Source organism: Aulonocara stuartgranti (genome assembly GCF_965226115.1).
Source record: "Aulonocara stuartgranti genome assembly, chromosome: 15".
In the NCBI taxonomy this organism is placed as follows: Eukaryota; Metazoa; Chordata; class Actinopteri; order Cichliformes; family Cichlidae; genus Aulonocara; species Aulonocara stuartgranti.
In genome coordinates, this window is record NC_138951.1 from 34,329,159 (window position 1) to 34,401,247 (window position 72,089).

The 72,089-nt window shown below is 41.4% G+C and overlaps 2 protein-coding genes across 8 annotated transcripts; one reads left to right on the plus strand and one right to left on the minus strand.

Moving 5' to 3' along the window:
• The first annotated feature begins 3,956 nt into the window (after positions 1–3,956).
• On the plus strand, positions 3,957–23,532 carry cep85l (centrosomal protein 85L). 5 transcript variants are annotated; one of them, XM_082504755.1, is made up of 13 exons: positions 3,959–4,538; positions 6,363–6,451; positions 6,542–7,177; positions 9,270–9,355; positions 11,338–11,455; positions 11,546–11,713; positions 11,825–11,977; positions 12,915–13,069; positions 14,404–14,521; positions 14,601–14,651; positions 15,445–15,552; positions 19,067–19,244; positions 22,225–23,532. In XM_082504755.1, the coding sequence occupies exons 1-13, from the start codon at positions 4,493–4,495 to the stop codon at positions 22,389–22,391; spliced, it is 2,073 nt and encodes a 690-aa protein (XP_082360881.1). In that variant the 5' UTR covers positions 3,959–4,492; the 3' UTR covers positions 22,392–23,532. The 5 variants fall into 5 exon arrangements, with proteins under 5 accessions (XP_082360880.1, XP_082360881.1, XP_082360882.1 ...); XM_082504756.1 differs by having other exon boundaries at positions 6,545–7,177; XM_082504754.1 differs by having other exon boundaries at positions 3,957–4,538; positions 6,363–7,177; positions 12,918–13,069.
• Positions 23,533–29,476: 5,944 nt separating this feature from the next.
• gopc (golgi-associated PDZ and coiled-coil motif containing) lies at positions 29,477–52,848 on the minus strand. 3 transcript variants are annotated; one of them, XM_082504766.1, is made up of 9 exons: positions 52,284–52,848; positions 48,837–49,001; positions 44,445–44,468; positions 36,535–36,710; positions 33,959–34,124; positions 33,781–33,876; positions 31,736–31,900; positions 31,497–31,662; positions 29,477–30,978 (listed from the first exon to the last, which is right to left on the minus strand). In XM_082504766.1, the coding sequence occupies exons 1-9, from the start codon at positions 52,542–52,544 to the stop codon at positions 30,863–30,865; spliced, it is 1,335 nt and encodes a 444-aa protein (XP_082360892.1). In that variant the 5' UTR covers positions 52,545–52,848; the 3' UTR covers positions 29,477–30,862. The 3 variants fall into 3 exon arrangements, with proteins under 3 accessions (XP_082360892.1, XP_082360894.1, XP_082360893.1); XM_082504768.1 differs by lacking the exon at positions 44,445–44,468 and having other exon boundaries at positions 36,535–36,704; XM_082504767.1 differs by lacking the exon at positions 44,445–44,468 and having other exon boundaries at positions 52,284–52,846.
• Positions 52,849–72,089: the final 19,241 nt, after the last annotated feature.

The following is a 72,089-nucleotide window of genomic DNA, read 5'->3' on the forward strand; positions in this document are numbered from 1 at the left end:
AAGCACATCTTTTCATATGCCGAGAAACTTCTTTTCTGGATATCATACCCTTACAGTATAAGCAGTACTCGTATGTCTCAGCGCTGCTGCTGCTCTTTTTTGAGATCCTTTTCACTTTAAGACAACCTGATCCTGTGGTTTTAACAGCAGAGTTGTGCTTGAAGTTACCAAGGTTTCGTAACCTTTCAAGATGAACTTTTCTGTCCTTTGATGATTTGGGTAACTGAAGCACCTGGGCGACTTCAGCATTTTCATTTACATGCGTCTCCAGATGACGTGCAAATTTTGTTTGAGGTTTTCCACACACAAAACAAAAATTGACTGTGCTTTTGATTAATTTTGTTGACTTGGTTGGGGATTCATTTTGGCTAATATCCACAGTACTCTTTTCGTTACATGCATCTTTTGTTTTCTGCTGGCATGACTCTGAGCTGTCTGGTTCTTGGTCGGGATGAAGATCATCAGTAGTTTCAAGATCATTCAAAATGTGCTCAAAGTTGTTCTTAACATCCATGGTCTGTTCTTTTTCAGCAAAAGTAACGCATAAATCAGGCATGCTAGCAGCATGGGAGTTTTTTGATGGTCCAGGTAACTCAATAGACAACTCTGTTCCTGAGCTTTCTGAATCTGATGCAGAATTTGGGATGTATTCTTCATCAGATGAGACATCACCCTGTTCGTAAATACAGCATAGATTAAATAACAGAAATAAACATGGGAAGGATAAATGCTAAATTGTTCACGTCACAGAGCTCGGGACGTAAACCAAAGTCTCTAGATGTCTTAAAAGTACTAAGAAATACCTCCCGATTTAAAGAAGAAAATGTGCAGCAGATATGTATTTTGTGCAAGTATTTTGATTCTGCTTGATCAATTTGCAATCTGTGATCGATTCAGTACTTTTTTGATATTTGTCCCATTTCTAATATCCAATTTATATTTTTTGAACAATGACATTAACAAAAAAAACAAACACAAAACAAAAAAACTAAGACACCAGCCCTAACCTGGTCCCAGAGCCCCTCCCACAATGACCCCCACAGATCAAAATTTGTAAAACCTTTGAGACTAGATTGTATGAAACTGTTTTGGGTTTTTTTTGTTTTGTTTTTTTACAAAGGATTATAATAAAATCTAAGTAATATTTTTACAATGTGTTTATTTATTTCTGGCCTCTCTCACATAACTTCTACACTCTATCCAGTCCAAAATCTCTCTGCTTTCAATTCTCTATCTGAGACAACACTTACAAAACTGATTATCCTTATAATTTTGTGATGAAAGAAAAAGGAAGAGCAAGCAACATGTGGCAATCTTCACGAACTGCATCTACGTCAATATTAACTATATTATAATGAAGCCTGCGTAAATTCAACCTGGGAGACACACCTGCACATCGTCTCCATCATCATCATCATCTCAACTCCCTTCAGCTGCTCACTCCGGCGCAGCCAATCCGGAGCTCCCTCGCACCTACGCCTCCATTCAGCTTCCGGGCATTTAAGCTCTTTCACCCATAGCTCGGCCTCTCAGCGTTTTCGCATCCCTCCACCACCCCTGCACCCCCATGCTTGCCCCCTGCCTCCATACCACCACAAGTGTCCAGACCCCGGGGGAAGACCTCCTACTTCAATCAGCAATGCTTTTATCAACAGTTTTCCCGCCGGGGTCTGACCGCCAAATATTTAATGTTCAATAAAGCATGTCTAATTCTTTCTCCATATCTGAGTCTTTCCAGGTTGAATTTCACTGTACACTTACGTCGGACATATCCCAGTCTTCTGAAGATGTCTGGAGGCAGATCTTATGCCACACACAACGGCATTCTACAAATACAAAGAAACCACAGCATTAGACAACAACCGATGATTCATTAAGTTATAATTTAAAAAGTAGCGATCCCACACATCACAAATTATATTCACTAAGACCACTAAATATAAACAAGCATAAAGTGAATTTAAAACCAACGCATAATTCAGAATAAAAAGCAGATTTTTTTTTAAGTTTAAGACACATTTTAAACTTATGAATATGATATACTGCATCATCCTAATAATCAATTTTTTTCATCAGATTTGAGATATAAAACATTGTTATTTTAAAAACAGACTAATTAGTAAACTATATATATATATATATATAGATATAGATAGATAGATAGATAGATAGATAGATATAAAGGATATCTTATCTTAAATTGACCTGACCAAACTACTCATTATGGGCCACATAGGCCATGTTTCAGAATGCATTCTTGGCTCAAAGACTTCTGGCAGAATGATCTAATGAGAAACAGAAAAGCTAAAATGTTTATCCTACATTAATTAATAAGGATTGAGATAAAAAGGACTTCTACTAAAAAGTCATTGAAAATGTGTAGAGACACCATCAAGCATTTGTATTGCAAATTGCCTGATTGATCTATTGGAATAGGTCTGGATTAATCAGACCCAGTACCTTATTGGGCTTCCTATATTGACATTGTAAGAAGTTTGCAAGTTTGATGCAATGTTTACTCAAAGGGTTTATTATCATCAAACATCATCTTCCAAGTTTGTGTGTATATGTGTAATTACAGAATGACAAACAGACTTGAGGGCAGTTTACTTCATACATGTTGATACTCTCTTAAATATAATTAAACATTTGTGCATTTTGCTTTATCTTTATATAACAGATCCACCTTTTTCCGCCAGGGCCATTCTTTCCCACCATAGTCATAAGTAATTTCACTTTCCTTCAGTGCAAAAAGGCAGAGATGTGGCTTCCCTTCTGCTTCAATCAACTTCATTCTGCAATTTGGTGTCCTGTGTTCATCGTTTACTAGTCACCCAAATGACCCATCTTCAAGTGCTCCATCAATACTGCAAATTTGGAAACATACATTAAACAAACATTTATAGTGACACGCCTATGAACTATACTATAATTTTTAAGCACCAACACAAACACAACATCCAATACAAGTTTAGTTGTTAAATGCATAATTGATAAGTTAAAGAGGGTCCATCAGTCAAGGACGCGTTGCTTTCTGACTGAGATAAGTATTTGCGCTTCTGTTAGGTTTTGTATTGTTGATTGTCATTTATGCTTAGAAATATTTAACCATATATGCTTAGAGGTGTATAATCAATTGTGTAGTGATAGGACTGTGATCTTTAGCAGGCTGCAAAGGCTTGGTGTGTATTCCACACTGGAATGCACACCTACATCCTAGGAGCATGGAGAGGTCGTACCTTGTTTTATTGTTTTATGGTAGGATTAACGTAGCTACGTCTGTTCTAGTCTAAGTGCTTTTTGTTTAGATGAACTGTTGGATTTTCCAGACCAGCAGGTTAAGGAAGTCGTTTATGGGGTCACACTTTGACCCCACACACACACACACACACACACACACACACACACACACACACACACACACACACACACACAGTATTCTTTGTTTACATGTATACCTATGTGAGATGTTATATGTTAATGACCCTATGCATATTCATTTAACCTCAATAAAAGAGCAGTGTTACGGGAGAACGGAGAGAGCAACTGGGGTCAAGCGAAGGAACGGCGTCTGTCCGGTCTCTCCCGTGCACGAGAAACATGAAGAATTTTGCCTACCCGTGTCTTGCTTTGCTGTGCAATTATATTGTCCTCAACGTTCCAGCGAATAGGTTCAAGCTACAAGCAAAGAGCTTGAAGCAGAGGAAGAGAGTTGTCTTTGTAGAATGTGTGCCAGGTCTATTGAGTTAAGGAAAAAAAGCCAGATCAAAATATGTTCACAATTGTCTACTGACAGTGAAGATGTAAAATGACATAAGGGAATGCAACATATTTCTCTTCTTGTGGTTTCCAAAAAACAATTTTTAAAGAGGCTTTAAACATGACATTTTTCTACTTAATTTACTCGTGTGTGCCATCCAGTCCAGAGGGAAATACCTCATAATCAGAATCGTGTTTATTGGCCACTCGGATGGTGCGTTCAAGGCGCCATCCGGGTGGCAGAAAACCACGGGTTAGAAAAGGGGCGATATTTGGCACTAATGGCTTGTCATACATGCGATCGGGAATTAAAGAGAACAGGCGCTGCCGTAAAGGTGACTGTAGAAGCGCAAGAAATTTGACCGCGGTTTGTCACCCTAGCAATTTGTAGGCTGACTGAAAGCACGAGACTTCTCACGTTATTTGCACATTTTTGTTGAATAATTTCGTTACTGTGCCAGGAACGGTTTCAGCCCAGCCGAAGAATTACTATGATGCGCATGCGGGTGTCGGAGGAAGAGATTACTGGGTGCACTTCCACTCATGGTTAACCCAGAACGGCCTCGTTTACTGGAAGTATGCATATATGACAGCTTTGCTGCTGGAGACTGTCGCGTCTTGAACGTCTTGCTTTTATTCTCCTTTGTCATCTTAGTGAGCTTAACGTGATTTTCCCTACTCTGATATAAAAAGACCTTTATTTAAAAAATGCGATGCAGAAGTGATTTTGAAGATGGATCCAATCATTTCTAATTTAAAGATGGAATCTAATAAAACAGGTAAGGAGCTTTGGAAATACATGATAGCCAAGTAAGGAGCTGGTTCCGTTTCATCTGCAGTGCTGTGTCCTTGTTAAATCCTTTAACATATCGAGTATACGGCACGGTTGGTTCCGTTGTTACCGAGCCAGAAGTCATCCGTGGCTTTTATTTTTTAGCACAGACATCTGATGCCACAGCATAGTCCATTTAGTAATATTCTTCAAATATTTGATCGTATGTTGTAAAATACATGTAAACACGCTTTATAGTTTATCGTTAAATGACCGTTATATTAAACAATTCTCATGGTAAATTTTTGAAGTAGCCTGAATAACAAGCGTTATTACTGTACATAATTTAGTCATATTGTGAAAACAAAGAGTTCTTAAGGTATCAGATAAATATAATATACATCACATCGGGGCTCTACTCTGGGCCAAGAGTCAAACTTTTAGAAGTTGTGAAAGAAAATTAAGATTACCCACAAACTGAATATGGACAGGATTTACTACAGTAGCTGAAGAATCCACTGGAAAAGGCACAAATGAGACTATTTCGCCTCTGGTTCGCTCTGTTTGTGCCCACGCTCACGCAGCACTCGGCAGAGATCCCGCCCCCCAGCTAAACACCCGATCAATGTTAGTATGAAAATAAGCCGGAGTCGGGTTACTCAGTAGGCAGGGCAGAGCAAACTGAAGCAGCATATCTCTGTCGTCCAAATCACAGCGACTCGTGAGATAAATAACAAGTAAAAATATATCTATATTTGTACAATCAGTGGGAGACACTTCCACTGCTGTTCTTACAGATTTAGTCTGGTAGAGAAGTGTTTCTCTCTGTCAGCCTGTCTGCTGCACAGAGCCTACTGGAGGACCCCGACACAAAGCCCCGCCGAGCTTTCAACTGTGCACTCAACAGATTCATATTCTGATGTAATCACAGCGATTTTAGTAAAGCTTATTCTCTTTCCACCCCAGCTTCCAGCAGCTCACAAAGGGAAAGTTAATGCTGTGTGATAGGTCCTGTCATCTCACCATGTTACAAAAAAGAAAGAGGAATTTGGTGGTCTTGGCCCATGACAAGTTCATAGCAAATATCTTGATTATGGATGAATCTGAGAAAGGACAGTGGAGCTGTGCTGTGCTCTGTGCACAGCTGTGGTGTGTTTGGATATTTTTGGACATCTCAGCACTGAAGTTTCCAGGTCAGCTCTGAGTTCAGTCTTCATTTGGCATCTCAAAGAAGTTGACAAAGGTGGAAAATGTCTTACTCTTTTAGCACACGCGCTTAAGTCTCTGAAAACCCTGGAAGATTATGGCGTAGGGTTAAAAGGAGTTTTGGGTTGCGTCGTAAGTTACAAGATAGATTTCCCAATGAGCATATATGGTAAATGGTAATGATTCTTATATAGCTACTACTCTCCCCGGAGCACTCAAAGCGCTCTATACAACATACCACATTCACTGTCTTCAGTGCTTTTCAGTGCTTCCTAACTAACATTCACACACATTTATACTCCGATGGATGCAATGGAGAGCAACTTGGGGTTAGTATCTTGCCCAAGTGGCGTGCAGACTGGGGGAGCCATAGATTGAATCACTAGCCTTCTGATCAGTAGATGATCTGTTCTACCTCCTGAGCTACAGCCATCCATGCATTATACACAATCTTGTCACTGCGGTCTTTATGTAAATGGATACAGTACCTTTTTTCTTTTTCTTTTTTATGCTAAAACCCTTTCTTGAAGGGATTTTTTTTTTTACAGTTCTCAATAAATATAGGTTGGTGTTGTTATTTGATCCTTCCCATATTTTTTCTTTAACCTTTTATATCTTTCCCTAGATGACTCCAGTTCCAGTACCACCCATCTGTATTCCCAGCCACTCTTGCAGCAGCACTTGGGCCAGGATAATGGCATTCCTACTGTCCATGTAAGGCCATTTGTTTCATCCTCACATAAAACCACTTTTAAAATGCCAGCTTCAAGCCACAGCACAAATTACTCGTACTGGTCTTCTCAGCAGCATGTGCCAGCCACATCTCATCTGGACCCACAAAGTTGTCTAGACACAAAGGACCATCAGTCTATCCGGAGGTGCTCCTCGCTTTCCAACTTATCATTAGGAACTGATACGTGCAATACTAGCACAGCAGGATATCGGTACAACCCAAATGCACAAGGATCCCTAGATAGAGTTCTACAGCATAGGCATAGAAGGGTACCTCAAGTTTCCGATGTCGACTTATATTTACCGCTACTTTCTCCCACAGCCTGCAGTAGCTTACTCCAGCACTCGCCAGGTGCCAGCACAGGTTACCAGTACAACAATTGCAGGCTATCCACTGGTTTGGAGGCAGATATGTCCCTTTTCTCACCTCTGTCTTCACCAGTGAAACAATACATGGACTACAGTATTTATCAACCCATCTCATACAACCAAATGGACTCTCCACTGGGTCATCAGACTAATAGAACGTCCCCAGTTCAACTTGAAGCACGCACCCAGATGTGGCTGACTGAGCACATGGAGCACAGGCTCAAAGGAAAGTGTGGAGGTGAACTTGGTCATAACAGTGATACTGGAACAGAGGGCTGCGGTGGAGATGAGCAGTCACTATGGCAACAGCGACATCAATGTGATCCAGGGCTTAAACAGGTGAGTGGGGTTTTACAGCTATCATATAAAAGTGAAAATAAACATAGAAACGAGGAAAGTGAAAAAGTATGGAAATAAAAAGACCACGACTTGATCCTGTGTAGGTAAATATGCTCATAGATTGAGAAAGGATGATTTAGGACACAGCAACCCTATTATTCAGAGAGGTAGTTACTTGTGGTTTGATCACTGTCTTTCTATGGCTTTCAAATATGTCTTGTCTTTAATCTCACCAAGCAGCTGCTGTTGGCTACCCCTCCCTGAGTCTGGTTTTGACAGAGGTCTTAGGTTGGGGGCAATGAACTTCTCCCTGTTAACATCATAACATGTAGCTCTCTATTTAGAGATAAGGTTGGGTGTTGTTTTAGATGCAATTAGCAATAGTTCACAAATTACAATGTGTTACATTTCAGATGAATCTCATACATTTTGTTATTAGGTTTTTGGCTATATGAAAACGGTTTGCTTGTTAAGTCAACCCAAACCCTGCTGCTAACCTAAAACCTAGATTGGTCACCAATGACCCAATAGATATTTGTCCTCCCTGTAACTCCCTGTAACTGTAACCTTGGTAACACATTGTGAGACTGCTGGGGCAATCACACAGTCTCCAGTGTTTTAAAGTTTTTGTTTTACCGTACAGTACAACAAGCTGTTTTGAAATGACTGTTATGAACTGGCATAAAATAATACCAAATTAAATTCAGATGATTGGATATAAAATTCACCATGTTTGACAAAAACCAAACTCAAAAACCACAGTCAGCACAAACACCTCATACCAGTAATTATTTTTGCAGGCACTGGACATCTTGCAATCATTGTATTATAGTATTCTAGAGTTACAGTGGTGTGAAAAAGTGTTTGTCCCCTTTCTGATTGTCTATTTTTTTGGAAGGTTTGTGTCCCATTACATCGGGCGTAAAAGTAACATAGTATTTCAGAAAAGTAACATCATACCAACAGTATCAATCAATCATTCAATTTATTTATAAGCACTTTTAAAAACAACAGAGGTTGACCAAAGTGCTTTACATAGCAAAAGGGTAAAAACTAGAACAAACACACACAGAACAAACTGGAGCAAAGTTAACATTATCAATAAGACGAAAAACAGAACAGGTAAGACAGGTAGATGGCGAGCCACAAACATCGGCGCTATCTTGGATCTAACAGTGAAATATGGCGGTGGTAGTGTGATGGTGGGGTTGTTTTGGACAATATGGACTGCCAAAACATCCCGAAGCAGAATGTCCGGCCATCTGTTTGTGACCTCAGGCGTATTTGGGTATTTGGGTTCTGTAGCAGGACAATGATAGAAAACACATCAGCAAGCCCACTTCTGAATGGCTTAAAAACCCCCAAAATGAAGTCAAAGTCTGACTGAGATGCTGTGGCATGAGCTTAAATAGGCGATTCATGTTCAATAACCCTTCATTGTGAATGAATTCCTGCAAAGATGAGTGGGCAAAAATTCCTCCACAGCGCTGTAAAAGACTCATTGCCAGTTATCGAAAAAGGCTTGATTGCAGTTGTTGCTGCTAATAGTGGCCCAACAAGTTAGGGTTAGTTTAGGGGTGGTGTCACTCTTTCACACAGGGCCATGTAGGTTTAGATTTTTTCCCCCATTAATAATAAACTTCTTCATTTAGAAACTGCATTTTGTGCTTATTTGTTTTGTCTTTGTCTAATATTTAAATTTGTTTGATGATCTGAAACATTTAAGTGTGACAAACATACAGAAGTTAGGAAATCAGGAAAAGTGTATTTTTTTCACATCACTGTAAATATAACGCCATCTGTCCAACAGGGAAAAGCAAATCTACACAAGAATGCACAAAAAATAATAAAGATGTTGCAATGACCCAGTTCAAGTCTGGACCTTAACGCAACTGAAATGCTCTGTCAGGACCCTAAGAGAACTACATGCTGCTGAATCATGAGGTGTACTTAGTTTTTCACTGGGCAGTCCTGTGAAAACTTTCTCTACTACATGATTATAACTGACTTCAACTAAGGCTTTTACATTATGTCATGATTTCGCTGTGTGCATAAATTAGATTTTGTCTTCTCTATATTTGTGTGTTACCAGATGCTGAGAGGGACCTCCCTGCCTGTCAACAATCTGGTTAAGGTAAAAGAGGATCTACTGAGACAAAGAGAGCAACAGATAAATAGGTACTGAAAGCCAAACAGACAGATATTTTAGTTGCCCTATATGGGTGTGTGTGTGTGTGTTTGCATGCAGATGCATGCATATATACATTTAGAGTAGGGGTAACACTACCCACTTTCAGGTTGGGGGTCTGACTCCCAACCAGAGCGTCTGTCTCCAGTAAGGATCCCCAGACCAGATCCCCTCATGCCTACCTTGGATAGGGATATGAGCAAGAAAGAGATAATTGAAGCCATACCAGCTCGAACGTTGTCTAGATAACCAAGGTTGGCATGAGGTGTTGAGGAACCAGGACACACTGATGAGAAGTGGGCTACTAGAACAAGAAGGCATAAATTGTAAATGGCCTATATTTATATAGCGCTTTACTAGTCCCTAAGGACCCCAAAACGCTTCACACATCCAGTCATCCACCCATTCACACACACATTCACACACTGGTGATGGCAAGCTACATTGTAGCCACAGCCACCCTGTGGCGCACTGACAGAGGCATAAGTCAACAAGGGATGAAAACAGGGAGCTGTTGGAATTATACTATGCAAATAACCCCGGCGGAGGAGGTTACATGAAGAGGATGTGGAATCTATGGGATCGTTGATACCCAACATCCAGACTGACAACGAAACAACTCAGTGTTTCGTTGTCAGTTTCGTCATTTCGCTCAGTGTTCCAACATTCGGAAGAAGCGATTGTACCCTCTGAAGGTGTACTCAAAGATGTGAATGCAGCATTACTGATAATCCCTAGTGCAACCATCACTGAATCTAATCATCTGATCTACACGACGGCAGCAGTGATGCTTGGCTGTAAGGTGAACAGCCTCAAGGAGCACTAGCCTCCATGTAGAAGGACACTAGAGGCCAAACTCAAGGCACTGAAAAGGGAAGTTAGCCAAAAATCAGAGTTGCAGCTAGGTTAAGTGCAGCAAGCTGTCCATACCTGAGCCCTTAAAGCTGCCAAGAAAAGACCCACAGCCTGTACTCAGTGTACTCTTTGAAAAATATAAGAACAGTCCACCAATACCTATACTTATCTCAAACTAAATATGTGAAAGTTATTGTGGAACAAGCTGCGATCAGTTGCAACTGTGTATATTGTTATTCACCCAGGCTTACACTTGTTGATTTGACTTGTTTTGTTTTCCTGCTTTCACTCCATTAGCATTGGAAATATAAAACTTGTGTTAGTTTACAGAGTTTTAAGTAAAAAGTGAAGATGGTGGTAGCAAATAAGGAGTTGTGTATTTGATAAGAGAAGAACAACAAATAAAAACACCAGCTACAACTACCGCTTTGTGGCAGAGAATCATGGCCTTAGATGTGGATATTGTGATTCCTGTGCCTGCTGTTTGAGATTTGACTACAAACCACACCAGTGCATCCTGAAGGTAGTCAAAGGAGCTTGCAAAGAAAAGCGTCTGGACTTCTTTAAGTTGCTTGAAGACGTTTCACCTCTCATCCGAGAAGCTTCTTCAGTTCTAAGGTCAAGGACTCCCCACCATTTGACCTTAGAACTGAAGAAGCTTCTTGGATGAGAGGTGAAACGTCTTCAAGCACCTTAAAGAAGTCCAGACGCTTTTCTTTACAAGCTCCTTTGACTACGATGACCTGGATGACTGAGAACCTTCACAGACATCCTGAAGGTTACAAAAGCAAAATTCTAACCTTTTACATGTACAACTTTGATGTTGTTTTTTATTTTTTATTGGAAAAGTCTTGTTCCTTTGAAGTATAAAAAGGCTTGCGAAAAATCCTAAAAACACACAACAATACTATGGTACACTGAAGTGTTCCAAACATTGGTGCTTCTCTTTGTCACTACTTTCACTCTTCATCTGGCATGTTTGGGTATCTTTTGCAGATCCAAATTGTTCACCCTGTCAGTTCTCGAATAAACTTTATTTTAGTCATTTATTTATTGCATATGGAAAAAACAATACAGGTGGGAATCTTTGTAAGTAGGAACGAATTCTGTCTTTCAGACAAAAGCTACAGATCTTGCTACTACATGCGCGGATCAGAGATAATGAACAGAAAATACATCAGGTCTTAAAGAGCCAGAGAAGGTTGTTTGATGACTCTCACACCCGAAACATCCAGGTAATAAATGAACATTCATATCCAAATTTAATAACCACATAAAACATTTTTATAATTAAAGTTATAGCACAAGTTCTGGTCATCTTTAAGGACTCAACAATGAGAACTTCACGCAAGCAGCCACCTGATCAGTTGTCCTGTGATGAAGAACTTGTTAAGAAATTAGCTGTGGCTGAACTTGACACAATCCATTTCAGCAAAGTCTTCAAGCAAATTACTCAGAAATATTCAGAGGATATCAGAAAACTGGAGGAAAGGGTACAGTAATAATTAATATATATAACATTTTTTACTCTTTAAAGTGTACTTTACTCTTGAAAGTATAGTAACGTAAACATATGTTTGAATATGTATTTTCTTCATCCACAGATAAAAACGAGGGATCGCTACATCTGTAGTCTAAAAAAGAAGTTTCAGCGAGAGAACAACCAAAACCAAGAAAACCAGCAACGCATAGAGACACTGGAGAAATACCTTTCTGACCTGCCAACATTAGATGAAGTACAGGTCCAGGCCAACAGGGTAAACACATATATGAGCATACATACACCCTGAGGTGAGTCAGGTTGATCAGTCAGAGACATTTTTCATCCTAGAGACTTGGAAACTCTAAGCAAGTGGCGTTTCATATGGGACAGGGACTCCTCTGTCCTCCGAGCGTAGTGCAAATGGGTTTCTGCAGGACAGTTTTACAATATAATCCCTGAGTTTGTTTTATCCTGTTTGTTTTCACCATATACTCCTCTTTTCTTCTGCTCTCGACCCCTAGACTGGGTACAGTCTAAATATGTTCCTAAAACAAGATAAAATTTGTTGAGGTAGGCTAAGCCTACATTTAAGCTCTGTTTTTATTCAACATTACCTTCTCTGGGCAGTAAACAATTAATGTGCTGCATCACTTTTAAAGGAACAAGCAATGTGTAAAATTGTGTACACATTGCTTGTGTAACCCAGACTACTCCTAAAGATGGTCCACCAGCAGTGGACCTTTTGAACACGATAACTGGAGAAAAATGTCACCTAGGATTTTCAAATTAAAACCCAGGTGTATCTACTAAAACTCTTGGATGATTTTGAATATAAGTGAAGGTCAATTACCAAAAATGTATTTTCATACAGTCTTTCCATTTCAACCTTGTTCATCAATGACTTTATTTTTTATTTGCCTGTTGATATTAGATACTTTGTTTGCTCTCATTTAAATTAAACAATTTCTTGGAATTCCAATTCCACTATATTTAGAAGCCATTCCAGACTTTTCCCAAAACAATATAAAGTGATGTCATCAAGAAATAAATTATATTTTAATAATTTAGACATTTGTATGTTATTTATATAGAGTATAAACAGATTAAGGTCCAGGATTTAAAATTGTGAGACCCCATTTAGTCAGTCAGAGAGAGGATTAGGTTTTGTTCGTACTGCTCTACTATCTCACTGTGCATATTTCTATTTTCAGCAGGAGGAGGCACAGCAGAAATGCAAGAAACTGGAGAAAATAGTGTCTCACCTAAAAAAGAGCCTAGAGGAAGGATGTACTTTGATGAAGGACAAAGACATCGAGATGAAGATGCAGGCAAAGAGAGAGAAAGAATTGATTGCATCTGTACATAGGTATATTTATGTGTATATGATACGTTTGTGTGCAAATAAGGTACGTCGTTTCTCACAGATTTGTGAGGACTGTACTAAAATCAGAAAATATACAGTGCCTGATTTAAAATAGGTTCTTCAAGGTCATTTTCTCACTGCTGATATTTTTAGACAGCTCCCTGGATGTCGTCTTATTATTAGCTGTACTTGTGAATGTCTAAAGGATGATAGATATCTCCTGATTCATCACCATAGTGCAAAAATAATTCGTCTTTAATTTAGGAAAGATTCATATCTTAGCCTAGGTCATCAACAGTTGAAATGAGTTAAACAATTATTAAATTCAATTTTCCTTGCCTCTTTAAAGCGCTTCTTCAACAGAGCAAGGCATGTCCAAAATAGCATTACTAAACGTACAAGTTTTCTTTAGAGAGCATTATTAGATCAGTTTTGATAAAATAAGACAAGGGTTTGAGCTTACACTTTGGTTTAGACTTGAAGAAAAGATTTGTTGAATTTTGGGGCATTGAAAATAAAACTTTGGATCAAAAGAAAAGAATCCAAAGTTGGATTCCCCGTTCTTTTTAATAGTTTAAAAAATATCTTTTCATGGGGGGGTTAATGGTCTGTCCTCATCTGCACTTTGACACAGAAGTTGATATTTGTTGTTTTACACTAATATTTGTAATAAGGTTGCAGCATATATCCAAGCAGTCACAGTGAATAGTCTAAGGAGCATTCTAGAAGTATGTAAGCAAGCGTGGTGCAATCAGTCTTCATTTGCTCAAAAGACAATGTTGTAGAAGACGGAGCCAAATTGAAATTGGGTACACATTTTTACCCCTTAGTCGTAAAGCGCTGTTAGTGTATCGCTGTCACCCTATCAAGGTCAGAAGTCAATCTTGGGAATGCCATATCTCAAGAAGGAACTCACATAGGAATTTCACATTCAGCCTCTAGTGATGCATCTAGTAAAAATTTCAGAAGAGTTTAAATCCCAGTGAGCTTGAACTGAAAGTAAAGGTCAGATGGCAAATTTTCAGAAAACTGCCTGGGGCTTTCACATTTATACCATAGGTGAATCTGCTAGAAGGTCAGGGCGGTACCACTTGGAGCCACCTGTATTTGTAATTTTTATGGGTACAGTTCCAGAAGATTATGATCACATATGGTACATGCGCACTGGCAGATCTGAAGTATTTCCTGTCGTTAACTACACAGTTCACGTGCATTAACTGTAAACACACATCTTCATTTACTGTAAAGATGACACAAGTGATACTAAATGATCTATTTATGATATTCTTTTCATTTCATTCATGTCTCTGTTTTGTTCATGTCTTATTCTGGTAAAGTCTACAGCAAAAGGTGCAGCAGTGTTTGGATGATGGAGTGAGGCTACCTATGCAAGACTTGAAGCGGCTTGAAGTGGAAAACCATCAGCTTATTAAGCAGCAAGATCACAGCAGCAAGGTAGCATTCTAAACACATTTATGCACATACACAAAACCCATGAAGAAGCCATTCACGTGTTGTGTCTGATCACCTCCAGCTGTTTAAGCATCAACGAGAACAGATTGAGAGACTGACCTCACAACTCATGGTAGGTTGTTATAAATCTACACCCTCACTGTACAATTATTGTATATGCTGTATTTCTTTACATCTGATAATCAGGAGGACCACAGATGATCAGCAACACATGAGAATGAATTAAAATCACTCAGCAAAAGAGCTACTTTGTTTGAAAAATGTCACCTGAAGAAACTTGTAATGAAGACAATTTGTGTTTTTTTTTAAATCCTCAGCTGTGAAAGGCTGATGCAGTGTTGTGGTCATCCTGCAAAACAGACACTGACCTTGACCTCACCCTACCAAAGCATTATCTGCAAACTTAGAAAACTGTATTGAGAAAAAAAAATTTTTTTTCATTAAAGAAAATAATAATAATAATACCAGGCTAACTTCCTGCTGATATTATTTGAGAACAGTTCCAAGCTTCAGTATAAGTGAGATTACATAACAGAAAGTTTTCCTGCTCAGGCATCAGTCATAAAATTTGAGATCCAAGTCTTTACTTTTTGATTTATTGCCAAAATCAGCTATGGTACCTCTCAGCCTGAAATTCACTTAATAATCGAGGGATGTGATAAATGGTTAGAGGCAAAGTTGAAATCATTTGGACATGTACAGTGGATGGATAGTGGATATACTGGACAGTTGTGAATGAAGGCATCAGACAGGAGAAGACCTCATAGGCTCTTGGATCTAGTGAGATGGAGCTCCATCCACTGTGACAAAGACTAAACACATTGAAAGAAGAAGACGATCAATGACTGTATATTATTTTTCTGTAGAAAACATAAGCTTATCTGTCACATTCTTTGTTTTGCTAGTCTACCAGCACAACACTGCAGAAGAAAAGAGTTCTTTCTCGTCAGCAATATTCTTACCTTCCAGAAAAGGGAAAAAGCCTGAATACACCCAGTACAGCCTTCCTTCAGGTATCTGTGGTGGAAGTATTAGCTTAATTCTTCTGCCTGTCTAATTGATTTTTGGTTAGTCATTGATAGGTGCTGAATCTCCTCTGCCCCAAACCTTTAGCCACAACTCAGATCATCACATGAGAGGAAAATTAAGCATATCATTTACTGAAATTAGTTTAATTTTAGTCTTCAGATCATTTACTTATTAAACTTGATTCTCTACCAACAGCTTTATTTTTGAGATTAAGTTCTTTCCAACTATCAATGATATATGAACAGTGGTGGTGCTGTTACTCAAAGTAATAATCCATTATTATATATTTCTCATTACTGTTTTAAAAAGTGTGGCAGTGTGTTACTTAATTACTCCCTGTAAAAACACTATTCAATTCAATTCAATTTTATTTATATAGCGCCAAATCACAACTATGTATCTATGAAGGCGCTCAAGGCGCTTCATAGATACAGCGAAAAACCCAACAATCATATGACCCCCTATGAGCAAGCACTTTGGCGACAGTGGGAAGGAAAAACATAACTAAGGGAGGAATCAGGGTCACCTGGTCCAGCCCTAACTATATGCTTTAGTAAAAAGGAAAGTTTTAAGCCTAATCTTAAAAGTAGAGATAGTGTCTCTCTCCCGAATCCAAACTGGAAGCTGGTTCCACAGAAGAGGGGCCTGAAAACTGAAGGCTCTCCTTCCCATTCTACTTTTAAATACTGTAGGAACAACAAGTAGGCCTGCAGTGCGAGATCGAAGTGCTCTAATAGGGTGATATGGTACTACAAGGTTATTAAGATAAGATGGGGCCTGATTATTTAAAACCTTGTATGTGAGGAGCAGGATTTTGAATTGAATTGAATTTGTTTTATTACTTTTGCATTACTCCATAACATGGCCTAAAAGAGTACCTGGCTGCCTTTGAGTCCCTAGGTGGGGTGCTTGAGGGTGCTGCTCCTGGGGACTCTCTCATTACTGGGAGACTTCAACACTCATGTGGGCAGTGACAGTGAGACCTGGACGGCCGTGGCTGGAAAAAGCGGCCTGCCAGATCTGAAATCGAGCAGTGTTTTGTTATTGGACTTCTGTGCAAACCACAGTAACAAAAACCTTGTTCAAACATAAGGGTGTCCATAAGTGCTCATGGCACCAGGACACCCTAGGCCGCAGTTCATAAGATCAGTTTTGTAATTGTATCATCAGATCTGCAGAAGTATGTTCTGGACACTCGGGTGAAGCAAGGTGCTGAGCTGTCAACTGATCAACACCTTGTAGTAAGTTGTATCAGGTGGCGGGAGAGGATGTTCGACAGACCTGGGGCACCTAAATGGATATTGAGGGTAAGCTGGGAACGCCTGGCAGAGGCCCCCACCTGTGGGGTTGTCAACAGGAGACTGCGGACATTGAGTTCGAATGGACCTCATTGCTGACGCTGCTGCACTGAGCTGCGGCCGCAAGGTGGTTGGTGCCTGTCATGGTGGTAACCCCCGAACCAGATGGTGGAGACCGGAGGTGAAGGAAACCATCAGGGTGAAGAAGTCCTATTGGGCTTGGTTAGCCTGTGGGACTTCAGAGGCAGCCTATAGGTACAGACAGGTCAAGTGGAACGTGGCTCGGGCATTAATTGAAGCAAAAATTCAGTTGTGGGAGGAGTTCGGAGAGGACATGGAGGAAGACTTTCTTCTTCAAAGACCTCCTTAATCCCACTAGGACATCTTCTGTAGAGGAAGCAGAGTCTGGGGACGAGGGGGATGACTCATCCATCACTGGTGTAAGGTCACTGAAGTTAAACAACTCCTTGTTGCTGTAGCTCAGGTGGTTGAGCAGGTCACTTTCTAATCGGAAGGTTTGTAGTTAAATCCCCTTCTACTCTCATCTGCATGTCAAATATCCTTAGGCATGATACTTAACCCCAAGTTGCTCTCCAGTGCATCCATCGGAGTATGAGTACGAGTGAATGTTATATGGAAAGCTCTTGGAGCATAGAAAAAATAGCTTGTACGAATGGGTGTGAATGGGCGAATGAGGCAAGTTGTGTAAAACACTTTGAGTGCTCAGAGTAGAAAAGCGCTATATAAGAACTAGTCCATTTACCATTCCTTGGTGGCAGGGCCCCTCGGGTGTTGTAGGGCTGTCAGGGGCGGTACCTCTGGATTGGCAGACCAGCTGGTGGTTCCCATCATCATGAAGGGGGACCAGAGGGTCTGTTCCAACTATAGGGGGATCACACTCTTCAGCCTCCCCAGCAAAGTCTATGCCAGGGTGCTGAAAAAGAGAGTCTATCCGTTAGTCGAATACAGGAGGAACAATACGGTTTTCGTCCTGGTTGCAGAACACTAGACCAGTTCTTTACCCTTTCAAGAATACTTGAGGGTTAATGGGAGTTTGCCCAACCAGTCTACATGCCTTTTGTGGACTTAGAGAAGACATTCGACCATGTCCCTTGGAGTATTCTGTGGGAGGTCTTTCGGAAGTATGGGGTGTCTGGCCATTCGATCTTTATACAACTGTTGCAAGAGCAGTGGGAGTGGCCGTTATTTAATCCTCACTGGATCATTGTCTTGAATAAGTTAGTGCAACTCACCTCCAACCCTTGAGTTAATATTTCAGCTTGCCTGTGAGAGAGATGCCAGTCTGTATTTTCACTGTGCTCAGGTTTGCTTGGAGAATCCCCTATGGTGAACAGTCTTTGTGTGGGTTTGAGAGAGAGTCTGGAAACAGTTGGAAAGTGGGGAGAGCTATAGTGGAGTGAACTGTTCTGATAATCCATCATGTTGAACCAGCAGCGAGACCCTGAATTTCAATAGGTAAAAAAGGCACCGATGAGCAGTGCTGCAGGCTCCGTCTTTGTCTGTTCACATTTAAATGATGTACATCTAAGCATGAACAGACGTGTATATTCTACATGACTGTGGCTTTCACTTTGTAGTCTCTGTGTGCTGGATTTTATTTGGATTACATTTGTGCTTTTGTGTTCATACCTAAATACTGAGAGAAAAAATGTGTGTCTGCATAATATGTTTGAAATGCAAAAGTAATGTGAAGAGTAGTATAGCAAATTACATTCTTATGGGAGTAATAAAAATAATTAAGTGCAGTACTTCTTAAAAGTAATGCATGACTTCCAAGAAAAGTGTTTTGTGTAATATGTGTAACACATTACTTTTCTGAGTAATGACCAATAAACAGGGGAAATGCCTCCAACATACACAAATCTGTGATCCCACAGCATGCAGTTAGTTTGCATGAATGTAATTTCTTTGATATGCTGCTTAAAGATTGTGGTTACTTTCAAAGTGAGCCAGTGAGAACCCAATGAGAATCGCTATTGAAATCAGAATCGCTAAATTGGCATTAATTCCCATCCCTAGCTGTCAGTGCATGTTAAATAGGAAAAAAAAATAGCACTCATGCTAGATTGAAAGTTGCAGTGATCCCTGAGAGGTGGGTTTTCTGATACATGGGAACATGTTGTTCCAAGATATTTAAAAAATATTTTCTTTTTTCTTTTCTTTTTTCACTGACAAGCAGCAGGTGATGGACGAAGGGTTGCTGGTGTCTTCTTTAGCCCATGTGGAAATTCCAGAAGTGGACCAGCTGCTGAAAGAGATGTCCCTTTGTCTACTGGAGCTCCAGGGTCTCTGCAGCATCTTGGCTCAGAGAGCGCAGGGGAAAGAGCCCAACCTGTCTTTGCTTCTAGGAATGACATGTATGTAGGCATACATTTTATACTTATTTATACTTATTCTTTATGTATCACTTGTAACCTACTGTAGTTAGAGGGCGAACACAAATACAGACATTTATGATTTTTTTTGATACAAATAAGATTTGTAGCATTTGTAAAAAAATATATATATTTTTTTTTATTTTAGTCACCTAGTAATCAGTTAGCAGTTTTCTTTGTGCGCATGTAAAATTCCTGGAATAGGGCTCTCAAACTCATTTTCGGAGCTGTTGATTTAATTTTAAATCCCATTCCAAGATTTCAGTTGTCAGCTGTCTGGAGCCAACAACAACGACAATAGCTGCTGATTATAAGCTAACATTATACCCACTAATGTCCTAAAAATCACAAGAGTTTATTCAATAACTGTCAGAGTTCAATAATGTCAGCTCAAATTCAAAGAAAGCTTTGGTAATGCCGGAAAGGAAGAGCTAACAACTACAAAAACAGTGCTTAGCGATACTGAGGTGATACTGTTGGTGTCATCTGACAGAAGTGAGTTTCACTGACTCATGGATCTGAATCAGACTCAAAATTTTACAGCCTCTTCCAGAGTAAAATACATGTGGATGGTTCTTACTTAACGTATTGACAGCTGAGGTAAAGTGAGGTTGTTAAAGCGTATCACTTTAATGTTTACTAACTTAAAATAAATAAATGGTAATAAACAGCTGCAAAAACTATTTTATAATTATCTGATTAATTACACAGGTTTGTAACCAAAAATCTGCATAGGGTTTTTTGACTGTTTCTTGTAGATTTTTACTCACTGAAACCAGGAAAAATGTTTTTAAAATTCCATCACGTCAGGTTTTCTTGCAAAACTCATGTTTTTAAGTTTAATTAAGCATACAATTTCCCTTTTTAAACTGAAATCTGGTATCCTATATTTGAGTTAAAAAAAAAACATATCCACTAATGATTTCTTACATGAATTTAATATATATTCTAAGAGCGAAAGCGTGTTCAGAGAAGCATCAATGTTTTTTGCAAAACATGAGGAGATGGAGATCATTTTTTGATTCAACACCCTAAAAACATAAAATGTACCAAAAGTATCCCATGCTACGGAAGTACGGAAGAGGATTAAGAAGATAGTATGTCTTTTTTTTTTTCTTCTTTTCCAGAATTCTTTTAAAAAAGTCAGAATTCTGACTTTTTTCTCAGAATTTTTTTTTCTCATGATTCTCAGAATTCTGGAAACGAAGAAAAAAAAGTGGCCTTAATCCTCTTCCGTACTACGCAGCTCATTTTCTTTCTGTTTTTCTTTTTTCTGGAGACCTGTGTTATCAGAAACCTTTGAACTTCAACAACATATCTCAGGGCATTGAAATATCTTTTTTTTTCTATCAAACACAAAATCATTATTTATAACTTGGATGAACAAAACTAGCTGTGACCCAACTTTTTTTTTCTTAGTGTTCCCCACACACAGATTTTAAGATTTACGTATATAAACAGATGCTAGCCCCAGACTACAACATCATCCTTCTGAACTTTTTAGGTTATTTATGAAAGATTGTCTTCCTCACATCTGACCTACCCCACAAAAAGATTATAAATCTGTGGAAACCACTCAGAGCTGTGTTTGACTCATCATGAAATCAAACTTCTTCACCTTCTGTTTGCACAAGTGGTTTTCTTGCAGTAGACGTAAATCCACATATGATGTCCCTATGTTTAATATTTTGTGCCTGATTTCCAAATCCACAGATATTCCAGCTAACAAATGTATTTGTTAACATGACTAATAGGAAAGTTAGAAATGATTATGCATAAAAGTGGATAGTCATTTCTAACTTTCCTTTCCCCCGATAGAGAAGAAATGTAACAATAAACATGCTTAAAAATATAAAATAAGATAAGTTCTCACTTGCTGGACCATCAGCTGTCTGTTGAAGCCACTGGATGGGACCTCACTGTGGCAAACTTCAGAGCAATACACCAGTAAGGACCACAGGTAGATTACAGTTGAATTCATTTCAATTCAGTTTTATTTATAAAGCACCAAATCACAACAACAGTCGCCTCAAGGTGCTTTATATTGTAAGGTAGACCTTACAATAATACATACAGAGGAAAACCCAACAATGATATGATTCCTATATGTCTGCATGCAGCAGGGACCTACCAAGCACAATAACTCGCACTGGTAATATGTTAGTAGGAGTCACAGCCAACTCACATGAAGAAAGCACCAATCGTGTAACTCATGGCTCTGTGAGCAACACGCAAGGCTGTCTGCATTGGCTGGAGAGAACTCACTCGCCATCCTCTTCCATTAGGCGCCATAGGAAGGTTGCATCAAGCATGTGACCTCATGAACCGCGAGCAAGCATCACACCCAACTTACAGCTGAGTTTTCTTTTTTTGTTTTACAAAGCACTGAGTGTTTAACCCGTGACATCGTGAGCAACACATTGTTCTAAACTCACTCGCCAGGCAGCCAGTGCATCACAAATTTTGGGCCATTCACTCTAGCTAGCGGTCAGCACAGCCTGGGCGGAGTCCTATTTAAAAGGGCCTTGACACAGCAAGGTCCCACCCAGCACGTAAACCATGAGCAATACGCAGGCAAGGGGTCACAGCCAGAAAGTCAACATATGCTTCCCATTAAACAGGCAGGTGGACTAAATACTGTAAACCAACTCAGTCGTAATACTGATGCAGACTCCCAACACTCTGCACAGCTGTGGGCGTGACCAGTCAAGCATAAGTGTCTTAAAGAAGTTTCCATGTGCCCTGATGCCCTAATCATGGAGTCATACCCCGAGTGTAGCGACAGTCTCAATGCGATAGAGCACAGTTGCACTGCATGAGAGACATGTGTATGGTGCCTTCTGCCCTAATCATTTTCTTTTCAAGGCACTGCTTCACATTTCTTCATGCAGTCATAATCTGGCTCACTAAATATTGTCCTTGACTTTTTCATAACATTTTCTCCTTTGTTTTCTCTGTTCAGCGCTGACCTTTTCAGCAGAGGACAGTGACTGCAAAGTGGTGGCAGTGGAAGACAAGTTAAGGTTAAAGCTACTGGAAGTTGGCCAGCTGAGGAAAGACATCGATGCGCTGAGGAAAAGCATCTCAGACTGCTACGATCAGTTTATGGGTGACTGCATTTCTCAGTGACTTCCTTTCACATTCTGTACTTCGCAGAGAAAGAATGCAAAATGATACTTGTATGATTGCTGTGTAGTAACTGACATCTCCCTTTGGAGCTGAGTGGACAGCACGCTCACATATATATGGGACAACCCCAAACTTCCTGTCAAAAAGTATCCAGGTGGAGCATGTTAATGAACAAGGACAATGTTTGTTAATGTTTTCCTAAACTGTTTAATAAGCTTTTAAAAAATCAGTTTTGAGGATCCGCTAATTTGGAAAAACAGCTGCTTGGAAAGACACTGGGATCCCAAAGGCCCATCTGTATAGTTTCTCCAGCAGTCAGCTAATCGTGTTGCTGCTGCTGGATGCAACTTGTATTTTAATACATGGCAGGAGCTCTCTGATGTCAGGTCAATAAAGAGAGATCGTACGAAGGAACTGAATGTAATTGAGTTATTATAAACATGTGTTAAAGAGAGTATATACAAATATAAAGCAAGCTGCACACTGAGATAAAGTAAGGGGACAATATTTAAGTAAGTATATAACAGTAATTCTTGTATTGCACTTAAAGTATGAAAAGAATATTATTGTCCCCCTGAAAGCACTGAGTAGGTGATCGGTTCCATTTGTTTGTCTGTTTGTTAGCAGTCTAGCATCTGATGATAGACACCAACAGCTCGAGCTGATTGAAAGCAAGAACAAAAAGGTGACATCAAATGTCCAAATCAGTAAAACTTTATGTCACTCACAATTTTTAAAGATTGTTTTCAAACTTCACAACAACATACGAGGCCTTTGGGGACATGAGTACCTAAGCTGGCTAAGCATTTGACCTTGATCTTCATTTACGGTCAAAGTTGACCCTGAAGAAACAAATGAGACCGTATGAGCAGTATATGATATATATGAGGAGAGAACTGTACAACACACCTCCTATTTTTTTTTCAGTACAATGGCTTACAACATCACAACGATTCCATAATAGGTCTACATCATTATAATGTAATAAAAACATCATGAAACAGATTTAGTACGTGCTCTCTGAGTGATCTTGTTGAAATATATACTGCACTTGTGAATAAGGCAGATTATGGCAGGAAAGACGCAAATGTGCAAGCTTGTTGTGTGTGTATGTGTGTGATTAAACTGTCTGTTGATTGTTTCGATGTGTGGTCTTTATGAATCTCCATTTTCACAGCAGACAGTGACGCCCATGTGAGGATCTTCACTAGCACGGCCCTAGAAAATAGAAAAGTCACTTAGTGTCTCTTTGTTTGTTTTTTAATGAAAATATTAATCTATCACCATGGCTTCACAAAGAACTTACAAACGTGTTCGTTTCCTAGCATTAGCTTTCTTCTGTGTACAGGAAGCCTGTTTCACTCCTAATCTCTGATCTGTGAGTTTCACCCTGTGCCAACGGAGCCAATGCGGGTAAGTGGACTCGCCCAGACTGGCTGCTTTGGTGTTCAGGGCCTTGCCTGCCCTGATACGAAAAAACCTGAGAAGCCTTGCAGGTGAAATTGTATCAGTCACACCTGTTACACCTGCAGCACTTGTTATCTGGGATGTTTTTAGAGGCCTGGGCCCGTATCCCTAAAGATTCTGAGAATCCTCTCAGAGAGCTCCTAACTTAACCTAAAAATTCCTTGCCAGGAGTTTTAGCTTAGAAGTGATTCCAGAACATTTTCAGTGAACTCTGAGCAAGGAATGGATGGAAAATCCTATCTTAGTGAGGAGGTGTGGTTGACCCCGTTGCTAGGTATGAGTCATCATTTAAAAAGCCGTGATTGGTTGAACCTACAAGTTTGATGGAAATGAGCTTTTGGTGATAATGAGCAAAGGATGTACCCTCAAATCAATAAACATAATTATACACTCTAATCTTATGCTGACTGTAATTGTAAATAATATTTCACATTCAAGAAAATATCTGGAAAATGAATAGTAAGCTGTAGGGGTTATAGCCTAACATTAGAATCTAAAATATGTGAAAACTTAAACTCATTACACCCTGTTCAAATAATGATTCGTGTCTTATTTGCTCATATTAATATCCTAGCTGACATATTTTGTACTTTCACTCCCATATGGACCCTGTTGAAAACAAGATGGCCTATCTCAAGGGGCTGTCCTTAATGAAGTAGAAATCACAACGTTACAAGTCCAGTGTGGTCTTAACGAGGGTAACACGGCTCAGCTTTTAGCAATGTCTGTGATTGCAGACCCAAGTCATCACTGCTGCATTGTTGCATTTTCCCGGATGCCAAATACCTCAGGGTTGTGATTACTTTCGTCTCCGGTGTAATAGTGTTGTGGCGTCGAGTTGGTGAAGTAATTGCATCTCTAAGGAGATCCACCACAAACATGATTCCTGCACGATCCAATCTGTAGCATCTCAATAATTCCCTGTCATCCAGTGTTTGCAGGACATCTCTCCTGCCTCTTCTGTTGGCCATTTTGTGCAGCTGCTTAGGGGAACTCCCTTCCTTCCCTCCCCATCTCCAGCTGCCTCCCTCTTCCCGCTCCTCCACAACCACCCACACATGCAGGGCCTTGGAGTGGGGGTATGTCACCAGGGTGCAGAGGAGGCTACCCCCCCCCCCATCCCCTTCTGGCTGCCTCTGCCTCAATTTTATCCCACAACTTAGACATTCACATTATTCACACTCTCATTACACATACATATAGGATCTTGGGGGTGGGCACAATCACGGAGTCCAATTTACCATCAGGGTGTATACCTCACCCCTGACGTCGTTGCCCACCTCTCAATTTTAAATACACTTAGTCATTGAGGGCTAGCAGGAGGGACTATGCGCTTACCTGCTGCTCCATGGCAGGTAGCTCCATGCCCTCCTGGGTTTTAATTGCACCTTAGAACACATATGCATCAACACTACAATGAGCGGGTGGAGGGAGGTTTGGAGTCTTCTCCCACCCCCATTCTCTGCGGCCTGCTGGAGCGGGAGGGCTAGTAGGAGGAGTTGGCCGTCCGACTGCGGTCTGGGGTGTGGGGCCTCCCTGCTGCTGCGGAGTCGGGGTGGTCTGCCTCTCCCCACCGCAGGGAAAAGGGAGGGTAACACCACCTGGGTCTGGGTGCAATTCCCCCCTCCAGGGGCAAGGGTACCTAGACCCGGTTTGTAGAGTACGCTTGGGGAGTGTGATTGTGTGTACAGCGTCTCTCTATGTCTGTCTCCACGTTGGTTGAGTGTGGAGTGAGTGCATATGAGAGCATGAGGGTGGGAATGGATGTTTGTGTCTGTGTGTGCCTGTATGTCTGTGTCTATATGTCAGGTTGGGTATCAGACGCCACCTCTCTGGGGACACCTCAGGCCCTCCAAGGTTTGGAGGCCTATCTCCACCCACCACCACTTCCCCTGCCGGTGGCGGACTCCCTCAGGTGTTGGTGTGTTGGTGGTTCTTTGTGTCTGGGGGTGGGCGTCCGGGTACACACCGGCTCACTCCTTGGCGGCCGCTTGTCGGGGCCTGGGGCCTGGGGCTCGCTCGGGCCCCTTTGGAGGTGGGGTGCCCCCGGCCTCTCGGCCTGGGGCTCGGTCACTCAGGCGCAGCTGGGGGCCGGCGGAGCTCACGGGCGCGTCACTGCAGCTCCCCCTGACTTCTGCTCCGCGGCTGCTGGGCGAGCCCTCATCTGGGACTCTCCTCAGCTCTTACTGGAACAGTGGCGCGGCTGCCCCTCTGTTGGTCTTCCATGGTCTCTTGTGTTCTGGGGGCCTCTGGATGTCTGGAGTTTTGATCTCCTCCATACCCGCTTCACACCCTGGAGGACGGGGCTGTGGCCCCCCCACACTCCCTAGCAGATCATTACATGGAGAAACCTTTGGAATGCAAGCATGCTGATCCACACAGGTATGCACACATGGGTATTCACAGACGCGGACTAAAGCTTTCTTGGCTGCTACCTCAAAGCACACTGTGCGCTGTCTATCTTGCGTGCTGCACAATATCGTTTATTATTTAGTAAATATTGATATCTATGGCTAGCTAGTTTATTGTGATGGTGCTTTGTTTTCTCTATTATTATGTTGCTCTTTGTTGTTTGCTGTCTCCTCTGTTTGTTTTTTTTGTTTGTTTTTTTTTTTTTCTCCATACAGGTGACCCAGGAGTTCTTTTTTTTTTTTTCTCTCTCTTCCCCCCCCTTCTCACCGTCTCTTCTCCCCTTTGGTTTTCTTTCTTTCTCTCCCCCTCTTTCTCTCATTCATTCCCCCTGTCCTATTTATTTAAAAAAAAAAAAAAAAAATGACAAAGGATGAACTGAAGCTCTGCCATCACGTAATGTCGCATACTGCTGTTTCTGATGTCATTTAAAAAAAAAAAAAAAGGGGAACTCCTAAGCCACTAAAAGTCCTCTTCCCTGCTCTTAGCAGATCTCGCCTTAGGAGCCCTTTTAAGCGTTAGGAATCTTGAGGAATAGCTTTTATATTAACTGGGATTGTCATGTCACTTTTAGGGGAAATTCTAAGAAAACGTCATGACTCTGAGAATTTTCTTAGAATTTGGCCGCTAGGAGCCACTTTTTGCACAAAGATTCTTTAGGGATATGGGCCCTGGAGCCTGGGCCCCAAGGCTTACTTTAAAAGGTTAGAGTAACATGTACGAGCTGTTTGCATTAGAAAGAATAAAAAGTGAAAAGTTTATTAAGGCAATTTAGCAGGAGCAAAGAGTAATAATCCCAAACAAAGTAATCTCATCACAACTGGGTCAGAAAATGCACTTATCCCTGTGTAAAAACCAGCTGGAAGTATGATCTAAATCAATATCCTTCTGAATGAACCATCCAACACTGCAAAAAAAAGCAGATGAAAAGCCAAAAACTACAAAATCTCCACTGTATTTTCCACTGCGAACGTCTTAGCTCCTGTTGCCTGAACTGTTGATCTCACAGGGGGGTGCGTAGATATGGGGGATAGAAACAACTAGAAAAGCACAATGTATCACCACTTGCTGCACCTGTAGGAGACAAAACTGAAGACAACAGACACAGCACCCACAACACAAAACTTTATACACAAATAAGTGTGTGTGTGAGGTAGAGAGTGTGCCTGTGTCTTTGTCACAAATGTCATTGATAATGAGGGTGGGAAGCTGCAGCGACGCCCCCAGAAGCCTGAGGACACACATCCCAACAGGAAGAATACTTTCTTCTACTTCACCATTTATTTAATGCAACTTGTTTTTATTAAATCAAACGTCAGTCGGCCATTCGGAGATCAGTGACTCCAGTGTGTCACCCTCATCCTGCATATCCTGGGGCTGATATTATGATTTATTGTTATCATTGTTATTCTGTTTTCTGAATCATTATACTGGTTAAACTAAATTATTATTATTTTTTATGTATTTATATTTCACGGGTTTAACAGTCACAACACTCAAACATTAGCCGTCTGATCTTTAATCACATAAAAAGATCTCAGCTGTGATGGCGGGGTGGGCTTCACTCTCGACCTCACGTCAACTGACACAACAAAGGAGACATCCAGTTAGCCTTGGTCCAGGTGCCAGCACTTCCATCTGCCCCTGAGCGCTGGAGTGGTTAGACTGTAGGATTGCCTTAGTTAAACGTGAAGTTTGGGTTTCAAACAAGAAAAGAGAGGGGTGGAAATGAAACTTGTATAGAAGTCCACATGAAAGAAACTGTTCGACTTTCCTCCTATTAGTAGTTTCTAACAGAAAACACTTTGTCTGTGTGTTTAGCTAACCTCTGCACACAAGTATAAATCACTGTTTCCTAAATCTGCCCACCTGCCACCACATCACGCCTCCGACTCAGGCTGTCCCACTCCCTCACACCCACACTCCTGACACCGATGAGCCCCGATATCTGTAGGTGAGTTATTTTATGTCAAAAAACTGTAGCAGGCCCCTCTGGGAAATGTATTTTCATTCTACACGCTGTTTTGTATGCGGCTCAGGATGATCACGTACAGCATATTTATTGATGACTGTGTTATCCTGGATATTAACACAGTTGTGGGTGTCCAGGGAGAAATGTGAAGGGTTGAGAGAGCAGCCCTGTAGCCAGCTGGGAGTTTGGTCACATCCTCACCAACACCTTCAGTGTTTTACTCTTAAGTGGTTGTTTTCATATTGTTAGGAAGGAAGAAAGCAAGGAAGTCCAAAATACAGTTGCAGGTAGAATCAGCCAGTCAACTTTCCTAGTCTGACTGTATCAAAGGCAGAAGTGTAACCAGGAAGTGCATAGATTTCTGCTGCTGTCTAGATGTTGTATTTTGCAGTGGAGAGCTCTTGTACACGGATCCTTTGGAGCTTTAGATGAACTGTAGTGGGTTAAAAGTCTCAGGGACCACAGAGTTTATGTTTGAGAACTTCAGGGCCACCGGCTTGACGTGATTCCCAGATGATGATAAATACTTTGATGTGTGTAGGACTTCTGCATGTGTTAAAAACTGAATACTTGTCATCACATATTGCCACTACATTGTTCTGTTTGTTGACGTTTGCAGATCTTGGTTTATTTTTCGCACTTCTCCGAGCTTTGAACAGTAAATTTGACACTGAATTTGTTGAGATGTCCACTCATAGGAGGGTTGGCACGTGACTGTTTTCCACTTGTGAATATGCTTTCTCGCTGCAGAACGATGAGCTTCATATTGTTTAGAAATGGGCTTGCAACTGTAGCCAGATTAATGGGCAGTAACACTTACTTTTATTAGATTAATACTGATGTTACCCAGAGGGTAAAGCAGGTCATTACTTAATGGCAGTGGTTGGTAATTCAATCCCTGGGTGCTACATATCGTTGTTACATACTAACCCCATGCTGCTCTATGATGCATCCACTGGAGTGTAAATGTCAGATAAACTGGTTCTTGGGTGAACGAGTGAAGTATTAAAGGCTTTTCCACCATCTTTCCTCTGATTCTATTATTTACAGAATGGTTCTACTGGGGGAATGCATCCTATATATGCAAGTAGTTGAGCTGTACCTCAATAAAAACCACCGAATGAAGTGCAAACACTGCACCGCATTGTCATGGGAAGAAAATGTATAGGAGTATTTAAATAAACAATTCTTCTCTACTGCTCAGTCTGTTTTAAACAGATTCCTGGAACACAGAACACACACTGACAGCGTCCATTTAATCAAGAAAATTATGGTTTTTTGTTTTAGGTCATGGAACAGTAATATTTAATGTTTACATGATTCTGAAGTTTCAACATTTGAAGTACAGCTGCAGCAATAAAATCATTTTTATACATTTTCTGCAACATTGATCACTCATCTTATTGGCAAGTGTTGCATTTTATTACGACTCACCATCCTCCTCATTTGATAACATCTCTATAAGAACAGGGATCATTCAGTGCTTTTGATGCGAGCCTGCACTGTAGCAGAGAGCCTTACCTACAGAGCTCAGGGAGTCTGCAGCAGCAGTTTCCCCTTTATAAATACGGATAAATATACTCATTTATCTTTTACTATTTTAAGTATGAATGATCAAACATTTTTGTGATGTCTGCGGTTTTCACGTTTACAGTTGTTTGAGTCTTTACTGCTGAAGAACGCTTAATATATTATTATTTTGTGTACACTGATTGTATTTGATTTGTCTTTTGCACACGTTTTGTAAGCCTGCTAACGCGAGATGGGAAAATATGTTTTGGACTTTTTTTGAATGCTTTCAATTATGTCAAAGATAAAAACAAGACTGGAACCAAGACAATAAAAAAAAAAAAAAAAGACTGACCTGAATGCATAACATAACATTGAGAGTGTTTAGACAGTGTTGTTCATGGGGGTGGGATTAACTTACTTCTGTTTCTTTGGGCCATAATAATAATATTAACAGTAGTAAGAAATAAGAAGAATGTATTGAACTAAATATCTCTGCACAGTGGTGAGGCCTGTTGGTCAGGGGCTGAGATAAAAACAGTTTGCAAGTTTGTTGTATTTTATTACATTGTGAGGAACACCTCATAAAGTACATGTGGCACAACAGAAGCAATAATGAAATATAATGAACAGCGATAGACAAATCAACAGGGAACCCAAAGAATTGTATTCAATTACAAAGTGTTATTTTTGTAACATAGTCGTGTTAAAATATTCGGGTGGGATAATCATATATAAAATTATTCTTTAACATCTCATTTGGATGAACATGAACGGATTAGATCTGAGAAGTTTGGTAACAGATTCTTTGAGGAGTAACTATACAAAGTAAAGCAAAACAAGTGTCTCCACTAAACACCTCCACGATAACTTGGTGACATCCATCACCTGCATTATTATCCTGTATATCACCAAGTTTATCAGAGTCCAGCATCACTCCCTTCTGCACATACCTCCACTTTAAGAATATGGACTTTAAAACCCAAAAATCATTGTTGCATGACCAGAAAATTACATCACTCCAAGGAGAAAAGGGAAAACAGATGTTCCCCTTTTCACAGGATTGTCACTGAATTTCATTTCAGTTCTTTTCCTTTCCACATTCCAGCAGCTTCTAGGAAGAGCAGTCAGTTTCTGGTGGCTTTGAAGGAGTTTCCCCTGAAGGTGTCTCACTGGACATCCCAGTATCTCCAGACTCTGCTCCATTGCTCAGTGATAACTTCTCCAGTGCTAAAGGATGGACACAGAGACAATAAGCAAACTCATCCTCATCGTCAATTAAAAGCAACCTGGACAACCAGCAGCAGATCTTCTCCTGTTCTCTATCCTGTTTCCAAACCACTTCAGAAAACTCATCTCTTCACCCTGGCCTTTGACACCTTGTGAGATGTTGCTTTTTAGCTCATTCTATGTTGTTTTTTTAATATAGGGCTGTTTCAATTTGTATGTATTATGTGTAGTATGTGTTTATGTGTATTATGTGTCTGGCTCTCTGTGCAGTTACATCCCATATCGTAGCTGAAGGGGGACTACAAGTCAAGTGGAAATGTGTTATCAGAATTTTTATATATAAAACAAAAGAAACTAAAACAACAACGATGATTTTTCTGAAAAACAGAAAACCCGCAAAATCCAATTTTCCAACATGCACCCGCTTCTACAAAGGTGAAGGTATAAACAGTGCACACCTTCACATATGGACAAAGTCTGTTAAAAGCTCTTTCATTGATCTGCAGATTTCTTCGTACCTTGAAGTGATGCTGAACGGTTGCTAGGTGGTGCTGTGATGCTGTCATCCAGTTCATCTAGGTAGAGTCTGTAGCGATGGCCGCTGTCATCCTCGTACTCCACATTCTCATCATCGCTGTCCACTTCAGGAGCCACATACACGACCTCGAACTCTATCTGTCCTCGCTGACACAGACACAAAGAATTAACCACAAACAGCGATATGCAGGGAGCACGTGTATGTGCGTGCCAGTGTTACCTGCTGAGAGAGAATGGTGACAGCTTCCTTATGTTTGGCATCTCGCAAATTGATGCTGTTGACAGCAAGGATGGCATCTCCAACATGCAGCCCTCCACATCTGTCTGCGGGCTGACTGGGATGGATCTCTGAAATTAAAATGGGAACGCCGTGCTCCTTCCCACCCTGAGAAAGTGAGGCCGAAGGAATGAAATGAGTTGAAAGCAGCTTTAATGCACTATGTCATAATGACACAGATGAACAGCACTATCAGACTGTGTTCTAATGGCGCTTCCATTTCTAAAAGCGATATCACGCAATTGGCTCTTTGAACTCTGGCTGTTACACAACAACTTGTTAATGATATGACACATTGCTCACTACAAAGGTGTATTTCAATTAAATTTCATTTATTTATATACTGCCAAATCACAACAGAAATCACCTCAATGCTCTTTATATTGTAACCTTCATCCTACAATAATCAAACAACCATCTGAACAAGCACTTGGTGACAGTGGGAAGTCAAACCTCCGGAGGTGAGAGTTGAAGATCTCCCAGACCGGGGCCTACGCCGCACATTCCCAGCTCACGTTTTGGTGCGGCAGGTCTGTCCACCATCCTCCCTCTCCACCTGACCCAACTCACCACTACATGGTGATCAGCTGACAGCTCCGCCCCCTCTTTATCAGTGTCCAGAACACCCGGCAGCAGATCTGATGGTACAAAATCGATCATCGACCTAGGGTGTCCTGGTGCCACATGCACTTATCGTCTTCATTATGGACAAACAGTGATTTGCACAGAAATCCAGTAACAAAGAACTGGTCGTTTCAGATCACCCAGGCTGTTCCTCCCAAACATACCAGATCTCACTGTCATTGCCCACATGAGTGTTGAAGTCTCCCAGTAGGAAGTCACCGGATGAAGCACCCACTCAATGACACCAAGACGGCTATCATTCACTGCATAAAAGCAAATGACATTTAGGACCCGTTCCCCAACCCAAAGGCACAGTGAAGCATCCCTATTGTCCACCAGAAAAACCCCAATGTACTGGCAGCAAGCGCGTGATTACAAGAACCCACCCCTGCCTGCCGCCACCCACCAGAACCCAAGCCGTGCGTTGAGGTTAGCTTGTCTATATCTAGCTGATTTTTCTCAACCTCACACACTAGCTTAGACTCCTTCCTCACCAGAGAGGTCACATTCCATTTAAGTAGCCAGCCTTGTTAGCTGGGGATTAGACAACCACGGCCTCTGCCCCTGAGTGCTGCTCGACACACATTGCACCAAACCCCTACCGCGCTAGGTCCTATGGGCTAAGGCCTGGCTACCAGATGGTATCCCTCTCCGTGACTAGCTACAGGATGGGTCCTCGGTAGCCCTATCTCAGGGCAGGGTACACTGGTCTCTTGGTCTTCTTTTATCCATTGGGGTGGACTGAGTGGCTCGTCATCTGGCCCCAGGGCCACTTTGCACTGGACTCAATGCCTCTTTGGATGGGATCTTCCAAAGTCAAGTGTGAGTTGCTGAGAACATTTTTGGCTGAGGTCACAGACATTGTGAATAATCCACCACTGTTACCTGTGTTCAGTGAACCCACAGATACTTGCACTCTCATTGAGGCTTCATTGCTTACTCAAAAAGTAAGTAGAAAGTGGGTCCATGTCCGACTCCAGTTGGAAAGTTTGGACATACATACTTATTGAAACAGCCTTAGACAAAGTGGACATCTAACCAACTGAAGCTTAAACAAGGATGATAGTGCTTCTTAAAGACAAAGAGAATGCAAGGTGCAAGTAAATGTCACCCCCAAGAAATTGGAGGAGATGGTCCTGCTCATTACCACTGATGACCGAAATATGCTTTGACCGCATCATCTTAGTAGATGAAAACCCCCTAGCTTCAGATGGGGAGTGAACAGAGAACAGAACCTCGATACTCGATACGATAAAGCGCTATACAAATACAGGCCATTTACCATTTACCATTTTACTTAAGTAAGGTTTGATCCAAACATGGCCAGCTGCTGATTAAAAAGATAAAATACTGAGACTTCTTACTGTAATGGAAATTCCTAGACCCTCATGATCCTCTTTGACCAGCACAACCTTTCGGATAGGGCCAACTCCCTGGGTTTTCTTCAGCATGTCTGGATCCTGTAATTACACACAAAAACAACTTTTGGACGCAGAACTAAAGGTACCAACAGCTTTCACTACTTTGTAGTTTTACACTCACATGTCCCACAGGAGAGGGAAGAGGTCTCTTTGGGTCACTTCGACCTCTACATGCTCGGATCACAGTTTTATGGCGGTGAAGGTGAATTTCTGCCTCCAGTTGATTCCAGAGCTTGTCATGTGCTGGCCCTTTCATGTCACGACCCAGTAACTGTATCTGCTGCACCCTGAAAGACAAACCAAGCAAAGATCTAATTACTGTCTGTATGTGCCATTTAATATCTTACTGAAATATGTAAAACATTTGACATCTGTGACATCACTGGTCATAGGTAAGTATAATGCATGGATCACACATTTCAATTCAATATTATTTATATAGCGCCAAATTACAACAGCAGTCGCCTCAAGGCACTTTATATTGTAAGGTAAAGATCCTACAACAATACACACAGAGAAACCCCCAACAATCAAATGTTCCCCTCTGAGCAAGTGCTTGGTGAGAGTGGGAAGGAAAAACGCCCTTTGAACAGGGTGACATTTCTGGCAGAACTAGGCTCTTGCTGGGACGGGCAGCTTGCTGGTTGGGGTTGAGAGAAAGAAAACAGGACCAAATAAAATTAAAAAAACAAAACAAAACAAAAAAAACACACCGTGGAAAAGAACTAGAGATTAATATTGACAAGTGATTAAACACAGAGTGGTGAGTAAGAACAATGAGTGAGATTGGTAACTAAAGAAGAAGCACTCAGTGCACAATGGAAAGCCTCAAGCTGCCTAGACGTATTGCAGCATAACTAATGCTGGGCTTACACTGTGCGATTTTTGAGCCAATTTTGAGTCGTGCGACCGTTTTGGCGATCGGCCCGATTTTGGCCTGCATCGTGTAGTATACGTGGGGTAACGGGAAGCGATTAACTCCTCACGACCAGCTCCCGATCATCAATCGCGACCGTCGTGAGTGTGTCACTGCAGCTTCTCACACTGCGGACGCGCAAACACAAATGTCAGTGTAAAGACGGCGCATCACGGCAGTGCAGCGTGTGATCTGGACACAAGCGATGGAGGCACAACTTGTAGAACTTTGGAAAGCTCATCCGAGCCTTTTCGATGTGGCCTCACAAAATTATCACGACCACAACAACCGTGAAAATAGTCGGATCTACACTGCTGCTTAATCACAGCTGCCTGATTAATTTTTTTCATTAGCAATTTAGCAAAGTTGATGGTGGTGTGTGTGTGTGTGTGTGTGTGTGTGTGTGTGTGTGTGTGAGTGAGAGTGAAAGAAAGAGAGGGAGAGCGAGCGACAGAATTTCTGTTATAACCTTCATTTTATGGACGCACAGTGTGAGCACTCAGGTCGCATCAGAGCATCGGGCCGTATAGTGTGAGACCTGCATCGTGACCTACCAACTTCTAACCCCTGCGAGTCAATCGTGCAGTTTGAGCAGAAGCTGAATAACGCGACTGAAAAAAAAAAAATCGCACAGTGTAAGCCCAGCTTAAGGGAAGATTCAGGGTCACCTGATCCAGCCCTAACCCTAATTAGCTTTATCAACGAGGAAAGTTAGAAGCCTAATTTTAAAAGTGAAGAAGAGAGTGTCTGTGCCCCAAATCTTGGAGCTGGTTCCACAGAAGACGGGCCGGGAAACTTAAGGAGCTGCCTCTTATTATTGGTTTAGACACCATGTTTTTAAGTTTTTTTGGGGTCAAGTACAAAATCTCAGTTTTATCTGAAATTAGAAGCAGGAAATTCATTCAGGTCTTTATGTCTTTAAAAGATTCTTCCAATAAAGGCTCTGCCTTTCAACAATACTGCCTAAGGGAGGCATATCAAATGTAAACTTTATAGTTAAGCTTTCTGTCCCCATTTACACGAACAAATTGACTTAATAGAAAGATATGATTCAAACCACCGCAGCGGAGTGCCTTAATTCCTAGACTTTAAATAAACTAATCCTCTGCAGATGATTAGTTAGCTGTTTTACAATTACTCTTTAAAGGATTTTTGGTGAATGGGAGTTGAAGATTGGCTCGGCAAATGGTGTAAGTACTGCCACCTTAAAGGCCTGTCGTATGTAGCCCATTAACGGGGATAAACAGAGAGCAATACTCATCTACCCTTTGATGTTGCCTACTAATGAGAAGTGATTACTGTGCTACTGAAACAAGGTCCCCCAGAAGAGACCATTTCTCATTCAAATTTATTTTACACTAGAAACTTCACTTTGGTTTTCAGCAACATAGGTACAAAGACTGATAGACATACGTATAATAATTTCTTGTATTTGTTTATTATACTTGTGTATACATGTTATAGTGTGTGCTTTCCTCTTGCACAGGTCCAAACTGATATTTTAATCTCAACAAAACTGTCACCATTATCATGTTCTCAACATGATTACAGACTACACTAAACCCCATCATTTCACTCTTCTCACATTAGTCGTCACTTCCACTGCATGTAGTCTGTGCCACGTGCCTTCATGTGCATGACTTCCTAATTATTATACTAATTGCTTATTAGAATCATCATCATCATCATCATCATCATTATTATCATTATTAGAAGTTACCATAATAGTCTTAGCAAACCTAAACTTTGCACTAAAAATAGTTTGAACTTTAACGTCTTACCTGCCAGCCAGTTCCTTGTCCAAGTATTTAGCAGCCAGTCTGGCGCCGTAGACTTCGGCCTGCAGTACTGCCATGTGCCTGCGAAGGGCCTCGTTTTCTTTCTTATATAGTCTGGTTTCTGCCTCCATTTTTGCCTCTGCTAATTTCTCCTTCTTACTGGCCTCGAGCTCCTGTTCCTAGAACAAACACATACATTGTAAGTACAAAATATTAACCTATTTTTTTTTTAATGAATATTATGAAAATGTAATGTTAAATTTGCAAAAATTAATCATGATTAATTACAAATGTTATATGAGGAGGTTAAACTCTGATTTACATTCACATTAGTCTATGTAATTTTATGTAATTTGCAGAAAAATAACCATGAGAAAACTAGGTACACGGGGATAAACCACAGCTGACAGGCTGATCCCAATCTCACTAATAAATAGAAGACTCTTAATGTGGCATTTTTCAACAATTGTAAATTGAATCTATATCAAACTTTGGACTTGAGGGAGTATAGCACAGTGTTTGATAAGAGATTGCCTTATTGTTGAGGTTTTCAAACCTGTTGCTCATTGACAACTACTGTCCTCTGTTACCTTCCAGTTCAGGCACAATGCAGGCTGCGCTCTTTTGGATTTTTATTCCTGGCATGTGCTGGACCTGCTCGCCCAGTTTGGGGCTCACTGCAATGAGTTCTCCAGTTATCACTTGGTATCTATCACTACAGCCCACTTCCCCTGCTTATCCACCACTACTATGTCTGGCAGGATTTCTCAATATTATCCACTTCTTATATCCGCCAGTGGTACATACCATGGAGGAGCCACACTATCAGTTGTGGCTTGCTGATGAACTCATGGACCTTTGTGTTTTCATCCTGGACATTGGTTCTGGCACTCACTAGTCCTCAGCCACCTTCCATCCGCTTAGTATACAGTCTCAGGGTGCTGGACTTGGGGTAAGGCATCCTCCAAGTCTAGGTCACTAACGCTCACTAACGCATGATAAGACGCTTTCTTGTCTTGATGTCAGTGGCTTCTCTCTCTCTCTCAGGCCAGCTGATTATCCCAGCAGGGTATCTGACGACTGGCAGGTGCTGACTGCCTGGATCTTGATCTTGTACTCTCTGCATGTATTTGATGACTGCAGCTTTCCTAGCAGCCTCCCATTTGTCTGTGGAATTCCCAGGCACTTGTAGCTGTCCTCGATGTCTGCGATGTTGCCTTCTGGTAGTGGAATTCCCTCAGTTCTGACTACCTTCCCTCTCTTTGTTGCCATCCGACTACACTTCTCCAGTTCGAATAACACTCTGATGATGCTGTAGTGTAGATTCTAGTGATGTGGCTCAGTGAATCGATGTCTCGTTCACTCCTGGCACACACTTCCATGTAGAGGAGGTGGCTGACAATTGCTCCATTCCGTAGTTTGTCTGGTCTGGCTAAGGGAGTTCAGGCCTATGCAGAACAGCAGTAGTGACAGAGCATCTTCTTGTTTAATCTTGTACTTGATAATGACTTTTGCGATTGGCTTGAAGTTGGCCTCTAGTGTTGTTCGCCACATCCCCATTGAGTTCCTGACAAAGGCTCTTAGAGTCCTATTGATCTTGTACAATTGTAGGCATTCCAGGACCCATGTGTGAGGCACTGAGTAGTAGGCTTTCTTGTAGTCAATCCAGGCAGTGCACAGGTTGGTCAGTCTGGTCTTACAGTCTATCTACCAGGAGCTGGTGTTTTGCCCATCTGTCCTTTCTTTTCCCTGCTCAATGTGGTGCTGAGGCAGGTTACTGACCAGCAGTTGAACGGGATTGGCCCGTTTTCAGTTAGCCATTCTGGGTTTGTTTGGTCCATTAGCAGCTGACTCATTTGTTAGTTTGCTAGATGCTCATGGAGCACAGTTACAGTGGGGCAAAAAAGTATTTAGTCAGCCACCGATTGTGCAAGTTCCCCCACTTAAAATGATGACAGAGGTCAGTAATTTGCACCAGAGGTACACTGCAACTGTGAGAGACAGAATGTGAAAAAAAAATCCATGAATTCACATGGTAGGATTTGTAAAGAATTTATTCGTAAATTAGGGTGGAAAATAAGTATTTGGTCACCTCAAACAAGGAAAATCTCTGGCTCTCACAGACCTGTAACGTCTTCTGTAAGAAGCTTTTCTGTCCCCCACTCGTTACCTGTATGAATGGCACCTGTTTGAACTCATCATCTGTATAAAAGACACCGGTCCACAGCCTCAAACAGTCAGACTCCAAACTCCGCCATGGCCAAGACCAAAGAGCTTTCGAAGGACACCAGGAAAAGTATTGTAGACCTGCACCAGACTGGGAAGAGTGAATCTACAATAGGCAAGCAGCTTGGTGTGAAAAAATCAACTCATCAGAAAATGGAAGACATACAAGACCACTGATAATCTCCCTCGATCTGGGGCTCCACGCAAGATCTCATCCCGTGGGGTCAAAATGATCATGAGAATGGTGAGCAAAGATCCCAGAACCACACGGGGGGACCTGGTGAATGACCTGCAGAGAGCTGGGACCAAAGTAACAAAGGTCACCATCAGTAACACACTACAACGGCAGGGAATCAAATCCCGCAGTGCCAGACGTGTTCCGCTGCTGAAGCCAGTGCATGTCCAGGCCCGTCTGAAGTTTGCCAGAGAGCACATGGATGATACAGCAGAGGATTGGGTGAATGTCATGTGGTCAGATGAAACCAAAGTAGAACTTTTTGGTATAAACTCAACTCGTCGTGTTTGGAGAAAGAAGAATACTGAGTTGCATCCCAAGAACACCATACCTACTGTGAAGCATGGGGGTGGAAACATCATGCTATGGGGCTGTTTTTCTGCCAAGGGGACAGGACGACTGATCCGTGTTAAGGACAGAATGAATGGGGCCATGTATCGTGAGATTTTGAGCCAAAACCTCCTTCCATCAGTGAGAACTTTGAAGATGAAACGAGGCTGGGTCTTCCAACATGACAATGATCCAAAACACACCGCCTGGGCAACAAAGGAGTGGCTCCGTAAGAAGCATTTGAAAGTCCTGGAGTGGCCTAGCCAGTCTCCAGACCTCAACCCCATAGAAAATCTGTGGCAGGAGTTGAAAGTCCGTGTTGCTCGGCGACAGCCCCAAAACATCACTGCTCTCGAGAAGACCTGCATGGAGGAATGGGCCAAAATACCAGCTACTGTGTGTGCAAACCTGGTAAAGACCTATAGTAAACGTTTGACCTCTGTTATTGCCAACAAAGGTTATGTTACAAAGTATTGAGTTGTATTTTTGTTATTGACCAAATACTTATTTTCCACCCTGATTTACGAATAAATTCTTTACAAATCCTACCATGTGGATTCATGGATTTTTTTTTCACATTCTGTCTCTCACAGTTGAAGTGTACCTCTGGTGCAAATTACTGACCTCTGTCATCATTTTAGGTGGGGGAACTTGCACAATCGGTGGCTGACTAAATACTTTTTTTGCCCCACTGTAGCTTCTGTATGTTAGACTCCTGGTCCCCTCCCCAGTCGGACCAGGAGTGATATGTTCTCGTTAAATTTCTGGCTGTCTAAGTGGTGTCCAAAAAGTTATTAAACTTAGAACAAGATCTTCCACTCCAGCTTGTTAATGAGCCAAAGACCCAGACATGGTCTTAATTCATTCGAAAGCCTGATGGTTAGCCTTGTCCATGCAAGCTGGAAACCTCAAAAACAGTGTTATTTGTTGTTATCTATGGGCCTTACTCAGAGTTTCTATCTGACTTCTCAGATGTTTTGATTTGGTACTCAGCTCAGCTAAAATAATTAGTGGGGGTGATTTTTGCATTGATGTAGATATTAAAAATGACAGCCTCAACAAGGCCAATTATTAGAAATAAGTGTCTTCTTTCAAAAAATAAAAGAACGCACTCAACACTTAGTCTTACTCTAGATCTTATTATGATATATGGCAAAGCAAATGAACATTAACAGTATTCCCTGAACACCATTTTTTGTCTGATCATTTCTTAAATTTACAACAGTGGATTACACAGCAGTAATGAATTGATTTCATGACACTTGTTTATAGTGTCACAGCTTCACTGCATAAAATGCTGGATACTGTAGCTGCTCTGAAAAGGAAAACCTCAAATCAGAAGTACTTGACTCCTTGGTATAACTCTCAAACATGCACCTTAAAGTAGATAATTCATGGTCGGGAGAAGAAATGACATGTCACTAATTTAGAAGATCATCATTTAGCCTGAAAAAACTGGTCTTTACACTATTAAAAACAGTAGTTAAACCATTTTAACTACTTTAAAGTAGTTAAAATTGCCCATCACAGTACAGAAACTGCTTTAGTGAAGGTTACAAATGATCTTCTTATGGCCTCTGACAGTGGACTCATCTCTGTGCTCGTCCTGCTAGACCTCAGTGCTTGTCCTGCTAGACCTCAGTGCAGCATTCAATACAGTTGTCCATAATGTTTTATTACCGCTATTAGAACATGCTGCAGGTACTAAAAGTCCTATGCTGCAGTATTGTGAATCTCATCTGTATAATACACTCGAATTTCTTCATGTAAATGGAGAGACCTCTTCAAACACTAAGGTTAATTATGGAGTTCCACAGGGTTCAGTGCTAGGACCAATTCTGTTTATGTTTTACATGCTTCCCTTAGGCAGTATCATCAGAAGGCATAGCATATATTTTCACTGCTATGCAGATATCCAACTTTATCTATTCCTTATGCCAGATAACACATACCAATTAGTTAAACTGTGGGAATGTCTTAAAGACAAAGACGTGGATGATATTAGACTCCATCAGAGTATTATTGTGTGCAAATGTTAGATAGAAAGCAGAAAAAAGAAAAAGGCTATATAAAAACAGTTCATTTACCATTCCATTTGTGCAATATTAATTAAAAACATACTGTCTCAGAGTGACACTGAAAAACTAGTTCATGGACAACTATAATTCATTATTATCAGGATGTAGGGATGGGTACCGGTATCCGGTTCTGACATAAACGGTAGTAACCAGACCAAAAAGCGGTGCTTTATTTCGGTGTTTTGTTTTTTTTCCTGAGATATCATACACTAGCCAACCATTTTACCTTTCCAAGGATAGTAGGTGGGCCCAGGTACATATGTTCTTTTAGAGCAGAGCTACAGATTAAAAATGCCCAAGGCGAAGTGGTCAAAAGTCTGGCTGTACTTCACAGCAAAAGATGCAAACTCAGCAGCCTGCAACAAGTGCTTTAAGGTGATACTGTGCAAAGGAGGTAACACCTCGAAGCTGACAACGAACTTGGCGATGCATAGCGTTTTTTTAAAAGCTGAGAAATGCACCGTATTTGATAGCTTGCTGCGAGACCTCACACCGAGCACATCTACTGCGGGTGTGGTGCCTGTTATCGGACCCGGAGCAACATCCCCCAAAAACCCGAAGAGGAGAGTCCAGGCCGCTAGCCCTGCCGGTGCAGCAGAAATGATGACGGATGATGATGGCAGCAGCAGCCGTTCTTCTCTGCGTGAGTAGCTTAATGTTGTTCGTGTGTAATTTACGTTTAGTAGTTAACCACATTAATAAATTAATGCACGTAAGGTGAACTAGCAAACAGCGTTGTAGTTACATGCGGCTGTCTTCTTGTTTGATGGCAGATACTCCCTTCACCCTGGCCAAAAAGGCTAAAATGACCAAAGAAAAAGTGGAAAACAGCTAAACATGAGAGATTTTTGGACAAAGTTTGTGTTCTCCATTCTTTAAGCACCGGTTCGAGCACCGTTTAAGCACCGGCACCATTTCAAAAGTACCGGTTTGGCACCGGTATCGGATAAAACCTAAACGATACCCATTCCTATCAGGATGTTTTAAAAACTCGCTGGAAAGCTTTCAGCTCATCTAAAATGCTGCAGCAAGAGTACTGACAGGTACTAGACAGACAGCATATTTCTCTTACACTGGCTTTTCTTCAATCCAGGATCAAATTTAAAATCCTTCTCATCACATTAAAGATCTTGAATAATCAGGCCCCATCTTATAGTACTAACCTGATAGTACCACATGACCCCATTACAGCACTTCACTCTTAGACTGCAGGATTACTTGTGTCTCATAGGGTATTTAAAATTAGAACGTGAGGCAAAACCTTCATCTCCCACGCCTCTCGACTCGGCACCGTTTGCCATGGCTTTTTGGGTTTTCCATTAGGTTACAGTACCTGGTACCAGGTACTTTCTAAGTAGGTACTACAATGTTATCATTGTCACACTGCATGCCACTGATTGGTTGGTCAGCAGCATCACTCAATGAGTCATGAAAGTATCTTGATCACAAAAATTAAAACCACCATTTTTGAAACCTGGCAAGGGGGGAAATGGCTATAAAAAAAACAAAAAAAAACAATGCCGTGGTCCCCAAGTCTGATGAAAAGCCACACACTGAGCAGCAGGTATGTTCTTGCCTCGATGTCCACCTTTGTTGTCCACGCCCAGATGCGTTGCTATGACGACAAGCACGCACACTGGGTTGTAATGGAAAACCAGGTGATCCAAGTTAGCTCGTGGTGATCTGTGGCAAGTCAATTAGTAGGTACTAATAGAAAAGGGGCTTTAAACTGAACAGTTTTGAACTGGTTTATTCTCCTGGCTTCTATCTCTGGGTTACCTCGCCAAGCAGCTGCCCAAGGCTCTGAGTCTTTGCTTGACAGTTTCTAAGGCCTCAGGACAACTTGCAGCATTTCTTAGGTACCCCTTTTTGCAGTTCCAATAGTTGCCAAGTTTCCTTTGTGCTGCCTTGAGCTTGCCTTTCTCAGTGAAGAATACTGCTCCTTGTGGTTGTTCATCATGTAGCCAAGCATTTCAGTGATCACTGCTGCTGCGGTGTAGATCAGCCAGCTGCTTTCAATAACCGTCGCATTAGGAATTGTCCATAATGCTGCTTTCACATCTTTTAGAAGAACTTCAGAGTTTATTTCAGGTAGTCGTAGTAATTGGACATGGAGGGTCCAGGTTTCCAGCGTAGCCATGATCCTCCATCTCCTCAGGTCAGCTGCTCGCACCTCCAACGCATTCAACACACCAGCTGTTCTTGGGGCTTGGTGGGTGGGAATACCACAGGGACATACCACTTTAGGTGTTTACCCATGAGTGTCTATGATCAATCATGACAGTCTGTGATTTCTACAATGGATGTGAGACAAATCCTACTGTGAAAGTGACTAAAGGTCAAGCTGCAGGCCTGATAACGTCCCTGTCTGTGTACTAAAAGTGTGCCAATCGGCTAGTTGATGTTTTTACTTTATACAAGCAACTTTCACAAGAATGTGTTCCCACCTGTCTTAATACAGCCACTATTGTTACTATGCCACTAGATAACAATGCTGCTTATTGACTTGAGTATTTAACACATCTCCTAGCTAGAAGGGCACCTACACAGAAAGTAGTTTGCTTACAGCTTTGAAACTCACAGTTGATCACTGATTGCAGGCTTTGGTTCTTTGGCTAACTCTGATTTAGTTAACACCCTATCATATGTAAATCAACAAAAGCTTGCATTTTTCATTGGTAGTTAAGAACAGTTTAACTCGAGCCACTTTGATTGCATTGTCAGCAGTTATTTTAAGCATTGTCTCTGACCCTGATTCCCACACTCTGCAAATGGACACTGAACTTCCTCATAAACAAATGTTGAAAACGGCGCAGTCACACCACTTCTTTGACTTTAATTTTCGAAAGTCAAGCCCAACAACTGCATTTGCATTTTGAAGTATCCTTGGGCACATGATGCATGTAAAGAGTACAGAGTGTGTGTATGTATATATATATATATATATATATATATATATATATATATATATTTATTAAGTGTTAATGGTTGAAATGAGGCATGTAGCTACATTTTCTGGGAAAGACACCATTACACCGACTTACCAGCTCTTCTAAGGTTGGTGTAGGCTTTAAAGGAAAATATACAGAAAAAGAAAAGAAAAAAGTCTTTGATTAGAGAAAGTGGTACAAAAAGCATTAGAAAGGTTACAAAGCATCAGATATACAGCAGCAGACACCAACCTTGTACAATTTCAACCAGAAATTTAGATTCATCCCTCCATAAAATCTGTTTTATTTTTAGTCTAATTCTTGTATAATTTATCAGCATTTTCTCCAGCCAGCCTGCCTGAGATCATTTCTGAAAAGGCTTCAGTAAATAGTAGATGTATAAACTTAAGGATATGCATTTCTCACAGGTTAGTTTTAATCTGTTTAATTACTGTATGGGGGGCATGTGCAGTTTTTATTTAAGTTAAATATAATGTTTCTTTTACATCTAGTTTTAGTTTTTAATTGACTATAATAACCTTGCTCTGAACCAGGTCAACATCCGATCTGTGACCCCTTCAGCCCTGCATTTCTCCAACTACAGTCCTAAACCATTTATACTTTGTGTAAATTTTTTTAACATAAAGGGGCTAAAATAAGTATTGAACAATTTTATAAGTTAAGATATTTTTGATGGTCCCACTGACATGAAACTCTCACCAGATGTTGGTAAAAACCCATCCAGTCATCATATGCAAAGAAATCAAACCATAAATGACATTATGTGTAATAATGAGAAATGACAGAGGGAAATAGTATTGAACACACTTACTGAAATGTATTTAATACTTGGTCCAAAAAGCTTTGTTGGTGACAGCTTCAAGACACCTCCCGTATGGAGAAATTGCATTTCTGTGATTTTGGCTCCGTGGGCCACTTCCATTAACTCTGAGCTTTAGGTTTTTTTTCCTTATAGATTTTCAGTTGGATTCAGGTCAGCTGATTGGACCGGACCATTCTAACAGATTTATTTTCTTTCACTGAAACCACTTGACAGTTTCCTTTGGGGTGTGTTTTGGATCATTGACTTGCCTCCACCCTTAGATGGCAGCAGATTTTTTCAATCAGGAATGTCTACATTTTTCCACTCATCCTTCCTTCAATTATATGAAGCGTGCCAGTGTTTTATGCTGATAAACAGCCCTACATCATGATGTTTCCACCTCCAAACTTCACTCTGGCTATGGTGTTTTTGCGGCAGTGCCTTTTGACCTCCAAACATGGTGCATATTACTTTTAAGACTAAGCAACATGGCTGCTCCAGCCTGCACGCCAAATACCCTTGGGCAAGATACTAACCCCAAGTTGCTTGCCGGTGCATCCATAAAAAGTACTTAGAAAAAAACATAGAACAAAGTGTTTATATGAACGGTCAAATGAGGCAAGTCGTATAGAGCACTTTGAGTGCTCAGTTAAAGTGGAAAAGTGTTATTAGAAACAGTCCGACTGCTCTGCCCTCTGTAGTCATTTAGACATTTGAGCATCTGGTACTATCCCATCTCCTGGATCCCTGCAGTTTGCCTAAAGAGTCAATAGGTCCGTAGTCAATGCAGTTAACATGGCACTGCACTTCATCCTCCAGCATCTGGACTCTGCAGGAACCTATATCAGGCTAGTTTGTGGACTTGAGTTCCACTTTTAATGCCGTCCTCCCAGCTCTACTACAAGACAACTCTCACAGCCAAATGTTCCCGCTTACACCTGCAGAAGGATCACCGAATTACTGTCTAGGCAGGCATGTCTCACTTTCAACGCATCAGCACCTGTTCTCCTCAGGGCTCTGTACTTTTTCCTCGGCTCTTCTCCCTGTACACCAACATTTGAACCTCTTATTGCCAATCTGTCAAACTCCTTAAGTTTGCAAATGACAAACTCATCGGGCTCATCTCGGGTGGAGATGAATCTGCCTATAGGAGGGAGATGACAATTTCCTTGGAACCATCACCTCCCAGGACCTAAAGTTTGAGCTAAACATCAGCTCACTAACCAAGAAGGCACAGCAGAGGATGTACTTCCTGCATCGGTGGAAAAAAATACAAGCTGCCAAAGTCAATGATGATGCAGTTTTACTCCTCCATCATTTAATCTATCCTCACTTCCTCCATCACCATCTGGTACGCTACTGCCACTACCAAGCACAAAGGCAGACTGCAGCGTATCATCCGCTGCACTGAAGAGGTGACTGGCTGCAATCCTGTACACCCTCCAGGACACTGAATCAGGCAAAGAAGATTGCTGCAGGATGCTGTGGTCAATCACAACCAACACCTCACGCCACAAGGACAGTTTCTTTCCCCTGCTATGTTGGATTACTTAACAACACCCCTTCAATCCGCTTACTGCTCAGTTAACATGCTGCAGTAACAAATTTACTTACTCAGGTTTTATTACACACATGTTTTGTCTACATTGCACCCTTTAGATCTAGAGCATATTCTATTTCTGTACAATTAGTTTTGCACCATGACACCATTTTTGCTCTCTTTAGTGTCACTTGGGAAATAGTTTTTAAAATGCCAAATTTTCGCAGGGGAGTTAATAATTCTAGTCTTGGCATGTCCCAGCAGGAGGAGGCCCTGGGGCAGACCCAGGACAGGCTGGAGAGATTATATCTCTCAGCTGGCTAACGTTAGCCTCTGTGATAACTGATTCTTGTTGAGGGGTGTTATAGTCTAGCGTCACTTAGCAGACGTTAGTTGTCTCAGAGCCCAAAGACAACTGTTAGCAGGCTCAAGTCATCTAAGAGACCTCCATCAGCTTTGAAAGCACATGTGTGGACTTATTTTGGATTCAGAACAAAAGAAGGCAGTAAAGACTATGACAAGAGCTATGCAGTCTGTAAAATCTTCACCGCCAGAGTCAAATACTCGGGTAACACAACAAATTTACAAGTACATGTGTCTAGACACAATAGCGACGTAGGGTCAAATTCTAATTTTAAAATGAAATGAGGTGTTTAACGGACAATTAAAGAAGTTAACTTTTCGAAACTACCAGCAACTTCAACTCGTGCAACAAAAAAAGATAGCGCAGTCCGTACTTGTTTTTATTTGCAAAGACATGCGCCCTCTGAGTGCTGTGGAGAATAAATAATTTTGTAATATGATTAAAACACTGGAGCCCTGTTGCACTGTTCCCTCCCGACAACACTTCACGGACATACTCTGCCAAAGTTGTATCAAGAAGGCAAAGCGACAGTGCTGGACTGTCTCAGCTCAGCACAGACAGTTTCTTTGACATGCGACCCTTGGACTTCGAGAGCCACTGAATGGTAGGCCACTGTTACAGCACATCACAAAACTGATCAGTGGAACCGTCAGTCACACAGGTGAACAAATTCCCCTTTTCAGGTTGCACAAAAAGTGTTCTATTGATGGACACTGCAGAGCTGTACTTTCTTTTATTAGCACTTCATTTTAATAGCACTTTATATTGTCAGTGTTTACTCAGATGAATTCTTCATGCAATTTCATTTTTGATTTATATTTGTTTGTGTTAAGGTAACATAAAAAAGTGCTTCGTTTTGATGCTGCAGAGAGCATTTTTTGGATTAGTATTTTAAAAGTACTCAATAAGTACATCAACATTTCATTGTTTACTTTTTTCATGTTAAAGAAATAGTCGATATATCAGTAAAGCTGTTTTGTTTGTTTATTTGACATGGCTTCTGATAAGGCAGATGTTAATTTTTCTCCATTCATTTTGAACTTAAAGAGAGAGTGTTTTGTTTCCTCCAGTGAAATGTATCCCTCTATTTTAGTTGAGATAGCTCATGCCAAGCATTTAACAGTTTGGACTGTTTACTGTGAATTTTCCTACACTTAAATTCAGTCTTAATAAACACAAATAGTGTCTGGCTTTTAGTATCGCAATCTATCGTATGGTCTCCCCTGTATTGTGATACATATTGTATCGCTAGATTCTTGCCAATACACACCCCTAACGGAGATGTTTATTTCTGTTTTCCAGCAGAACTTGGCACCTGTCCACAGCACTGAAACTACTACAGTATGCTTACAGTGTTGTTATTCTGCTTGCCGGGGAGTGTTATTGTTGATTAAGACATTAGAAAGACAGAAAAACAGTAAGAAGACCTGGAGTAGAAAGACGAAAGGAGTAAACAGGAATGAAATTTCTCTTGAAATTGTAATGTTACCTCAAAGGAACATACGTGTCTTGGTCCGAGTACAAGAATGACATTGACTTTTTTAATTACAGGCGCATCACTAAGCTGTACACTGTAATGCTATGTCAGCAAGCATGTCTGATACACGTACCTAACGTCTTAGACTGAAAACAGAAGACTAGGTTGTCAGTGACAGTGTATTACTCAATGATTGTATAATAAATATGTCATCTTCACTCACTGCAGCCAATCAGTAACTCTGTTACTATTGTTAAATGATTACAAAGGCTGATTGACTGTATTACAGCCGTTCTCCCTACCAGTTTATCTTTGATGCTATCCGACTCCTCAGCTTGGCCTTGCTTGACATGAAGCTGCAGTTGGAGAGCATGAAGCTGCAGGAGCAAGTCGTGGACCTCCCTTTCTGCCACCACCCGTGCAGCTTTAGCTTCGGTCAACTCTGAGCGCAAGTCCACCAGCTGAGCCTAGAGTGAAAGGAAACAACAGAGGGATGGGGCACAGGAAGCAGATGTGTTAGGTGGTTTAAAGGGGCATGGGTCTCAGATCACAGCATCACTGTTTTCGTAGTTTGCAAAACCCAAATCTTACAGTACATACTTTTTTTTTCTTTGTAATTTATGAGTATTAATTATTAGTTACTGTGCGGAAACATTACGATCCCATAAATTTAGCACAACAATGTATTCATGTGGTATTCTAAAGGTCTTTAAAGAAAATAACATATTACATATCCAGGGCTCTAGAGTGCAATCAATTTGGTCGCAAATGCAGGCTAATTTCTCAATGGTGCTACTAAAAAAATCCCTGCGACCAGCTGTTCGAGTAAAAAACAAACAAAAAAAACAAAAAAAAAACCTCTGAAAGGCTCTGTGGCCAACAGCAGACAACATTATGCCCATATCATAAAGGTGCTGCTTAGAGTAGCTGAATGTGCTGCTGAAGCCCCGCAGCACCGACTCTGTGCTGCTGCTACCTTTTGCACTGGCGCACCTAAGAAAAAAAGTTAGGTGCACCAGTGCAACCATGGCAAAAAGTTAGTCTAGAGCCCTGATGTATTTGTTTATTAAAAGCTCTTTATCAAAAGATCTGCAGATGTGTCATTTAGTACTTGAATTAAAGAGGCGGAAAAGATGAAACACTGTTTCACACAAGCCAAGTCTGCCTGACCTTCAGGACATTAATTCATGGACAGACATTCTGTAGCAAAAACAGGGAGAACATGCCAACTCCAGACAGAAAAGGCGGTGACCTTCCTGCGCCTTCTGCTGTAACAGACGCACGTTGAGTAGGGGTGAGTTTCAATAATCAATTTTCCGATTAAAATTGATTTTGGCTTGAATAAAGCAATTCATAAAAATCCTGAATTGCTTTTTAAATATAAATGTATTTTGCCCGAAACGCCAGAATCTCAGGTTAAAGCTCACAAAACTATTTCAACAACCTCCAAACAGCTAAAACAGTAAATGAGTGCAGGTAAACGTATTCCGCACAAACATGTAAACACAAAGCGCAGACCTGACGCATCAAAATCAGTGAGATGTCAGCTTTCTCACCTGAAAGCCAACACCTCACAGCTTCTGCTGCGTCTGGTCGACGCTCTGTGTTTACGTCCTTTTTTTTGTGCTGGGTTCTGAAGCTGCTGTTTCATCACTCTCCAACCGAAACTGACTGAATCAGCAGCAAAAGAAGATCAAAACTAAGCTTTACATTCCGCTTCACTTAAACATAGTCATGATTTCCCTCTTACTTTTGCTGTTTTTCTTCCACCACGATAAAAAAAAAAAAAAAAAAAAAAAAAAAAAAAATCACACTTTTAAAAAATGCTTTTTAAAATTATGACAAATTGCAAAATGCCTCTGTGACTTTGCTCTGCTTCACGAGCAGGTTTTCTTCCGTTTTTGTTCTACTGCTGAATATTTTTAAGGTTAACTGATATAAAAAGCCAGGCCAGGAAAATCTCCTTCATGTTTTTCTGTGTTTTATCCTCAGTTACTTTGACACAAAGGCATCTGCTGTGATGCTTACACCTCTGATGACGTCTCAAAAGTGTCAGTACTGATAAATAAGATAAGATAACTCTTTATTGTCATTGCACAGTCATACATAGTACAGTAGTACAATGAAATTGGAAAACTGTCCTACGTTGGCACTACATATAACACAACACGACACAATATGACACATCACAACGCAACACAAACAACACAGTATATTAACTTAGTATAAAAAAAGAAGAATAAGTGTATGTGTATTGCACACTGTTATTATTGCACATTATGATCAGAATTATAATATTTCTGAGGAAAAATTTCCCCGATTCAAATCTAATTGAAATCGGTGGATCGAATCGAATCGGGACCTTGTGAATCAGAATCGAATCAATTCTAGAAATCAGTGATGATACCCAGCCCTATTGCTGAGCTAACAAAACTGTACAATCACAACATTTTTGTCAAAACACAAGTTATGTTTAGTCATTTTTCTCAGTGCATCTGTCCTGACCCCTCCTTGATCCACTTCTGTTCCACCACTGGAAAACATTTAGAAACAAGGTTCAAAGTCTAGGACAGAGGGTTGCTCCATCTGATAGATGGATGGCACAGTGTATATGCATTGTTTAACAAGTTTAACAGCTGGCAGGGTGAATCACCATGATAACAAGCTAAGCTGGAAGAAGCAGGGTTATCTCTAAGCAGGAAATACCACTGGTTCATGCGGATGTCACTCGCACCTGTATCACCTATTTAAACATTGTAAACATAAACATATAGCCCATAATGACAATATTCACAAATGGCAAAGCTTCTTTAGACATGACAACACACCCTAATTACACAGCAAACATTGCTGGGGAAATGCCAAGGAGTTCAGGTGCTGACTTAGTCTTTAAAGCCCCTCTCATTCAAAAGAAGCCTGGGGCCTGCCGACTTACAGACCGAGTCTGACAGCTTTGTGGAAACGTACGGAAGCTTTGAACAGCCTAAACAATAATATGTGTTGGAGCGGATTAGCCTGTTGCTTTAGGTTTGTATTGTTCAAAAATGTCTCAGGCTTTTAATCATGTCTTTATAGTGAGAGCCTTTTTGATTTGTCAAATTAGTAATGACAGGTCGTGTTCTTGAAACAAAAACACACAAATTATTATAATAATATTAATAAGAGAGACACAATACGGATAAGTGAATGACAGTGATAGTGTTTTTAGTTTTATGTTAACATTTACAGAAAAAAATGAAGGGCACTCCAGAAAACAAACGAGACATTACACCACACAATCCTGATTACATCTAAAGAAAAGATAATCATTGTCACTTTAAGGCCATGACGTAATAATCGAAAAATGCTGAAATTCATTTATTTATTTAAAAAAAACGTTAGCGCTACATAATTATAAAGGATATTTAATAAAGCGGTCAAAGACACCTGAGAACATGTTCTGTATCTAGAAGACAAATGAATGTGAAGTATGCTAACACCTATGTTGGTTTCAATGACCAAACGAAGGCTGCTGTGGATACCATAACCCATGTGATCACAGTTTACAGGTCGGTGCCACAGATGGATAGAAACCCTCAGAAGCACAGGGAGGACACCAAAACACAGGAGTGACTGAAGCCCTGAAAACACCAGTGCTGCTCTGTGGCATTAGTCACTCTGTTGAATCTTGAGTGGAGTCGGCGTGATCATTTCATTAACAGGAAACCCGCTTCCTAATATTAACCGCTCTTCTTAGACGAAATACTAACCTCTAGTTTATGGTTGAGCTGGAAGACAGTCTGAGTTTTATGACAGAGCTGAGCGAAACAAGAGCTGAGGCTGGTCATCTTCTGCCGACCCTCATACGTTATATCCACTTGATCTGGATCTATTTCTCCAAGCAACAGATCCACATCCACGAAAGCCTTATCAAATTCCTTCTCCAGCACTTCTAGCCATCGAAACATGGACATACTGGGGACAAGGCCCGAGTGCTGGCCCGATGGGGAGCATCCAGTCGAAGCAGACATGGTTAGAGCAAGGTAACGCTGATGTTAGCTTTGTGCTAACTTAAAAAATGATGACAAATTAATCTCTGTCAACACCGTTAAAATATCGCTGTAATGTGATGAACACTGTGTTGGTCCGTAGACTTAAAATTCCCGAAAGAAGCAACGTCTAACCAGAACGTCCCACATCAGATTCACGATTTCATCCAAGCAGCCACTACGCAGAAAGCGGCATACAAGAGACCTACGACTACTCCTTCCGCTACTGTGGAACTGTTCCCTGTGGGTGTTCTAGGAACTGCTATTGGACCTGTCGACGTCGTACCGGAAATACACGTTAACGCAGAGCTTGTTCCTGTTCTTACTTTCACAATTAAAGTCTTCTAATGCGAGGAATTTTGTATAAATAATTAAATAACATTATTTATGAATAATATAATTTTAGTAATCTCGGGGCTTTCGTGACATTTGCAAGTTTAATGACTTACTGTGTAGTGTTCCAGTAACACGTATTGTGTAGTTCTGGCTCACTAAATAACTGATGAGGATGTGCAGTTGTGCACTGAACAGGCTCTATCCATGAATGCAGTGCACAAAAAAGCATTATGGTGTATTGCTCGTAGGGATGGGAAGCTTCTGAAGCGCAGGTGTTAGAAAAACCAAGGCCACGGACCATTGTTCCCTCTAATTTTTCATGTGTCTGAGCGAACACACAAACTCCCTGAGCGGTCCCTTGGACCGCTGTGAGCAACAGTAGACGTGTGCACTGTGGTCACGCCAGCATCGAATCCATCCAAGTTACATGGCTTATTAAAATAATCCAATTACAGCATTTACAATTATGTTAGACTACTTTTAATTAACTGCTTTAGCCCACTTACAATGAAAAAAAAAATCTTGTTCATGACCTGTGTAGTATGTTAACACTATTGAAAGTAACTTAACTTGAAGTAAAAATAACTTGAACTCCAATTTTGAAAACACAACTTTCTTTTTCTTTTTTTTTTTATAAAGCCCTGACTTGTATTATGAGTAGGAGTCTGGCCTGGGAGAGAGTCCTGTAACCCTCTGTTTGCAAAATACAGTATATAATGACCAATATTGGGCAATTAATTATATAGTTACTTCTCCAAAAAAGTAACTGAGTTATGCAAGTTTTTTGCAGCTGTTTACCTAAAAATGCAGCCAAGGCGTTTTTGAAAAAAAAAATAAACATTTCAAACTATTTACAGAACAATCAGGTGTTCTGCATCAAATTTGATGCAACACAAATTATTTGTGCCACTCCAAAAATTATTTCTGTCCACTATGAGATAAAGGAGAAAAACACTCCTGTAACACCTGTAACATTCAGTGGTCGCCTCACTGTTCTGACACACACAACAAAACTATTGACTACACTACACACTAACTACACAAGATTTGCGCTAAACGTTGCAAATCTCTCACATCTTAAAACACTGCTATCACTCCTTAAACTTCCCCCCTTCCTAAACAACTAAATGCCATTTGGGGGGTGGTGTTGTTTTTGCTCACAGGCTTTCGAGCGTTTTCCTTATAAAACGCTGTTTTTACCGTTTCGTCCCGCAGTAAATATAAACAACGATAGTATTCAGGAAGAAAACCAAACATTGCATATATATATATATATATATATATATATATATATATATATATATATATATATATATATATATATATATATATATATATATTTTTTTTTAATCATAACTCTGGTTTTACGTGGCCTATCAACACAATTTAAAAACCTGGTATAAAGTCCACCTTTTCCGTCAATTGCTCCGTCTGTCCTGCTCACATCTCCAATGGTTGTACACGTTATCATTAACGTGGCTTCACTCCACATCAGCCACGCTGCTTTGCTAACTAAAACACCGGTGTCGGCACATAAGGACGCTGTCATAGCCTGTCAACGACGTTGATTAGCTGCGTATATACGAATGTGAATAACAATATTGCCTGGGCTATGGGATAAGGAACATTGCCACTGACCTTCACCCCAGTTTCGACAGGTACTGTACACCGGGCACCATTATTCCAATGTTTCACTAACCAGCACCCCCGCTATGTTTTTGCCGTGGATTGTGAAGCCCAATATGGATTATGCAAGCACTCAAACACTGGAATCTAAAGTGTAATCTGTGGCTTAAACTCACAACTGAATATCTCAACAAAAACCTCCTCTCTGCTTTCAATGAAAAAATAAAACAGCAGGAATTTTCAGCTCTTACTCCCTTTCATCAGAAAACTTTATTTGCTGCAATAAGTTACTTTATCATCACTATAACACATTACTCATATAACACCATAAAAATATATTTATACTGTTAAAAGAAATGTCAGAAAAACATCCATTAAATACAGGTGATCCCTTTTTTTCATTACCACTGACGCTTCTGCTGTAATAATCTCATAAAGAGCAGGAGTAATGCAGTTTCACTATGACCCAGTAAAACATCATGCCAGTGTTATAAGATACAGCATCCACGGCAGTATAAAGTAAAGTTTCTAGCACGAAGCTGAAACGAACACCTGGAAAGCTTCAAAATCAACCAAAAACAAAGCAGACTGATCTCACAACAGCTGGAAACATGTTTGGTTATTCCAACGAATATAGCAGACTCAGAATGATTTACTTTGTAAATTAAGTTACTGAAAGCAACAGGAATATTAAAAGAGAGAGAATTTTGCTGAAGTACATTGATCACTATAGTCACAGACTGCTTTCTTTAACAGTTCCAATATGTTTCTGGCCTCCTAAATATGTGTTGATCATAATTATTAACAGTCTGGTATAATAAGTAGCTTTGTTCGGAACTGTGCAGAGCTTGTCTGTGTCACTGTAGTGTATTGGTGTAGTGAAATTGTCCAGCAGATGTCACCATGGACACAGGTTGACTCTAGTTGAAACTAAGGGGTCATTCAACTTGTGCAGTTAGCTTCAAAGCATAACCCTACTTGAAAATTGGAAAAAAAAATGGAAATGTGCCAAGGATGATGTGTGCTCACAGTCAGCTGTTCTCATGTGTGGTGATTTCACTGATCCACTTCTGCACCTAGTGAAAATATCCTTTCATGGGATATAAAACTCTGACCATTGAGGGGATGTGCGCCAGTGATGTGCATCCTGCCCAGAATGCCAAGTGGCGAACCGCAAGACAATATCCTGAAGCATTGCTACTGGCCAGCATTTCTGCAACAGAAACTGTGGCACAGGCACCGTTTCAGGTCATCTCCCAAGTCAGAATTCCGAAAGAGATACTGACTGATTGGGGCACCTTGTTCATCCGTATGCAGTACCTACAAAAATGAGTCCAAGAAATGGCACCTGGTGAAGAGGCAACAGGATCATGAGCACCCAGGACTCACTCGTAGTGATGTAGTCCTCTGGAAGAGCATCTGCAGTGGAAACTGCATATAACCTTAATGTGGCAGGTTGCAATATAGTTGAACTAAACAGATTTATTGTCCGAAGGCCAAACAAAATGCACATTTATTTCCCCAATTGGACCATTGCAGCTTTTGCTATACTGGTCCACTTGAAAGTCATATTTTATTAGATTTGTATTAGGATTTTGATTTATTACAATCAGAATGGACAAGAAGAAAGAGAAGACGGGAAGAAAGTTAACAGAAGAAGAGAGAGAGGGCACTAAAAATCTTCACCACCTGCTGAAATAAAATGTAAAAAAAAAAACATGCAAAAAACTACACAACAGGGAAACCTCAACAACAACCATCATATGCATAAGTAGCAGTAAATATTAAATATTTAATGTTACTGAGCACACACAGTGTTAATGACACATCACATGTTTAGAGGCAGCAGCCAACCAAGATTGTATGCATTTGTTTGGACACCTGTGTGTGAGTCCACACAGCCTGGCCCCCCTAGGACATGAAGCAGGCATGGAGGAGACCCGGGCCCAAGACATCTATAGGCACCCCAGAGCACGAGAGCCCCAGGAGGACCACCGCAGGGGCAGTCACACCACCCACCAAGAAAAGACCTGAGGAGAGCCCCAGACGGGGTTCACCCAGCAGCTATGGTGCAAAAGCCCCCGCCCCAGATGGTGAACAGAGAACGTGGGTGTGAGAAAACCCCATGCCTCAATCGGCCCTCTCATATGTTGTGTTGATGCATGCTGTTCTAAAGTGCATTTAAAACAGGGGAGGAGCATGGCGCCAACAACCTTCAGCCAGATAACAGCTGGTGACAGCTCGGCCCCTCCCAACACCCTAAATGTCTACATGCAATTTAAAATTGAAAAGTGGGCACAGGCACCAGAGGTGAGGCTAAATAAACAGACCGTTCTCTGCACGCCATCCAGTGTGCCTACCCCCAAGGACCTATATGAATGTGTTGTGAGAGTGTAAATAATGTGTCTAAGTTATGGAATAAAATTGAGGCACAGGTGACCAGGAGGGGAGGGCAATACCTCCCCTGCACCTCAGTGACATACCTGTACCTCAAGGCCCTGCATGTGTGTGTGTGTGGGTGGGGGGGTGATGGAGCGGGAGGAGGGAGGTAATTAGAGAATAATATAAATCCCATCTCAATGAGAATGACACTGGATGAAAGAGGACATTGATAGCTACATTTTGATGTATATATTATACATGTAGGGAAAAGGTCTGGGTGTGAAAGAAGGAAAAAGAAATTCTTTTTCAGATTATTCTCCAGCCTCAGTTTTTACAGCTGATGATATCATCATGCAGTGTTGGGAAAATTCCATGAAGAATCAAATTCTTCATGAAACCTAAACTGTTCCTGTGGAAGAAAAGAGAAAAAAAAAGATGTCAAAAACACAGAATTACCGGATAAAAGTCTTGTGACTCATATAAAGTTTGATGAAAGTTTGGCCAAGTGCTAGGGCTCCAGAGTGGCCTGGGTTGGTGCAATTTTTTGGAATTTCATAAAAACTATGCAATGAATTGCTGAAAAAAATACAAGCACATATGTTCAAAAGAAGAAGAATCTAATGGTCCCTGAATGGTTTCTCTAAGTTGAACGATGTTGAAGGACTACACTGGAACAGAGGGAACACACAGGCAGGGATGACTAGACATGGAAACAGAGGGAGCAGAGAATATCATGAGGGGCAATGAGATCAAACCCTAGGACCTAGAAGTAGCAAAACTAAAACACAGACGGCAGCAGTAATTTTAAAGAATAAAAAACAAACAAAAAAACAAACAAACACAGGCATCAACTTGTAACTAACTTACTAGGCACTAAGGAAGAAAGACGGAGGGAAGTAAAGACTGAGACAATTTATTTTTGGGCTGATCACCATTTCTCGTGAACATCCTAACCTCATGAGGCATTTCTGAATATCTCACCAAGCTTGTACCACAATGATTGTACAATATACAGTTTTAAAAAGATACAAATTTCAAGAATTGTGAGAACAAATAAATTTGACAAAAATGTGGTGCTGAGATGATTCCGACAGTAGGGGGCAGCAAAGGCTAAACCTGTGTATAAAGTGCAAACGTCACATTGAGAGTCAAAGTCTACCAGCTGTGTGTGTCTGTGTATGTGCACAGTGTGTCTAGGGGGTGGGGGTTTGAGGACTTTAAAAAGATTACATTTTGTGAGCAAAACATTTTAGATGTCACATTATTTTATTTTTAAAAAATATGTTGTGTTCAAGTCTAGAGCACTGTGCTATAAAATCTGCTGCATTGAACACTAATGAACTGCCTGCCAGTATTTCTTAAAACCTGACAGATTTGCCCACGCCACTCTCTCTCTGTCTCTCACACGCACACATGCATACACACCCACACATAAACACAAGCAGAATTAATCTAGATTTAGCGGGTGGAAGATTGCTGCGCTTGATGGCGAGCCAATCTCATGACATTACATAATGCTTCCCCCCATCTGTTTTCATTAGAAGTTAATCTATACAGACCAACTGTCAGTTTCTCCTATGATCCTGACATGTCAAAATCACACACCATTCATTTTAAAACTGTTTAGTTAAAGTGCAAACTCATTATCCCAGATAGTTGTTTATCTTCAGAGTTGCACATGTGACAGCTTTTTCTTTTTTTAATGAATAAATGAAGAGCTGGCAGCAGAGCTATAGGCAGAATAGCCTCTGCTATATCTGAAACCTGAAAGTCAGGAATAACCCATTAAAAACAAGTTGGATTAACTGTAACACGTTGTAGTGTTATTGCCCTTTATAACTGATCAAAGTGTTTGTGCAAAGTAAGTACAACAAAAATATGCTTCCAATAACGTGTGTCATAGCCTCCCCTTGTTTGTTATTGCCTTGGAGTCTCTATGAGGAGCTGAGCAGAGGTTAGCTTTTTTACTTCCACACATCAACCTGATCACTTGGTTCTAATCATTCTCATTACTGACCTGCATTTAAAGACCAGCTCAAGCACTCAATCTCTACCAGATTGTCTGGCTCCTTAGTGTGGTAATGAGACGCATCTATGCTACTCCTGCAAACCTGTCATTTCTATATGCTAACTAATTTGTTTCCCCTGTTTCATGGCTGAAATGTGGAATGTTTACCAGAATTACCCACCAGTTTTCATTGAGCTCATCCGCTTCTCCGGTAAATCTTCCTTTGAACACTCAACCAACAGCTCACTCTCCATTCTTTATTTCTACGAAAAAAATGACCAGTCTCCCTCAAAATTTCTCCCTACGGTCTTGCATTAAGCTATCACACTCACATTCTCCTTCTCCCAATGGTCAACACTTGGCAAAAATCCCAACTTGGATCCCCTGGACTAAGTGCTCTCCCCTCTCTCCCATGGTCCCATGGCTTCTTGGACCCTGCTGATGTTGCGTTTCAGAATGCCACATCAACCTCTTCAGACGATTTTTGCTGGGGGGGCGGGCTGTGGTGGTAATCTGATCCAGTGCTCCTTGGCCACGTCTCACTTGCTCACACTCCTCTTCCTTAGCTCACATCGTTAAATTATTTTACCCAGTGGGTCTCCTTGGAGATGAGGCTTTGGCCAGGACTGAAGCCTTTTCCCTCTTAAACCCAATTGAAACTTACCCCTTTTAATTACTTTTTGGAAGGACTTTTTAATCACCCTTTAGCAACTGAGACATAGTTAAAAGGTTATTAAATTTGAGGTAATAAGAGCATGGCTGTCAGGATGTGCAGCTGCAGATTGTGTAAGTTTTGTGTGAGGACCAAAATGCAGACAAAGGAGGCTAGACTAAAACTTAACAAATAGCGAGCTGTTTATTATGGAAGCTGAAAACCATAACTCACCGAGCAGGGTCCATCCACTTAGTTATTTCTCGAAATTACCCTGAGTACTTGGTTTTCTTATCTCACCACCTAATAAGCCCGTTCTCTTAAGATAACCCTGGTGGAAAGTCATAACACTTCTATTACTTGCTTGAAAAATGTAAAGAAACTCAAATGGTAAATGGACTGGTTCTTATCAGTGTTGGGCAAGTTACTTTGAAGTAATTAATTATAATTACTAGTTACTTCTTCAAAAAAGTAACTGAGTTACAAGATTCTAAAAGTAATTAATTACTTGAAAAGTAACTATTGCTTATGTTACGGCCCTAGCTGGGCCTCCTGAAATTGCCCTTGTGTGGGTGTGCTTTTTCTCTCCGCCTCTTCCTCTCTTGCTACACCCCTCTGTCTCTCTCTCACTCTCCTCTCTCCCCAGGACACAGCTGCTCTTGATTAGCCTCGTTGGCCACCTGAATCCAGTCAGCAATCACCTCTGAGGCTATTTAAGCTGGGGGTGAGCTGTGAGCAGGGTGGTTTTTCTCTGGTGTTCCCACATTGGGCGTTGAAGGTGTTGGGAGAGATCCTATAGTGTGGAAGCAGTGTGCAGTGTAATTGCTTCACGTGAGTAGTGTGGGCTTGTGGGCCTCGGCAGCAGTAAAACTAGCTGCTGCTAGTAACAGGGTGAGCTTGTGGGTCCCTGGAAGTGCCTCTTCGTGGTGTGGAGTTTTTTGTTTGGTTGTTGTGTTCCGTGTTTTGCAACCTTTTTCCTTTTTCCAAGTGTTATTGGTAAAACTGCGTTGCCGGCTCTTTATGTTAAGATTATCTATAATAAAGGCTATTTTATTTACTAAACACACCTGTTTTCCTTTTCATTCTGTTTCCGGACCCATTTGTTACTGGTCCCCTCACTTGCACGCCTAGACCCCTTTGTGGGGGACGTAACAATGTGGGGGCTCGTCCGGAATATGAATGGAAGGAACAGCAATTGAGTTTTAGTGTGTTGTTCGCCGGTGGCTTGTTTAGTTGCATTGTGTCTGCTGCGCTCTCTCTCTGGTTAGCAGAGGGGAGTGTCTAGCTGAGCGTGAACTCCTCCTTCAGGCACTCATTTTTTGTTTTGCCTGTTTTATTTTCGGAATAATCCCGGGTGGGGATTAGTTCCCTGTCGGAGGTAGGCTTGTCAGTGCTTTGTGCACTTGATGCTTAGCCTTTAAAGTTGCCTCGAGCCTGGTACACTTCAGAAGCTAAGCAGGCTAAGATTTTAGTAGGTAGGTCTGGGGAGAGAGTCGGTGGTATTTTTATTTTTTGGTTAACCTGTTGCCACACATTTCCCACCTATTTTTCATTTGTGTATTGGAGGTGGTGCTGCTTTGTTGTTACTGTTATCCTCAGGTAGTTTTAGTTTTAATGGCTATTACCGTGTTTAAGGAAAACCCTTCGCTTGTCCAGCTGGACGCCTGTAGGAAGAGGGATTTGCATGAGGTGGCATCATTTTATGGCATTTGTGTCTCCACAGCTCTGCATAAGGCTGAGCTGAAAGCTGCTCTTGTGTCTGGCTTGGTGGAGAAAGGGATAGTGGGTCTGCCAGTCTACCTGAGCATGGTGTAACGTCTCAGCCTGTTCCACAGGTGCCAGATCAAGCTGTAGCTCCTTCAGTGTCTACGCCTGTTGCTCAGGAGATCCCTGAGGACAAGCCGATGACACTGCCTCACTTCGAACCACTCTCCATAGAGTCATCAGTAGGTTCGAAGCAGGATGCTAGGCTACGTGTCCGCCTGGCTCGTCTCCAGTTGGAAAAGGAGGATCGTGAGAGGGAGTTCCAGCTAAAGGAGTTGGATGTGGGCTTCATAGATAATTGGCAAACCTTCTGGAGGAAACCTGGTCTTGTTAGGAGAGACGGCATCCATCCCACTTTGGATGGAGCAGCTCTCATTTCCAGTGTTGGGACTAACGCGTTATTAAGTAACGCGTTACAGTAACTACGTTATTATTGTGGTAACGAGCACAGTAACTAGTTATTATGCCAAAATCAGGAACGCGTTACTCGTTACTGGGATTTAGATAGGCTCGTTATTCGTTACTTCGTGTGGTGGCTATCGCGGAGCTTCCACAGATTCAGTAACATTAGCAAGTGGTGGAGGCCAGCAGGTGGATGAAGGAAAAGGGACCCGAGGCGGCCGCCGGTCCAAGTGTGAACTGAACTTCAGGTAAGAAGTTATGACCTGCAGTCTCTTTGGGTCAGATATGAACCAAGTTTAGGTGGAGTTTATTTTCGTTATGCTGACTTTTTCCATACTGCGTGCTAGCTAGCATGACGGAGTTTCTATACAGCTGGGTGGTGCTATGAAGTTACTGATGTTGAACTTTATTTTGTTCATAAGTTATTAGAGTTGCCAACCGTCCCGTCTGGTATTCAGAGAAAATATTACGCGTTTCTTATTGAGGTGAAAGGGAACAGTTTGTCCCGTAATTAAGCTACAATGAAAAAGGCACAAAGCTGGATTTATTCTGTGTCTTTGCTGCACAGCCGCCTCTTCTTCTTTCATTCTCCCCCCTCCCTCTCCCGTTTCTACTTCAATCATGAAAACTGATCAATGATCAGCTGATCGGCTCTCTTGTTTGTTTATCGCTCACTCACCGCTGGTTTCCAGAAATCAGCGGATGTCGCGCTAAACAACAGCAGCACGTTTAAGCTTGATCAGCTATTGTTAGAATTTATTTAATATTAATTTCTAGTATCAGCTGATGTTTGCTGGAGCCACAGCTGTAAACCTGCTGGTCATGATATGGTTTGGTTATCTGGTGAGAGGGAAACATGAAGATGAAACCAGGAGATGTCCTTACTGGATCATCAGAGCTGTGATGGAGAAACAGGTTTACCTTTTAGGTGACATGAATGAGTTGAAGGGAAGTTATGAACTGTTTCTGAGAGACAAATAACACCAGGATCCTTTTCTAAGTAGCTGACAGCTGGTAACTGTGCAGGGGCGGATCTAGCAAAGTGTTGCCAGGGGGGCAGGTAGGGCATTAACGGGGAGAGGGGGGCACAAAGAAATACTTTTCTTTCTTATTCTCATTTAAAATGTCTAGCTTTTAAAAAAATTATCTGAATCTTACAACAAACGATTGATAGATTGATGCATATATACCATCAAAACAGTGAACATCACTGTCACAACAGTGTTTATTTTCATTCAAAGGCTTTATGATTTTTCCTATAATGGTGGGCCGGTCTCTAGTCAAAATGCCCGGGACGATTTTTTTGTCCCAGTCCAGCCCTGTATGCAGCTCATCTGCAGTCTGGTGTTACCTACATCTTCCTATTCAGAAGGCAGAATTTCCGAGTTCTGAGTACAATCGAAAGCACCACGACTGCAGTTTTTGTGTTGGATGTAAAAGGCGCACATGACGCTGTGACGTAGGCTAGAATCATGGCAGCAGTCAATGACGGTCCAGGCGTGGGATTTCTCTCGTGGAAATGTGCACATTATTTTTTCCTTTCTATTGGTAGGTGGCACAGTGCACTTGTGGCAAGTAAGCAAGCTAGAAGACTGGCAAAGTTATGGAAGAAACACATTAACAAGAGAATTCTGAGTAAAACCAAAGTTACTTTCCCTAGTAACTAGTTACTTTGAAAGTAACGAGTAACTTGAAGTAACTGAGTTACTTTTGAGAGAAGTAACTAGTAATGTACCTAAATTACTATTTTAAAGTAACTTACCCAACACTGCTCATTTCTAGAAATATGGACAAATTTATTAAACCCCCCAAAATATGACTATCCAGAGTTGGGACCAGGAAGCAGAGTTGCAGTCTTACACGCTTCTCTGCAGCTTCTCTCCTCCTGCTACCCCCCCAAAAACCCATCTCCATAGAGACTGTGTCAGCTTCCAAAAAGACAAAAAACAAACTAAAAACCAGCAACAAACAACTTAAACATAAACAATCACAAAGAAAGAACAATACAGTATCCACATCTGAACCAAAGAGTAAAACAGTGAAATGTGGATTATTAAATATTAGGTCTCTCTCCTCCAAGTCTCTGTTAGTACATGACTTAATAATTGATCAACAAATTGATTTACTCTGCCTTACAGAAACCTGGTTGCAGCAGGATGATTATGTTAGTTTAAATGAATCAACACCCCCGAGCCATTCTAACTACCAGAAATCTCGAAGCACAGGCCGAGGGGGCGGTGTGGCAGCAATTTTTCACACCAGCCTATTAATTAATGAAAGACCAAGACAGACTTTTAATTCATTTGAAAGCCTGATGCTTAACATTGTCCACCCCAGCTGTGAAACTCAGAAACCAGTCTTACTTGTTATCATCTATCGTCCACCTGGGCCTTACACAGAGTTTCTGTCTGATTTCTCAGACTTTATATCTAATTTAGTTCTGAGCTCAGATAAAATAATTATTGTGGGTGATCTTAACATCCATGTAGATGCTAAAAATGACAGCCTCAACATGGCATTTAATCTGTTATTAGACTCAATTGGTTTCTCTCAAAATGTAAAAGAACCCACCCACCACTTTAATCACACTCTAGATCTTGTTTTAACATATGGCATCGAACCTGAACATTTAACAGTGTTTCCTGAAAACCCTCTCCTGTCTGATCATTTCCTGATAACATTTACTTTTACAATAATTGATTACACAGCGGTGAAGAGTAGACTTTATCAAAGTAGATGTCTTTCTGAAAGCACTGTAACTAAGTTTAAGAATATAATCCACCCACTGTTATCATCTCCAATGCCCTGTACCAACACAGAGCAAAGCAGCTATCTGAACGCTACCCCAACAGAGGTCGATTATCTTGTTAATAATTTCACCTCCTCACTACGTACGACTCTGGATACTGTAGCTCCTGTGAAAACTAAGGCCTCAAATCAGAAGTACCTGACTCCGTGGTATAATTCTGAAACACGTACCCTAAAGCAGATGACTCGTAATCTGGAGAGGAAATGGCGTGTCACAAATCTAGAGGATCATCATTTAGCCTGGAGAAATAGTTTGCTGCTTTATAAGAAAGCCCTCCGCAAAGCCAGAACATCTTACTATTCATCACTGATTGAAGAAAATAAGAACAACCCCAGGTTTCTCTTCAGCACTGTAGCCAGGCTGACAAAAAGTCAGAGCTCTTTTGAGCCAACCATCCCTTTAACGTTAACTAGTAATGACTTCATGAACTTCTTCACAAATAAAATTTTTATCATTAGAGAAAAAATTACCAATAATCATCCCACAGATGTAATATTATCTACAGCTACTCTTAGTACCATTGATATTAAGTTAGACTCTTTTTCTCCAATTGATCTTTCTGAGTTAACTTCAATAATTACTTCCTCCAAACCCTCAACGTGTCTTTTAGACCCCATTCCTACAAAACTGCTCAAAGAAGTCCTGCCATTAATTAATTCTTCGATCTTAAATATGATCAACCTATCTCTAATAATCGGCTATGTACCACAGGCCTTCAAGCTGGCTGTAGTTAAACCTTTACTCAAAAAGCCATCTCTAGACCCAGCAGTCTTAGCTAATTATAGGCCAATCTCCAACCTTCCTTTCATATCAAAAATCCTTGAAAGAGTAGTTGTCAAACAGCTAACAGATCATCTGCAGAGGAATGGTTTATTTGAAGAGTTTCAGTCAGGTTTCAGAGCTCAGCACAGCACAGAAACAGCTTTAGTGAAGGTTACAAATGATCTTCTTATGGCCTCTGACAGTGGACTCATCTCTGTGCTTGTCCTGCTAGACCTCAGTGCAGCGTTCGATACTGTTGATCATAATATCCTATTAGAGCGATTAGAACATGCTGTAGGTATTACAAGTACTGCACTGCAGTGGTTTGTATCATATCTATCTAATAGACTCCAATTCGTGCATGTAAATGGAGAGTCCTCTTCACACACTGAGGTTAATTATGGAGTTCCACAGGGTTCAGTGCTAGGACCAATTCTGTTTACATTATACATGCTTCCCTTAGGCAGTATCATTAGAAGACATAGCATACATTTTCACTGCTATGCAGATGACACCCAGCTCTATCTGTCCATGAAGCCAGATAACACACACCAATTAGTTAAACTGCAGGAATGTCTTAAAGACATAAAGACCTGGATGGCCGCTAACTTTCTGCTTCTTAATTCAGATAAAACTGAGGTTATTGTACTCGGCCCTGAAAATCTTAGAAATATGGTATCTAATCAGATTCTTACTCTGGATGGCATTACCTTGGCCTCCAGTAACGCGGTGAGGAACCTTGGAGTCATTTTTGACCAGGACATGTCCTTCAATGCACATATTAAACAAATATGTAAGACTGCTTTCTTCCATTTGCGCAACATCTCTAAAATTAGAAATATCCTGTCTCAGAGTGACGCTGAAAAACTAGTTCATGCATTTATTACTTCCAGGCTGGACTACTGTAATTCATTATTATCAGGATGTCCAAAAAACTCACTGAAAAGCCTTCAGCTAATCCAAAATGCTGCAGCAAGAGTCCTGACAGGGACTAGAAAGAGAGAGCATATTTCTCCTGTTTTGGCTTCCCTTCATTGGCTTCCTATTAAATCCAGAATTGAATTCAAAATCCTGCTCCTCACATACAAGGTCTTAAATAATCAGGCCCCATCTTATCTTAATGACCTTGTAGTACCATATCACCCTATTAGAGCGCTCCGCTCTCGCTCTGCAGGCCTACTTGTTGTTCCTAGAGTATTTAAAAGTAGAATGGGAGGCAGAGCCTTCAGTTTTCAGGCCCCTCTTCTGTGGAACCAGCTTCCAGTTTGGATTCGGGAGACAGACACTATCTCTACTTTTAAGATTAGGCTTAAAACTTTCCTTTTTTCTAAAGCATATAGTTAGGGCTGGACCAGGTGACCCTGAATCCTCCCTTTGTTATGCTGCAATAGATGTAGGCTGCCGGGGGATTCCCATGATGCATTGAGTTTTTCCTTTCCAGTCACCTTTCTCACTCACTATGTATTAATAGACCTCTCTGCATTGAATCATATCTGTTATTAACCTCTGTCTCTCTTCCACAGCATGTCTTTATCCTGTCTTCCTTCTCTCACCCCAACCGGTCGCAGCAGATGGCCGCCCCTCCCTGAGCCTGGTTCTGCCGGAGGTTTCTTCCTGTTAAAAGGGAGTTTTTCCTTCCCACTGTCGCCAAAGTGCTTGCTCATAGGGGGTCATATGATTGTTGGGTTTTTCTCTGTATCTATGAAGCGCCTTGAGGCGACTTTTGTTGTGATTTGGCGCTATATAAATAAAATTGAATTGAATGAATTGAATTGAATTGAGCTTAAGCGTTTAGACACAGAGCTTGCCAGAGCCAGGGAGGTTGAATTGAAAAAGGTGGAGGCGGAGACAGCTGTTAAGTTGCGACAGTTGGAACTCCAGCAGGCTTCCCTTTCTCCGGCTGCCTCCATTCGGCAGGCAGACACACCGTTTGATGTAGGGAAAAACAGTCGTCTGGTTCCGGTGTTCCGCGACACTGAGCTTGACAGCTACTTCGGGTGGTTTGAACGAATAGCCACAGCCTTACACTGGCCACGGGAGTCGTGGGCCATTTTGCTACAATGTAAGCTGGTAGGTAAAGCTCAGGAAGTTTGTTCCTCATTGTCAGGTGAGGACAGTCTGACTTATGACAAGCTGAAAAGTGCCATCCTTCTAGCTTATAAGCTCGTCCCAGAAGCCTATAGGCAGCGTTTCTGGGGATTAAAAATGGGACAGGGTCAATCCTACCGAGATTATGCAAGGAAGAAAAGTATGCTTTTTGATCGGTGGTGTGTGTCCAGCAAAGCTACTGACCTGGCGTCGGTTCGTGAATTAATGCTGATAGAGGAATTTAAGAACTGAGTCTCCAAGCGCATCGCAGTATACCTCAGTGAACATAAGGTGTCCTCATTACAGCAGGCTGCAACACTGGCTGATGAGTTTGCCCTCATCCATAAAACCAGTGTCATTAAGAATGACCAACGCGATGCCTCAGTGAAGGTTAGTGATGTGCCAGCTGCACAGTACCCAAAGAGTGAGGTACTTGTGTCCCATCCCAAAGCAAAACGGAAGCGTTTTCTGTTTAAAGTCTGGCCATTTGATAGCAAATTGTGAGGCCTACAAACAGAAACAGTTGGTCTCGAGGGCTAGGAGTGTGCCAGCTAGCAAAGCTGATACAGGTGTGGTTTCAAGATCCAAAACAAAGCTCTGTTTCTTCTGCCACAAACCTGGCCACCTGATTGCTCACTGTTCGAAAGCCAACTCAAGGCAAAATCGATCTGCTTTCAAAAGAGTGAACTGTGGTTCGCAAACAGACAAAGTTGCCAGTCCTAGGCAACAATTGGAGCATAATTGCTCAGTGGTCTCATTTGGTGAATGTCAGAGGTCGACTAATTCTGAGCTGCCACCTGTTGACCATCTTCCAGATGACCTACAGTGTGACAGATTGTGTGTGACACAACCATTCCAACCTGCACCTCTGGCTAACCAGCATGCCTTTCGCCATGACCTAGCGAAAAAGCATCAGAAGTGTTGCTGTAAGGCCTTCTAGCTGCCTTACGGGTTCTCCATATGTGATGGCTCAAAAAACATCTGGCTGTCACTTGAGACACTATGTTGAGGGACTTGAGCCAACCCCGTGCAGTGTTTTCAACCCATCAAAAAGGTCTTGGCAGATTTGGCAGGGTATGCCTAACTGTTATTATGGTGCATGGTAGGTATATGTTTAAAGGTTGGGTAGGACGTTCTGTGACAAACCACTGGTTTGTATTTATGGGAGGGGGTGTTACGGCCCTAGCTGGGCCTCCTGAAACTGCCCTTGTGTGGGTGTGGTTTTTCTCTCCACCTCTTCCTCTCTTGTTACACCCCTCTGTCTCTCTCTCACTCTCCTCTCTCCCGAGGACACAGCTGCTCTTGATTAGTCTCGTTGGCCACATGAATCCAGTCAGCAATCACCTCTGAGGCTATTTAAGCTGGGGGTGAGCTGTGAGCAGGGTGGTTTGTCTGGGAGAGATCCTATAGTGTGGAAGCATTGTGCAGTGTAACTGCTTCACGTGAGTAGTGTGGGCTTGTGGGCCTCGGCAGCAGTAAAACTAGCTGCTGCTAGTGACAGGGGAGCTTGTGGGCCCTTGGAAGTGCCTCCTCGTGGTGTGGAGTTTTTTTGTTTTGTTTTTTTTTTGGTTTTTTTTGTTTGGTTGTTGTGTTCCGTGTTTTTGCAACCTTTTTCCAAGTGTTATTGGTAAAACGACGTTGCCGGCTCTTTATGTTAAGATTATCTATAATAAAGACTATTTTATTTACTAAAAACACCTGTCTGTTTTCCTTTTCATTCTGTTTCCGGACCCATTTGTTACTGGTCCCCTCACTCGCACAGTGTTGGGGAGTAACGGAATACATGTACCGCCGTTACGTATTTAGAATACAAAATATGAGTAACTGTATTCCGTTACAGTTACCGTTTAAAAAGGTGGTATTCAGAATACAGTTACTTTGTTGAAATAAATGGAATACACTGGGGTACTTTCCTGTTTCATTTTGTCGCGGGTCAGGACTGTTTGGGTTTTGTTTGACAGCTACGTTCTTTTGTTCCAGGCGGCAGCGTTACGGTTGCCATGGTTACAGGGCGACGCTCTCTCTCTCTGCGCCTTTTCGTTGTTGTTGTTGTTGTGCTAAGCTAACAGGCAGAATGCTACAAGCATAGCTCTAAAGAATGTAGCATCATGTTCAGTGTAGTCCGTGCTGCTGGGAGAACGGACTGCCATACACGTTATGTGTCTGTGAGCGCTAGGAGGGAGAAAAAGGGGAGTGGAAAGGTACGAGCAGTCATCGAGCAAAAACGGGAGCTGGAAGCATGTAAATATAATAATAACCACTGCAGCCAAGAAGAGTGCCTGACGAGCCCAGTTGTAAGTAAGCTATTAAGACTCGACTGTACACTGTGTTCGTGTTTTCCTCCGAAAACAACAAGTTCCGTTGGAGCAGCCTTTCAACGCCTCTCTCTGTCTGTCGCAAGAAAAGTTGACCCACACAACAAAGTAGAGCTATTTTTCGGCTACCAGCCGACAGGGACCCCGCCGTATTATGCTGGGCTTACACTGTGCGATTTTTTTCAGTCGCGCGATTCAGCTCCTGCTCAAACTGTACGATTGACTCGCAGGAGTTAGAAGTTCATAGGTCACGATGCAGGGTCTCACACTATACGGCCCGATGCTCTGATGCGACCTGAGTGCTCACACTGTGTGTTATGGATAGGCGTAGCTTTGGGTCACGTGGTGTCTGTAATAGTGATTGCTATATCACCTGTTCACGGCCCGAGGGAAATTTTGTGAATGAGTGGGTGATGGGGGAAGTCGACTTTTGCTGATCGCTCAAGCTTAGAATGTTTTTGTTCACTGTTTTCTACGGATTTTAAGGATTTAACAACAAATAAAGGAGTTTTAACTTGGAACTTTGACTAACGTTTTAAACAGCGGGCGCGTCAACATTATTCCCCTATTCAGCTGCTCGGCGACTCAAAGGCTTGACAGTCGCCAACATTTGTCAGCAAAAAGTGCGACGGCAATGGACCGTCCCGCAATCAGCGCTGAATAAACGCCGATGCGAGCCCACACACCGCCGCCACTACACCCGTAAAAGCGGCTAGACCGACAGATAAGGAGAAGACGACGGTGGTATGTAAACTGTGTTTTTGTGCTGCGTATTGTTTGTTTGAACGCAGTTTGGATTCTGACCATACGAAGATGTTTTTGTGACACGCCCACCGCTACGTTTGCTGTTGGATTTGGTGTGTGTGAGTTGTGGCTCTGCAGGCGTTCAACTGAGTTTGAAGGAATTGCTGTTGCCTTTGTTTTGGATTTTGGCATGCTGCTTATGTTGAATGCTTAAGAGTGGATCACAGGCTGCATCTGTTGTTGGAAAAACTGAAAAGGATAAAAGAATAACTTCCCTCACTGAGAAAGCTCTTGCAAACAAAATTGAAACCATCCAAACAGATCGGAAAAGGCATGTAAACAAAATGAAAAGTGTTATTATGTCTATTAAAGAGCTAATGAAAGATGATAAAAATCATTCACAAGTCAAAAAACAGTTTGAGTTAACACACCTGTTTAAGGATGCCAGTGCATTGCATGAATCTTTACTTTCTCTAATCTCATTTGATGAGAAAGATAAACAAAATACATGGTTCTCAAGCATCTCTAAATACAATAAAGGGTTTATGGAGGATGTTAACATATGGCTTTCTGAAACTGATAAACATTCAGGGAGGCCATCATCTGACAAGGCACAGTCACAGGAAACTTCCCTGGGAGGAGAAGTGGAGGTTCGAGAGCACACTGGAAAAGAACCACAATTATCTCTTAATCCTCAGAATGATGTTAATGATGACGTGTTGCCATCCGACAGTGTGTCAAATCAAGGCAGTAGGTCAAGCTCAAGAGTATCATCTACTTCATCTGCATGTCTCAGGGCAGAAGCTGAAATGGCCGCCTTGCTCGCACGTCAACATATGCTGAAAGAAAAACACTCTCTTGAAGAACAAGAGGAACAATTGAGGAGAAAGAAAGAACAACTTCAGCTTGAAGCAGATATAGCTGCAACTGTTGCAAAGGTGAACGTGCTGAGAACTGGATCCACTAAGCGGAGCGTCGCTTCACGGAAATCTAATGGAATGGAATCATATTTTAAAACAAAGGGAAACAGCCTTGAAATTCTTAATGCTGATGCAGAGACTTTTGTTCCTCAGATGCTTACAGAAGGAAATGCAATCACTGGGAATGCAGAGCTTCAAGTAAAAACAGTGCAACAGAATATGAAAAGGGAAAGGCCTGCACCAGCTCTTATGGGGCCTTCTGACGCTTTTGGATCAATTCCACCTTTGCCTAAGCCACAAGCTGCTCTTCCAGTAGCCAATGAAAATCTGTTGTCCATTATGGAAAAACAAAATGAATTAACTTGTATGTTGGTCCATCAGCAAAGTCTTTCTTCACTGCCCAAAAGGGAGATTCAAACCTTTGATGGTGACCCTTTACATTTACAGGCCTTTATGCGCTCGTTTGAACAGGTCATAGAAGCAAAGACTGGCGATGCTGGTGACTGCCTGCATTATCTTGCACAGTACACCAAGGGGCAGCCCAATGAACTTGTTAAAAGCTGCCAACATATGTCTGGAAGTGCTGGATATGTAAAGGCAAAGACTCTGCTGTATGAGCACTTTGGGAATGGACATGTGATTGCATCTGCCTATTTGAACAAAGTTCACTCATGGCCACTGATTAGATCGGAAGATGGAAAAGCTCTTCAGGCATATTG

What these genes read in the sequence shown, in the direction of transcription:
- cep85l (XM_082504753.1), top strand. Translation starts at nt 4,493, where the DNA reads ATGGATCCAATCATTTCTAATTTAAAGATGGAATCTAATAAAACAG. An exon ending in GTGATCCAGGGCTTAAACAG is followed by an intron (nt 7,178 to 9,269) that starts GTGAGTGGGGTT and finishes GTGTGTTACCAG; the next exon opens with ATGCTGAGAGGGACCTCCCT. An exon ending in CTCACACCCGAAACATCCAG is followed by an intron (nt 11,456 to 11,545) that starts GTAATAAATGAA and finishes GTCATCTTTAAG; the next exon opens with GACTCAACAATGAGAACTTC.
- gopc (XM_082504766.1), bottom strand. Translation starts at nt 52,544, where the DNA reads ATGTCTGCTTCGACTGGATGCTCCCCATCGGGCCAGCACTCGGGCCTT. An exon ending in TCACCATTCTCTCTCAGCAG is followed by an intron (nt 31,663 to 31,735) that starts GTAACACTGGCA and finishes TGTCTGTGTCAG; the next exon opens with CGAGGACAGATAGAGTTCGA. An exon ending in CCGTTCAGCATCACTTCAAG is followed by an intron (nt 30,979 to 31,496) that starts GTACGAAGAAAT and finishes TCCATCCTTTAG; the next exon opens with CACTGGAGAAGTTATCACTG.